The 72,089-nt window shown below is 30.6% G+C and overlaps 6 protein-coding genes and 1 long non-coding RNA gene across 8 annotated transcripts; 6 read left to right on the top strand and 1 right to left on the bottom strand.

The window, feature by feature from the left end:
• Positions 1-2,843: 2,843 nt before the first annotated feature.
• Positions 2,844-3,545, top strand: LOC123228462. Its single transcript, XR_006504698.1, has 2 exons — positions 2,844-2,953; positions 3,108-3,545. It is a non-coding gene; the product is annotated as an uncharacterized LOC123228462 (long non-coding RNA).
• Positions 3,546-15,721: 12,176 nt separating this feature from the next.
• On the top strand, positions 15,722-16,510 carry LOC123228332 (18 kDa seed maturation protein-like). The gene is made up of 2 exons (XM_044653688.1): positions 15,722-15,863; positions 15,958-16,510. Exons 1-2 carry the CDS (start codon positions 15,777-15,779, stop codon positions 16,336-16,338), a joined length of 468 nt encoding a protein of 155 aa, XP_044509623.1. The 5' UTR covers positions 15,722-15,776; the 3' UTR covers positions 16,339-16,510.
• A 9,420-nt stretch (positions 16,511-25,930) lies between these two features.
• On the top strand, positions 25,931-30,219 carry LOC123228010 (delta(12)-fatty-acid desaturase FAD2-like). Its single transcript, XM_044653191.1, has 2 exons — positions 25,931-26,134; positions 28,831-30,219. Exon 2 carries the CDS (start codon positions 28,842-28,844, stop codon positions 29,991-29,993), a length of 1,152 nt encoding a protein of 383 aa, XP_044509126.1. The 5' UTR covers positions 25,931-26,134; positions 28,831-28,841; the 3' UTR covers positions 29,994-30,219.
• A 4,610-nt stretch (positions 30,220-34,829) lies between these two features.
• LOC123226685 (VQ motif-containing protein 17-like) lies at positions 34,830-35,484 on the top strand. Its single transcript, XM_044651210.1, has one exon. It carries the CDS (start codon positions 34,996-34,998, stop codon positions 35,458-35,460), a length of 465 nt encoding a protein of 154 aa, XP_044507145.1. The 5' UTR covers positions 34,830-34,995; the 3' UTR covers positions 35,461-35,484.
• Positions 35,485-38,890: 3,406 nt separating this feature from the next.
• On the bottom strand, positions 38,891-43,597 carry LOC123227055 (probable plastid-lipid-associated protein 13, chloroplastic). Of its 2 annotated transcripts, XR_006504432.1 has the most exons (9): positions 43,286-43,597; positions 42,549-42,670; positions 42,379-42,462; positions 42,185-42,281; positions 41,251-41,467; positions 40,490-40,542; positions 39,266-39,376; positions 39,066-39,106; positions 38,891-39,028 (listed from the first exon to the last, which is right to left on the bottom strand). XR_006504432.1 is itself a non-coding variant. In XM_044651677.1 (8 exons), the coding sequence occupies exons 1-7, from the start codon at positions 43,535-43,537 to the stop codon at positions 39,278-39,280; spliced, it is 924 nt and encodes a 307-aa protein (XP_044507612.1). In that variant the 5' UTR covers positions 43,538-43,596; the 3' UTR covers positions 38,891-39,106; positions 39,266-39,277. The 2 variants fall into 2 exon arrangements, 1 of the variants encoding a protein (XP_044507612.1); XM_044651677.1 differs by having other exon boundaries at positions 38,891-39,106; positions 43,286-43,596.
• A 5,898-nt stretch (positions 43,598-49,495) lies between these two features.
• Positions 49,496-55,072, top strand: LOC123228037 (DNA polymerase delta small subunit-like). Its single transcript, XM_044653229.1, has 15 exons — positions 49,496-49,638; positions 49,751-49,880; positions 50,824-50,930; positions 51,043-51,169; positions 51,689-51,796; positions 52,314-52,429; positions 52,536-52,619; positions 52,728-52,796; positions 52,884-52,955; positions 53,039-53,130; positions 53,205-53,332; positions 53,554-53,655; positions 53,767-53,834; positions 54,304-54,371; positions 54,809-55,072. The coding sequence occupies exons 1-14, from the start codon at positions 49,579-49,581 to the stop codon at positions 54,361-54,363; spliced, it is 1,323 nt and encodes a 440-aa protein (XP_044509164.1). The 5' UTR covers positions 49,496-49,578; the 3' UTR covers positions 54,364-54,371; positions 54,809-55,072.
• On the top strand, positions 54,818-60,423 carry LOC123228038 (probable protein phosphatase 2C 68). Its single transcript, XM_044653230.1, has 6 exons — positions 54,818-54,956; positions 55,116-55,164; positions 56,968-57,168; positions 58,048-58,412; positions 59,577-59,813; positions 59,902-60,423. The coding sequence occupies exons 1-6, from the start codon at positions 54,825-54,827 to the stop codon at positions 60,169-60,171; spliced, it is 1,254 nt and encodes a 417-aa protein (XP_044509165.1). The 5' UTR covers positions 54,818-54,824; the 3' UTR covers positions 60,172-60,423.
• The last annotated feature ends 11,666 nt before the right edge of the window (positions 60,424-72,089 follow it).

Raw genomic sequence — 72,089 nt, 5'->3', positions numbered from 1 at the left:
TAATCATATATATATATATATATATATATATATATATATATATATATCACTTATCTTAAAGTTTAAATAAAAATATCATATCTCAAAGTTTAAATAAAAATATCATAATAGTATTTTATTTTCTTAAAATACTATTATATATATATATATATATATATATATATATATATATATATATATATATATATATATATATCACTTTTCTCAAAGTTTAAATAAAAATATCATAATAGTATTTTATTTTCTTAAAATACTCCTATTAATGTAATTTATATAGAAAAAGAGAATACTATCTCTTTCTTTTTCCTCAGCTTTCCAGTGAGGGAAAGACGAAATTTGTTAAATTTATTTTAAAAATTAACATTTATTGTAAAGATTTTATAACAAAATCATCTACATTCAAATCAGTATGTTATATATTTTCTTTATAAACAATTAAAAATCAAATAATATATAATAGAATCATGTTCATGAATTCATGTAAAATATAATTTTGTTATGATTTTATATTGTTAGATTATTTAATAATATTATTTAATATTATTTTTATTATTTAAAATTATTATAATATTATAATATGATTATAAAATATAAAAATTTAAATATAAAAAGTTTTGTGAAACAGATTGGCGACGTCAACCATTGAAGGCAACCCCAACGGGTTGGCGTCACCAACCAACCGCTGAAATAATTTTTTCTGTTTTCTTTCGTATAATAGAGAGCCATACAAATTTGATTGAGAAAAGGTTGGCAACGCCAACGCAAATGACTTCATTTTTTTATAATTTTTTTATATAGTGGGGCTCATTGCATGAAAAAAAACAAAAAACAAAATAAATACAGGGGTAGTTGGCAACTGCATGAAAGAAACCAAAAAGCAAAATAAATCCAATGGACCCCACCGCATGAAAGAAAATTATAAAAAAATGAAGTCGTTTGCGTTGGCGTTGCCAAGCTTTTCTCAATCAAATTTGTATGGCCCCATTATATGAAAGAAAATAAAAAAAAAAAATTTCAAGGGGAGGTTGGCGTTAAAACTAAGGGATTGACATCGCCAATGTCAATCTATTCTTTATTTAAAAATTTTTAGATTTAAATTTTTATATTTTATAATCATTAATATAATATTAAATAATATTATAATAATTTTAAATAATAAAAATAATATTAAATAATCTAACAATATGAAATCACAACAAAATTAAATTTCACATGAAATTATAAATATAAATCTACTATACATTATTTGATTTTCAATTATTCATAAAAAAAACATATAATATACAAGTTTTATTGTTCAATTATGTGTCTTCTCTGTTAAAGAATTTTTTTTTCATGCTGCAGAGATTCCTTCCTCATTGAAAAGTTGAGGAAAAAAAAGATGATATTTTCTCTTTTTGCATGAGTTACATTAATAAAGGTATTTTAGGAAAATAAGATATTATTGTAATTTTTTTGTTTAAACCAAGGTTTTTAAAACTGGACCGAAGTAAAAACCATTTTAAATATTGGTTTTAGTTAAATCAGTCGAATCGTTTGGACTGGCCAGTTCGATCGAAATTATAGTTTTATGTAATAACTTAAAAAATGTATATCTAATTACATATGTTTTACATACTAAATTTTATATTATGCATACTTTTTACAATTAACAAAATATATGTATTATTGAACATAAATTTAATAAGTAATAACCATTAACTTTGTATCAAAACAAAACATATGCATTAAAAAAATCTAATTCAACAAACATATGTATTATTGAACACCTAAACAAAACACAATTCTAATATATGCATTATATAAAATATAACATCAACCAACCAATATAAACATTATTGAACAAATAATATTCAATTCAACATTTAACAAAACATATTAAAAACATAATTCGTCTAACATAAAGTTTAATGAATGAGTAATTGATTATTCTTCATCATCACCAATAATAAAAGATCTTGTCATTGCTCTTGTTGCACCATTCATCATTTGTTCAGCTTCTATAACATCCTCTTCAATAGTATTATTTACAAAATATATAGTTGAATATTTTATTTTCTTTCACTCTAAAAATCAATTATTTATGCAAGTATTTCAATATCCATTATTTATAATAATATTCATTATAAATTCTCATATATTGGTTTATTATATATAAATAGGGTATCATAGAACATTGATATTCAACTTCTAAATTTTTGGAAACTAACCACATTATGAATGAAATATATTCAGTCCAGACATCTAATACAAAAACATAATAAAATTACAAATTTGTAACATAAAATTACAAATTAACAATAAATCAATTATAAATTAACAATAACATATTGAATTGCGAAAATACTAAGTCAATTACAAATTAACAATAATAAGTTAACCTATTATTAAACACCAAAAATCATAACACAAATTGACTAGCACTATGGGCATAACACAAATTAGCAAGCACCAAACGCCAAACCCTGTGGAATTAAAATGTAAAAAATTACAATGTTGACTTGTTGTGCACTATTTGACCAAATTATTAGAAGAAAAAAATTTTAAAAACACTATACAATAAGCGTTTAAACAAACTTTTTAATTTAAACCAACAATATTATTATTATTATTATTCATTGTTGTCTTGGGACCCTGTAGCAACTACAACAACTGATATCCTGCGTGCAAGATTTAAACTTGAATCAATGGCGTGAAAGCTTGCAACATGAATCAACAGCGATTTTAACTTGTGAAGTTGGAGAAAACCATCTCCTGCAAGTCCTGCGTGCACGACAAGGAAGAAGAAAAAAAATAAAACTTTTTTTTTATATATAAAGCCTTGAACTGAAACTACCTTAACCGGTTGGACCACGGTTCATATACAAATTGACGGTTCGATTGTAGTCAAAACCGATTTTAAATTCAAAACGGTCTTATCTTCTATAGCATCCGTCTACAGTATCAGTTCATGGTTCGATCGAATAGTTCAATCCAATTTTTCAATCCTTGGTTTAAACTTTAAAATGAAAGATATATATGTATACACGATAAAAAAAAAAAGTGAAAATTTCAATTTCTCTTATTTATTTGTTTTAATTAAGATATGATTTTTTTTTTTTATGCAGGTGGAGAAGATGACGAGCAGAGATCCGGCAGATAAAGAAGCGGCCGAAGTATAAAAAGAGACGAGAAAAGCTGATGCGGAACTCAACAAGGACGCCGCTAAGGCTCACAATGAAAACGGCTCGGCGCCTGGCTGAGCCCGGCGGACCTCACCCTCGATACAAAACATGAGGCACTGAACCTACCAAAACCACCACTGCCACCGAAGACTATGTCGATGATTACACCACCCCTACTGCTGATCCCCGTTATCACCCTGGACCCACCTCCGGCGGTGCTTATCGTTGAAGTAGCTAGCTGGGGCTTAGTTAAAGTTTCAAGCTAGTAGTGTATATTTTCCCGCTGAAATTTTTATTTTTTTAACTGTTTGGTCTTGAATTTGACTGTAAACGACACTGTTTTTTCTGTTTGAATTGAATAAACTGGGCAATTTGGTCTTATATAATTAGAATTTTTATTTTCCATATATTTTTATTATGTAATTAAATATATTATTATATGATTAAATAATTATAAATTTAAAATAAATTAATATATTTGTGTATCCAAATTTATACAAAAAGGAGAGTATACACATATGATTTGGGTGTAATATTAAAATCCCAATTCACTAGGGTAAAAATTCCGTATTGTCGTGAAAACTTTAATATAAAATCAAAATTTAAATCAAATCATACACACAAATTTCATCTTCCCCTGACATCACAAATTTCACTTTTGTATTATTGTTTTTTATTTTCCCATAATTACTTGATAACTTAAACAACCCACAAATTCTACTTTTCTTCAGATAGAGAAGTAATTTTTAACTGACAGATTTTTATCCCCAATTTAAACAGGTTTTTTCATTTTCAAATCTAAACTTCTGAAACTATTTTAATATCCAATGGGGAAATTAATCACAATTCAATGTATCCAAATGAAATGGATCAATTTTGTGGCTGTTGAGCTAATATGATCAATACTACATTTGAAATCTCGTATATTCACCCTATGAGTTCACACTCATCCTGTTTCCCTGTCCACCGAAACAAAGATCCACTTATTTAACTCGATTTCCAAGCACGAAAATGGCAAGAAAAAAGTTAGTAAATTATTTCGTATTGTGTTTAATAGGTTATAGTGTAGATATTGAAATATTTTGGTGTAGACTTATTATGTTTAGAGCTTCTATTTTATCATTTGAAATGGTTTGAATCGTTTGTGATTTTAATGAAATTTATTAATGATTTTGTGTTTCAATATAGAAAATTGATTAGCGTTGAAATCTAATTTAAAAGAGTGATTTAATCATAACATACAATCGCAATCACCATACAAATCATATGTAGTGACAAAAGTTGAAGGGGCGTGGGAGGGGTTGATATTTTCCAACGGGGCATAATACTTATATAATAAGGTGGGGTTTGGTTAAAAGTAAAGAAAAATTACTTTCTCTGTCTTTATTTTATTATAATTATATTCTTATTAAAATAAAAATAACTTTTTTTTAATTAACATAATAAATAACATAAAAAATATTTTAAAATAATTATACAAAAAATATTTTAATAAAATAATATATTAATATTTATTTATTATCTCTAACAAAAAAATAATTATTTATACTTATTAATTTTTATCAAATTTTATTAAATATAATAATAATTTATATCTAATAATTTTTTAAATAATTTTTTAATTTTAATAATAAAATATTATTCAAATTAAATGTAGCATAAGGTTTTTTTTTTTCTTTTCAGGACAATATTTCTTATGAAAATGTAGCATATGTTTTTGAATTTCGATTATTTCAATCAGATGTCTTTGTGAATCTAAGCTTGAGAAACGTGGCTAAGCATGTCAAAAACCGTAATACATTAAGGGAAATTGAAATTTTTACCCTCATTTGGGCCCACATATACATTTATACCACATTTTTTACATTCTAAATATTTTTACCACTTTATATGATAGGATGTCTAAATTGTCCTTATCTTCAATCTTGAGAAACCAAAACAAAATTTACAGTATTACTTGTTTTTAATGCACTATAGAGAGAATATGTATAGATATTTAGTATCAGTATTTGAAACAAGATTTATATATATGTGTTAGATAAGATCAAATAAATTTAAAATTGTTGAGTTTAAATTTTTTAAATTAAATGTACAAAAATTGTAAATTCAGTTGATCTTATCTATCAAAATTTTGGTTAGCGTCAATCTTATATTAAAGCAGCATATGAAAAGATAATCCAAGAAACCACCCATGAAGCGCATGCACTGAAGTACTTGGTGTTTAATATGCAAAGAATACATCAATATATATATCCCAAAAATCAAAACAAAATGAATTGGATATTCACGTGAGCTTGCAGAGAATAATTTTAAAATTTTCAGAAGCTTGCAGGGAAAAACTTGACTTGCAGAGGAGAGATAATGCAATGATTTGTGCAATAGTATTCACGTGAAGTAAAATTTCATCTTTAGCATATATATATATAGCATAGATATATTCATATTTACCACATCTAATTTAAACATACCATAAAAGAGAGATCTAAAGTTAGCACAAATTTACACGAAAAAAATTCAATCGAAATTCAATTAAGTAAATCAAAATATTGTTAAATATTACAATTTTAACAATATTGTTAATTAGCCAATTGTTGTAATTTTTAAAATGAAAAAAATGCCAGAAATTGATTTTGGTTGGGAAGGTTATTTTGGGAGGGGACTTGGCGGCACAAATTTGGGGGTTGACATCGCCAACCCCATTATTGTCTGAAATTTCTGGCCAACCCTTTAATGTAAAAATTGAAGGGGTTGGCGCCAACCCTTAATATAATTGAAGGGGTTGGCGTCGCCACCCCTTTACTAAATTTAAGGGGTTGGCATCAACCCCTTGTTGACTTAATGAGTCATTATGTTCTTATTTTGATGATAACAAACTAATATATCCCTAAACATATTAACTAATGATTTTACTTGAGTGTGAACTTAGATTGCAAGAATTTATCTAATGCATTTGAAGGAGTTTCAAGATGAAAATGAAGACAATGCTCAACTGAAAAATTCTTGAAGATTTGAAGTAAAACCCAAGTTCAGGTAGATATATTTGTAATTTAGAGCATTCGTTTTGATTAAAATATTTATTTGCATGGAATAGCTCACTTGAAAACTCATTCTCATATCTTTCACATTTTGGGTTAAAATGTCATTTTTCAAACTTATTAGGTTAAGCCAATTTTTTTACCAAAGTTTATTAATTCATTTAAAATGATGAAGTTTTGCTAACTACATTTTCATATCTTAAAGTTGGTTTTGAAAGAATTTTCAAAAATGGGTTAAATTGTCACTTTCAAAGTTTTAGGGGTCAAATGTAATTTTTCAAAATTCAGGGGGTAAAATACAATAAAATTTGGTCGACCGAATTTGACTGATCGAATTCTTCGATCGCAGCTTCCGAATTGTCCAGAAGCCATGTATTTTGGCTTTCAGAAATTCGGTTGACCGAATTAAATCCGGTCGACCGAATTTTGGTTTGAACTTTCTAACCGCTAGTGCCACGTAGGCACCACGGGAGTGCCACATCACATCCGGTTGATCAAATTACATTCGGTCGACCAAATTGTGTATTTTCTGGAAAACTAAAACGGCTATTCTTTGTGCACAACGATAACTTTCCTTATTTTTCCTTATATAAACCCAATCAAATTCGTTCAAAAAGAACTTTTGCCACCAAAAACTTTCATATATTTGAGAGCAAATTATTTTTGAGCTATTCACTTGCAAATTCTCTTTTCCAATCAAAACCCTTGCTCATCGTTAAATAATAAATTTATTTAAGTATCCAACAAGTAAAGAAATACAGACAACATTTTTATTCGAATGTTACATTAGTTGATGTCAACTATGTTATTTTAATAATGATAATCTAGTTTGTTTGATTGATCTTTGATTAATCTTTCATTAATTACATTAACAGATTAATATATTTTTCAGGCATTTGTAATCAACTACCAAGAAGGGGCATACAGATTCCATGATACGTATAGATTCCAAGTGCACATGTCGCTTCGGACGAAAATGGACACTGTGACTATACTTAGGAATAAACTAACATTTACTCAAAGAGCTATTTTTCGGACAACCTGTTTTGGACACTTTTTAGATTTGGCGGAGCCTTAGTTTAGTGTCGTTTTCATACAATCGATATTACTTCGGATGATTAATCGCGGGAACCTAAAAAAAGAAATGTGGTTCAAAATAAATGGTATTGAGTTTCGATTCAGCCTTGTAGAGTTTGTGCTAGTCAGTGGTTTGATTTTCGGGAAGGACATCAATGTGTTCAACTATATTGATTGCACAAGGACGCCTCGACTAAGAGAGGAATACTTTCCTCGCATTCACAAGTTGTTATCCCATGAGGAGATCGAGCAAGCAGTTGACGATCAAATATGGGGAGACAATGACAACGACGCAGTGAAGTTTGTGGTACTGTACTTTGCGTTTATAGGATTATTAAGGGCAGACAACAGAACAAGAATATCTAATCATTTTTTGCATTTAGCGGACAATCTAGATACATTTAGTTGGTACCCATGGGGGACGGTTACATAGAATAAAACAATTGAATCGATGCGGAAGGGTATCCATAACAAATATCAATATTGTGTTGAACATTACCCGCCCTACAGAAATCTGCTTCCACTTCTTAGTTACAATATTTTGGGATACCCTATTACTTTCCAGGTAAGTATTGTATAATAAATAAAGTTAACATTCATCTTGATAATTATTAATGCTAACCATAAATATTGTACATTCTGTAGTATTGGACTTATGAGACGATTCACAATCTATCACCTTATTTCTGTCTGGAAGTAAATGATCAAATGTCTCGTAACCTGAAGTAGAAGACAAATGTACTACCAACTTGGGATGACATATCAAATATTTGAAACGCTCCTCCAGTAAGTTGCTTATTAGTTGATTTACGTTTTATTATTCACTCTATCATTTCATTCATTTTAAAAAATTTATTTCATGTTTCAGGAAAGAATTACAACTGCATTACGTTTGACTAAGACCGAATGTAACTCTGAGTGGTACGTTCGGGCTTTGAAGTTTATGGGAGAACAGGCTCCGCCAACATTATCAGATGATGAGTCTACAGATTCTAACGATGATAATAATGCCCAGTTGATTCATCTTGTTCCCTTTCAGGCAGTCTCTCAAAGGTCTTCACGGTCGTCAACTCTCAAGGCAGCCTTTGTCCCTATGGCATTCCCACCAGTACAAGATTTCCTTTCTTATTTTTCTAGAAAGTCTCGTGCTAGACAGACATCTCCTCTACAAGGGTCATTCTCTCGTACTGCACACTCACAAGAGTCATATAGGGCCTTTGCTAATATATGTGTATCCCCTTCACAAAGGTTTACCTCCGGCACTTCCCATCCTCGAGAGTATCGAAGAGACAAACCCGTAAGGCACTCAGTTTATGGGACATCGTACAGTGGTGTCTCGTATGACCGTCTTCAGCAGATTTTAATAGAACATGGAAGAGGCATCAGTTTTTAGATGCAGCAATAATTAGACCAACACGCTGCCATCATAAGCAAGACCAATTGAGAACTATTCAGAAGCCGATGACAACAAAAAAAATGTCAACATTTGGTCGTGTTCTTCATAAAGGAAAACAGTAAGTCAGTCTATTCACAGATTCAACGAAGGCCAAAAAGAACAAACAACCCATACCTGAGAATCGTCCTACTGACTTGCGATTGGCTGGGGACTACAATGAGTTCTTACTGTGATATTGTTGTGCATTAGATACTAACAATCGACGTGTCTTCCTCGGGGGACCAACTGAAACTACAACCTATGTGAGCAAACCCTGGTGGGCCCAAATTGTTAATCAGGGTCAATGGTTAAAAAACACTATATGCACCATTCTTTTGTATTCGTTCATATTGGGTATCACTGTCAACTTATGGTCTTACTTATTTGTATACACAACACATCCAAACCTTCATAAGAATACTTCGCAAATCTTTTCCATTTAGTAACTAGACGACTGTTTCGACCCATTTTGTAGCACTTCTCCCACAGTACTATGATAAGTTCAAACAATTGGGTGCAAATATGAAGTGGTCGTCATTTTTCCTATATCAAATTAACGGCGTTTGACATCTACAATCTGTTGAAGTCTTTTGGCCGTGGAGCAGTGTTGACAAGGTCGTTTACAATTGTAAGTCGTTTACGATATACAATTATTGGTAACTATACTTACTTCTCTTCATTGGTTCGCATGTATTTATTCCACTGAACATCGAAAACCAACATTGGGTGTATGACATATTGGATATCAATGACTGGAAGCTATATGCATACGACTCTACCCAATATACCACTAGCTTAGAGAGGATGAAGAAGTTGATGATGTCTTATAGGACACTGGCATACCTAATAAAGACAAGTAATTATTATGCATCAAAGGGAATCCAATTGTCAGATACTCCACCGAAGTTACAATACAAGTGTGTTCGTGACGTCCCAAAACAAGATGTAGCAATCAGGGACTGTGACATTTTTTCACTTATGTTTATGGAATGTCTTGTACGAGATCATCCATTCAATTTCACATCGAAACATTCTAGGAGACTAAAAATGCACATAGCCACTACCATATTCCATGGGAGGGCCCTCAGTAAGTATTTAGGGTTTATAGTTTGTTTATATATTATCGGACCTTACTTAATTCGTTGTACTTATTAAATTCAACTAACTGGTGAAAATGCAGGTTTCGAGGATTTCGATTAAGGCATGGCACATGAATTGGATTTCATTTTGTTATTGCTTCAATGATGTATTTTATTATTGTTTCAGTGATGTATTTTCATTTATTAATCATAATTCCTTTTAAATAATTTCTGTCTGCATATTCATTAAATTAAACAAATTAATAAACATGTTAATACAAAAGACATAATGTGATATAATAAAAAATCAAATATATACATAAAATGAACATTAACAAATAAATGTCATGGTAATTCCATTAAGTTGATTTGATCCATTGTCATCGTGTACATGTAAGATCCTGAACATAAAAAATTAATACATTAAAATCTGTTGAAAAGCCCAATAAATAAATTACGAAAAATTAAACATGCAATATATACACAATTAAAATTACAATATCAGACGCGATCATCAAATTAACCATGATTACCTATTTGGTCGTATGGGTTGCACTGTGAGTTTGGTGACCTCTTCCTCGTCCTCGTCCACTATTTGATGTGCGAGACGAGCCAACCATAGGCATTGGACTTGGACTTGGACAATTCAAGCAAGTATGATCAGGGTAATGACATCGGCTACAGTTTTGTTATCGAACTTCTTCTCCTTGTGAAGGTCTTCTTGCATGGTTGGAAAGACAACCGAACTATCGTTGTTCCATCATTAGAGGATAAATCACAGACATATTTAATGGTGCCCAAGTTGATTGATCTCCTAGTGGATTAATATCTTTTTCATACACTTTATGTAAATATTCAATAGAGTAATATGTACTAACCTAACCGAAACAGTTTGACAGGTTATTATACCTTGCAATAATTACAGCGTGTGTACATGGAATCTGGGAAAGTTTGAATTTTCCACAATCACATGTTTGATATAGAAGATTCACGATGAACACCTGTTGTCGTGAATCATGAACTTCATATTGTTGGAGGTTGATCAGTTTAACAACCATATTGGCAGATTTGAACACATGTCGAGCAAGTTTGTCCTCAGTCCATGGTGTTAATGGGTGAGATCTCTAACCTGTAAAAAACAATTAATAAATGCAATGAAAAAAAATAAACATCATTGAAATTTTAGTCATACGTACTAGTCATGTTTCGCCTATTGAAAAACCAATGTTGTATTGTGCTCCAAGAAACTCAACTAATATGGTGATAGGCAAAGCATGAGCAGTCCGTGTCAAGACATTAAAAGACTCAGTAATATTGGTCGTCATAATTTTGTACCGTCATCCTTTAAAGTGGGCACGCACCTATCTTTCATACCCAATGTCGGTCAAATAGGCTACTACAGTAGGATTTACTCAGGTAATTCTACTCATAGCAACTTGAAAGTCTCTTAGCCAATATGTTTAGTTTTTTTGAACTACGAACGCATGTTACCCTTTATATGGTAATTACAAAACCCATGACAGGCATGAGACATTACGTTCGTGACCGATATAATTATTGAATGATGACGATTAGAAATAATGGCCAAATCTGGCAAATCACCAATGCACATGTAAAGGTATGTCAAAAAAGGCATTCATGTATCTATTCCTTTCTTGTGTTCAATACCGAATACGAGAGGGTAAATTTGATTATTAACATCCTTCACAACAACAATGAAAAGAGGCCCAAGGTATTTTCCCTTTAAGTGTGAAACATCAATGCATATCATTAGGTAACAAAATTGTTGGAAACCTCTTATTGAATAACCTATACACATGAAAAAAAACTTGAACCTATTTTCTGGGTCGAAATCAATACGTGTCATAGTTTATGGGTTCTTAAGTTCCAAATTATGATAATACTCATGCAATAGACCAAAAGACTCTTCTAGAGATCCTCGTAATGCATTTATTGCATATGTTTTGGCACGCTATGCTTGCGTGTAGGATATGTCAATTTTGTACCTATCTGTCATGTTTGAAATAATTTCTTTTGGTTGATAAATGCCATCAACCACACACATTGACTTAAGTATATTCCCCAATGATTTTGCATCAGCTTGTCTATGGTGCGACAATATTTAATCCCACGGACAAGTGTGTTGCTCGTGCGCTCTATTTACATTGTGGGTGTACACATATAAGCGCATATCGTGTATTATCAGAGTGACCAACCTTCCATTGAATTCTTGTCTCTAAGGCATATGTTCGAAATAATGCTTTTAATTCTACTTTCGAATTATAAAAACTCATCACTTACAAATGGTTGGCCCTTTGTGTTGCTCGATTACTAATACCTATATTTTCAACATCAACGACAGGCTCAGAAACCTATTGAAATGGATTTGGATTATGGATGTGACTTGGATATGTTTCTATATTCATAAAGCCATGACATCTCTTGTGACATTCAACCCCCTCATTACAAGCATCACTTTGACTTCTGCTAACGTCTTGGCTCGAAATACCATACATGTCCTCATCAAACCCTGAGAATTAATCATCCTCATTATCTTCTACTTTGTAATCCTCATCCATATTATCGTCATTATCATTATCAACACCATAATTCCCACCAAACTCTTGGAAACTTTGCAGATGTGCCCACTCATTTGTCGGATAATTTTTTTTTTCTTCTTCATGAACATCTTCGGCTTGTTTATTGTCCCTTCCGCCAATTGGACTCTTGGTAACATAAAGTTTATGGTATCCTTGTGAACTTCTTGCTACAACCATCAAAAACTCTACATCATCATCGTCTACGATCTCCATTGGACCCTTATCACCTAGGGTAACTACGCGCACATTTGATTGACTTCGATCGAGTCTTAGACGATAGCTTATTCTCAGAATGAATCCTTCAAAATCAACACTTGTGTCAATACACATCTCTCTCTCATTCCCACCAACATATCTTGTCACATTGTCATCACCTTTAATCCACTAGCCTCTGTAGCGAATCTTAAATGCAATTTTTTCCATCTTGATTAGGAATAACCCTAAAAACATAAAAACATCAATGTTTAGGCAAAGTTTATATACTATAAATAGTAACCATCAATGAACAGTAACTTTCGAAAACTTTCCAAACTTAAATTTTTGTATTTTATAACCATCAATGCATACAACATTAAATAATTAAAATAACATGAAATAACAGTATTAAACAACATGAAATTAAGTAGAATGGAAGGAGAAAAAACAATGCGAGGGGCTGGCGTTGCCAACCCTTGCCGACAATGGGTTGGCGGCGCCAACCCATTTTTGTCTGGAAATTTTTCAAAAATAAATTTTTGTATTTTATAACCATTAATACAATATTAAACAACATTATAACAACTTTAAACAATAAAAATTGCATGAAATAACAATATTAAACAACATGAAATTGAATGGAATGGAAGAAAGTGCAAAAAATATCAATTCGAGTGTTGGTGAAGCCAAGCCCTAGGTTAACGACGCCAACCCGTTCTTCGTCTGGAAATTTTTCAAACCATAATTTTTGTATTTTTTTACCATCAATACAACATCATAACAACTTTAAATAATAAAAATAACATTAAACAACAACATTAAACAATCTAACAATATGAAATAACAACATTAAGCAATCTAACAACATGAAATCACAACAAAATTAAATTTCACATGAACTCACGAACATGAATCTACCATACATTATTTGATTTTCAATTATTTATAAAGAAAACATATAACATATGAGCTTGAATCAAGACCGACCTGAACGTAGATGATTTTGTTGTGAAATCTTTGCAACAAATGTTAATTCTCTAAATAAATCTACCAATTTTTGTCTCTCCTCCCTTGTGTCCAATTTGAATCCTTTATAATGATTTTCTCACGGGTTTTTTTGTTTAATCACATGTTTTCTTTGTTGAAGAAGTGTTTTTCCCATGTTACAGAGATTTCTTTCTCATTGGAAGGCTGAAGAAAAAGATTATCTCTTTTTGCATACAAGAGTTACATCAACAGGGTTATTTTGGGAAAATAAAATATTGTTGTGGTATTTTTATTTAGGCTTTGAGATGAGTGTTATATGTGTATACATGGTTAAAAAAAGATAAAAATTTCAATTTCTCATACATTAATCATACACGTTTCACATATCTTCTACACCTGTCGTAACGCCCACCATCCTTGTACATATATTTGATGTTACATCTTCATACAAAGAATTTTACCAAATCGTTGCTCAATTAGCAGTCAAAGAAGATCAAAATCTTACACAAGATATGCAAATCAGGAAGGAGTGCAGCCGAGCCCATTAAAGAATACTATTTACCATAGGGACAATCGCCAAGCATCAGCATCTGATGAGAGTAGTTGGTAAAGGCCGATTGTTTGCCAATACGAATACTGACATCTGATGGGAGAAGCAGTTGGTGAAGGCCAATATTTTGTCAGAATGAATACTATTTCTGCTTATGGAGAAAAAGTTAGGGGGGAAAAAAGAAGTTTGAACTTTAGATAGAAAAATTATTAATTTTTTAAATTAAAGAAAAAATAAGATAAATTTTAAGTTTTTTTAATTTTTTATTAAATGATAATTTTATCTTAATTTTAATAGAGAATTTTAACAAATAGGTGGGTATTTGGGTTTTAAAATCCTATAAATGCATGTTTGGGCTGGAGTAAACTATGGGTAGAAATAAGTCTTTTGGCCTATTGTAATATAATAGTAATAATAATAACAATATATATTGTAAAATGATTCAGAAAAAAAAAAAGGGTAGAAATTTTATTTTCTCTTTCAATTATGAATCATAATTTACGTAGCTGAAATTTGCAATTGTAAATAAAATAGAAATAAAAATATTAATTTAGTAATTTTAAAAGTAAATTGAGTTTATAAAAAAAAACTGTATATTATAAAATTAAAATAATGCATAAAAAACAATTTTAAATGTAAACTGAGTTTATAAAAAACATTTGGGGGTGTGTGTGTCTATATATAAAAATATATATTTGACCTAAAACTTAATTAAATCAGAATGGAATAAATAATATCTATCTGAAATATATATTAAATTTACAAATATGAAGATTAAAACTCATATTACGTCAAACTAATTGGCATATGTTAAGATTCAATCTATACACTTATATATCATTCATTTTTCTCAAGTATATTAGATGTGAGACTTTCTTTCTTTTTTATTTGAATCTCTAATACCCCCACTTAAGTACAAGCATCAGTTGGGTTTTGACTAAGTGCATTGTTACTTGTATCTAGGAATACTTAAGCTATTAAACCATCATTTGACTCATATTCTAATACCATATTAAAAATATATATTAGACTTACCCCCAATTAAGTACAAGCATCAGTTGGGTTTTGACTGAGTGCATTGTCACTTGTATTTAGGAATACTTAAGCTATTAAACCGTCATTTGACTCATATTCTAATACCATATTAAAAATATATATTGGACTTATAAATGTAACGATTGAAACTCATATTAAACAAAATTAATTGACTTATATTAAAATCTAATCCACACACTTATACATCACTCATTTTATTTAAATTTATTAAATGGAAACTCTTTCTCTTCCTTTTTTTTAATTTGAGTCCCAACCATATCAGTCGCATAAATCGTTGAAACTGATGGATGAGTTCCCTTCTCGTAACAATTGGATCAAAATCTGTCAAATGGGCACCAAACTCGTCGCATGAATAAGCTTCTTGCCAAGAAATCCGCCACGTAATCCTTAGACTCGGCCATCGCAAAACGTGGCAGCAATCTGTAAGATGTAGGAAACGGCCTCCTGGTAACTTTCCACGTGTTATATTTCTTACCACATTTTTATAACCCATGATCCCTTCTTCGTCTATTTAACCATAACGCCAAGCTGCCATTTATTCACACAAGGCGATCGAAATTCAGAGTGATCTTGAAGTTGGAGAAAAGAGAAAAGTAAAATGCAGTCAATGAAGGAAACAGCAGCCAACATGGCAGCCTCTACTAAAGCTGGAATGGAGAAGACGAAGGCCACTGTGCAAGAGAAGGTTCATCATCTTCTGCCACTTAAATTTCATTCAGAGTGAATGCATTTGTTTATGTATTTTGAGTTTGGAGAATGAGAAATTAATGGTGTTGCAGGTGGACAAGATGCAAGCTCATTCTCCAATGGAGAAAGCAGCGGCGACTGAAAAGAAAGAAGAGAGGCTAACACAAGCAGAAATCAACAAGCTGGATGCCATGAAGCAGAATGCAGCTGCAAGACATAATTCACCCCAAGTTGGTGGCAGCAATCCAGGTTTCACAGCTGCGACCGCTAGTCCAGCCAGCGGAGTCCAACAGATGTCGGCAATGCCGGGACATGGCACTGGGCAGCCCACGGGTGGGTACGTAGCTGAAGGGGTTGTGGAGTCTCACCCAATCGGATTAGATAGTGGGACGGGGCAAACCATGGCCCATAACACACGGGCCGGAGGGAACCCACCGGGTCCATACCACAGTACCGGTGGCACGTATAATTAAAAGAGTGTTGAATGTGAAGTGGGTTATGGGGCTTTACATTTGACATTGCCTTTTAAGGGAGGAGAAGGTTGTTTTGTATTCTCCTATCGAAAGTATTTTTTGTGTTTTTGTCGTTTTCTTTACTTGAAATTTAATAAAGAGTTGTGATACTTGTGAAAACCGTTTTAATTTAGCTTAAGCCCGATTGCACTTGACAAATCACAATTAGTCACGACACCCAATTTCTATTCTCTTTTCTTTTTTTTCCTAGTCTTGAAATTTTCATATTTATAATAACAATATTTAATTGGGGATGTTAAATTAAATACCCCCTTTTAATGGATTAAGAAAAAATGTTCCCAAAGGACTAAAGTAAAATGTTTCAATTTTTTTTAAAATATCAAAAATATATTTCACCACCTTTATATAAATTTTCCTCCTCATATCCTCCTCATTCTATTCAAATTTTTAGTTTTACTTAATATCTAACCAAAAAATATTTATGTTTTTGAGTTCAAATCAGAAAAAAATTGGTTCGTAATGATAAAATATTTTATTTAGGGACTTAATTTACCTATTAAATCAAGTTTGTATATTTTATTTAGGGAAATTAAATTAAATGGCCTAAATTTATATACCTAAAGCAAAAATGTCCTATATTATTTAGATTAGAGTTTTTAAATTTATGCAATTAATTAGATGAGTTAATTTTTTAATGTTTTGAATTTTGTTTAACAGTTTTTTGTTAAAGTAGGTATAGGTTTGACTATTGTTATTTTGGACATGTTATTTTTGGATAATTAATTTAATTTCTAGAAATTAAATTCGTGATAAACAATGCCTCGTGAGTGAACACTAAAATTTGCGAGATATTGTTCACATGCATCAAAGTAACATTAAATTCACGTGAGGAATGACTTTTTTGTAATGTAGTGCTCACCGCAAGCGAACAATGCATCCCAAAAAATCTGTTCACTTAATGTGAAAACAATGATTTTTTTATGATATGCGGTTTACTAAATGTGAACACTCTAACAAAAATCACTGTTTCACGTGAAGTGAACACTGATTTTTTCCTGTCGTATTGTTGACCGTTCACAGCAATGTACAGTTCACAGCAAGAGAAAAGTCTGGCAAAATCATATAAAAAGGTATTTTAATCCTTTTACGTGATTGGGATATTTTTGCGGGAAATTAAAATAAATGTCCATTTTACCCCCACTTTAAGCAAAAATGCGCACTTTTTAAACTTCCCAATAAAAATGCCATAAATATTTTTTAAAATACTAAAACTATTCTTCATCACTTCTATATAAACTCTTCACTTAAATACATTTATCATATCATTCAAACACTCACACTCACATTCACTCTCACTCTCACTCTTATTTTTACTCAATATTTGATACTGTAAGGTCATTCAAAAGAAAAAAATTCATATATTTGAATTCAAATCGAAAGAAATCAATTAATAAGAAAAAAATATTTATGCAAACCTAACTCAAAACTTAATTTTATTTGTTGAATCTAGTTCGTATGTTATGTAATAGGGGTATTTGGATATTTGATAATAATTGAGAGGTTAAACAAAATCTTAGAAAAAGATGGGGGTCATTTTGATATTAAACAATGTATAAAGGTTTTAAATGAAATATATAGATAGAAGTATTTCGATACAAAACAACATATGAGAATGTTAAATGAAATATTAGATAATTATAAAGGATTAAATGAAATGTTAGAAAAATATGGGGGACATTTTGATATTAAACATTGTAAGAATGTTTTAAATTAAAAATTAGAATTAGATAGGTGCATTTCGATGCAAGACAACATGTGAGGGTGTTAAATGAAATGTTAGATAATTATAAGGGTTCAATAAAATATTAGAAAAGTATGAGAGGCATTTTGATATTAAACATTGTAAGACGGTTTTAAATGAAATGTTAGGAGTAGAAAGATGTATTTCAATACAAAATAACATATAAGAGTGTTATATGAAATGTTAAACAATTATAGGAGGTTCAATGAAATGTTAAAAAAATATGTGAGTATTTTGATTTTAAATATTGTAAGACAGTTTTAAATGAAATGTTAAGAGTAGATAGATGTATTTCAATACAAGCAACATATGAAGGTGTTAAATGAAATGTTATATAATTATAGGGGGTTAAAGAAATATGAGAAAAATATGAGGGTATTTTGATATTAAACATTGTAAGACGGTTTTAAATGAAATGTTAGAAATAGATAGAGACATTTAAGAAATTAGAGGTGACATATATATCAATAAATAGTTATTACAGATTTTTTTTCCTATAAATGTTTAATTTTTCCCCAAAATTCTTCATTATAAGATTGATAATTAAAATAGCTAGTTATGTTTTTATTCGTTTTCAAGGAGAATAGATCCAATGAGATGAGAACACAATGAAGTATGTTGGAGATTGTAAAAAATTGGTTAAAATTCTCTCTGGAATAACACTTGAAGGATTTATCCAACTTTTGAGTGAACATTGTAGTATTGATTCAGTCAGAATTTACATTCAACTATGTATAAAACCAAAAAGAATTGAGTTCGACTACCCTGCAAAGATCGAAAATGATAAAAATGTCTAAGGTCTTATTGACATGTCTCAATACTTCAAGGAATGTATTCTTATTTTTGTTACATGTACCCCGATCGAAAGACAAGAAAATGAAGAAATTGGTGAAGTGAAAAAAGAATTTGATTAGGAAGGCTTGATTGATTTTAATAATGATGCATTCTATATTACTAATGAATGGGCTTGTGGAGACAAAGAGAGAGTTTCGGATTAGGGTGACTTTAAGGGGAATGAGATGAGTGATAGTTCTCTTGATGAGGTAGAGTCTGAGGATATGTCACATGTTACCTGTGATATAAATAGTTTATAGCTTGAAGATCCTATTATGGGTGGCAAAAATTATTTAGGACCGTTTTTTTAGAATGTTTTCACTGATTTGTTTAAATGGCTTCTTGATTTTCCTCCACAGTCTTCAACATTATCAAGTGGTACAGGATTGATCCGAGAGGGAAATACTGTAAAACTTGGTGACATATTTCATGACAAACAACACCTGAAAGATGTTGTGGACCAATTTGCCCTAGAGAATGAATTTCAATATAGAGTGCTTAAGTTTGACACAGAACGTTAGAAGATTAAGTGTTATGATGAAAAATATCAATGGTATCTAATGAGAAGCAAAGTCAAATCCAGTTAAGTCTTTCCAATTAGTAAAATGAATCCAACCAACACATATTCAGTTGATAAGATAATGTCACATCACAGACAAGGTAGGGTTTAGGCTTTTGTCAATTAATGAGGTCAAAGGTTGTGTTGATTTATTGAATTTATTGGCCTAAAGAGATCATTATCGACAGATATAAATTAACATTTCATATTCACAAGTCTGATGGATAAGAAATTGAGTTTTAAATTCACTGAAAAGGCTTATGAGAAGAATCATTTATACTTTTACCTGATTATTGCTATAATCTAGAGTGTGTTAATTCCATAACCATGATAAATATATAAACATACGATAAACATAGATTTAAGTATTTTTTCATGTTATTAGAAATTTTCTTCCTTGATTTAAAAAATATATTTGATCTATTATTTGCATTGACGTTATTTTCTATGAAAAATTTTGAACATTTTTATTTAGTTTTGAATACATTAAGACATTTAATGTAATAACCCATTTAACTATTAACATGAAATTTTATGACTAACTATATTGTAATTATTTATATTTTTAAATTTTAAAAACAAAATATCGTGGCAAGAGTTTAAATTTTAGTATCTCATTAAAATGTTGAAATATAAATCAAGACATTCATTGTTTTATATATTTATATATATATAAATATATATATATATATATATATATATATATATATTATGCCCTTACATTTCAAGTTTTCAACAATAATTAAAAATGACATAAAAAAGACTATTATTGACAAGAAAAATTCTTTTACGAACATTAATTTGTTGATTTTTTTAAAAAACTTTTGTGGCATTTATAATTATAATATTTATTATTCTGTAACAATAATTACAAATGTCCTTATGTGATAATTACTCTTTAGCAATAATTGTAAATTTTGGTATACAATGTGATGGCTACTTTATAATGACAATCTTAAATGACTTTAAATTGTATTTTAGCAAACTTTTAGAAAGAAAAAAAATTAAATTCAATGAAAATTTTATATGCCATATTTCACTGTCACAATATTGTTAAACTTTTATTGGTAATTATTTTGCATATATACCAACACTACAAATAATAGTCACTAAAACTTATAACGACATATAATTCAACGGTATTTGTCAATATATTGGAAAAAATATTAGTGACATTTATAAGTGTCATTAAAATTCATTAAAAAAATGCTTCTAAATATTGTTTCTGCCATAGTGACATATGAATACAATGGATAAGTTTTTCATACAGGTAAATGAATGTAGGAAAAGTCAATTAAACTATAGATTTTTGGAGTTAAACACAAATGAATACTCATTCCAAAAACAAAAAGGCATTTCCAAACAATAATTCAATCAGTAAATATCATGATGGGACATCTACTCCAATGATAGAAACAATCATTTCATATATATAGGAGAAATGAACATAAAAGTCATAAGAAAGTATGAAATGATGACTTATGCATAAGAATTATATTAAAGCAAAGAACATGTCATGAGTTTGATTGATGTTGGCTTGGGCATAGACATGATTTGCTTAAAACCATACACAGAGATCTAACATAAGATGAGTTAGCTATATTCATATGCATGTTTTCTAAGTGAGTATGAGAAAATCGAGTTTTATAAAGAACTTGGTCCTATAGTTATGCACATGCAAGGCGTGATCCCATGAGTTATAAATGATTTATGATACTCCATGAAACAAATTGTATATGTTTTTCTTCTAAGATTACAATATGTTTTCATAAAGTTTGTTACGTTAGGGTGCTTGTGAATTCCTTCATGCACACACATGTACTAAGGCACAATCATAGTAGAGTGACAGGAATTCTAGCAATCCATTAGTCTTGTGCATGAAGAAAGAGATTGCACATATTTATATTGCTCCCATGGCTAAGGTATCAACTCCTTACTTTAGTCTCGTTCAACTGACAAGGACAATTACAATTTTTAACTGTATTATAAAAATGTTTTCACGAGTTAAAAAATGATTTACAATATGCAATATATCATGTCATCATAGTTAAAGATAGCAAATTATATCAAATTTCTGAGATAAGAGATGTAAAGTGACAAGATAAAGAAAAGGTAAAGAAATAGAAATAAAAGAAAGGTTCTTAGTGGTCGTCTACTTATGGAGTGTTTAGCATTCATCTCTTTCCTCATGTTTTGTAAGTAATAAATAAACGATAGTTATTGTAACACCTTATCCCAAATATCATATACTTCAAGGGAAAGTGCTACTATCTATTATGCATAAATGATGTTCTCAATTTAAATCAGTTAATCTAAATCAAAGCATGCATAATTCACCTATTTGTATAATAACTAAATAGCCTCATAAGTCTTTATTAATAAAATAAAAACCTTGTAAATCATCTTTAAGCATAATAAATCTCAAAATCAATGATCTATGTACTAGAATCATAATCAAGTCTCTATCAATCATAAATCATAATCTCAAAATCATAGTTATCTAACACCAATAAGTCTATCATTTGCATGTTGTTTCATCATTGATTCGTTGTCTCACTATTGTCATTTCTAATCATGTTACCTACAAAATGCAAAGGAGGGGAATGTGTAAAAAATATTAAGTAAGCAAGAATGATCTATCTTATATATCTCAATCAAATCTACCCTTATTCCTTTACTAATCCATGTTTTCTCTATCTCAATCCGAGGTTGTTGGAATCCTAATTGAATCTAAAGGAATCAACGTACCAATTCTAATTACCACTTTTTATACTCTATCTCTAGTCTTGGTTGTCTAATCCCATTACCAATTAATAAACTCACGGTCTTGGCTTGTTAATCTATAAACCTAAATCGTTGGACTCTTTATGTCTTAGTAAGTCATAGCCTATCGAAAGGCATACAGTCCTAACAAATATCTTTTAATCCAAGGACACAAATCGACAAATTTCACCTTATCTATAGGTTGCCTAGATCATGAGTACTCTCTTAAGCAACCTATAGTCTTTTTATCTATGTCCCATGAGTATCATCTCATCTCATATCTTTCTAAGATAATTAATCCCTATCTATACCCAATCTCTCATAACTCCATCAAACTTTTATCTAGTCCATTATATCTCTACATGGGTTCATCTTGATCATATTTATTTATTCCTTTAGATACCTCTAGGTACTTCAAAAACCTTTAAATCTTATACATGAATCATCCCAATTTATTCTAGGTACAAATCTATATAACCAAGTCACATTTATACTTTTTCTTCAATGCATAGGTGTACATGTGGTCACGTACATGCATACGTATCATTAGGCGAATGCACGATCACTCTCAGGTCAAGTCCCAAGTGTATATCTCATATTCTACGAGGTACAGGTGTACATTGTCCATATGTACGAGTTTACCTCTTCAAGGGTTACATATATGGTCATCCCTTTGAAGGCACATGGGGCATACACTATTCGACATATGGGCTTATGTTGCCTATGTTCTACTATTCATCTTATTCAAAATTCATTTCCAATTCATGAAGGGACATACAGGCATGCATGGTTTCATCCATGGTTATACGTCTTTGAAAACGCAACCATGTGAACCCAACCTACATTTCAAAGCTTCAAATGGAGAGTTTTGAAATCCATTTGATATCCAATCATTTGATGAATACGAGTCATATCTTTTAGGCAAGATGAACATAAGTCACCTTTTACTAGATACAATGATAGGGCAACAAAAATATTGAGCATCATCCATAATGATGTATAATAACTTTTAACATTATAGGTCAAAGGTGGCTATTTTGACTTCATTACATTTATTATTGATATCAGCAATTATGATTATGTGTTTCTTATGAGACACAAGTCTGAATCCTTTGATAAATTCAAAGAATTTAATAATGAAGTAGAGAATCGGTTGGGCAAGGGTTCTTAAATCTTTAATTCGATTAAAGAAGAAAATTCTTGAGAGTATAATTAAAAGAATAACTAAAGGAACAGGGGAAAGTATCGTAACTTACTCCTCCTAATACACTACGACATACATATTAGTGTATCTAAATGGACAAATCAAACCTTGATGAACATGGTTCAATTTATTATGAGTTTTACTTATATACGCACATTGTTTTGGAGTTGTGTCTCAAAGACTATGATCTATACACTAAATCATTTGTCATCCAAACTGAACTGTTTTATAAACCAAACCATAATTTTAAAACGGTTTGGTATAATTATATGGTTAGAATGAAATGAAACACATCCCTATGTTCTTTCTTAATTAATAACAACATATTAATCGAAATTGAATATAAAACTATATCCTGCTAATCACGATTTTAAAATTTACCATCACATATATTGACAAGCATTTCACTTTATTTGTTCACAAATAGCAACACATGTACTTATGTAGACAATAATGCATATTTTAATTCTTAGTGCACAAGTCTTGAGATAGTGATGACACTAATGATAACTGAAATTCAAGGAACTTTATAGATTTATAGAGGAATAAAGTGTTGAAATTGGTAACATACCATTATTTGATAATAATATATTTTATTTTTATGTCTAAACCGTAATCCAAATCAGACCAAACCAATTTTTATCATTTTTGGTTTAATTTGATTTGAAGCACGAAATTTGTTTTGTTTAGTTTGAGATTTAGTCAAACTTTCATTTTTTAAAGTTTGATTTGAAAATTTTCCTAAATTAGATCAAACTGAATCATGCACACCTTTATTTTCAATACACGATTCGAAAATAAAGTTGTTTTAAGTATGATAATTAGGATATATCAACTTAATTATTTACTTAAAATTTGGACATTAATTTTGAATTTTCAGTCATCATTCTATTACAATTCAATGATTTAAGTGTTACTAGGTGGTAGATATCTGATAATTTGTAATGTGTTTGATGGTTTGTGACAAATATAGATGCATTTGGCCTGAAAAATCTTCTATTAAAAAAAGATATATTACATACAAAAATTGTTGGATATTTAAAAAAATTAGTACATATAAATAATTATTGTATTTGATTATATGTAACAATTAAATATCTTTGGTATAATTATTTTAAAATATTTTTCATATTACTTATATTAATTAAAAATGAAAGTATTTTTTTCTTAAAAAATTAATAAGTAAAAATAAAATTTTAACAGAATTGACTAAAATAGTGTCAATAATAAAAAGAAAATTATCAAAGTAATATTTAAATACTCTTAGGAGGGGTTTGGTTTGGGTAATGTTTTATTACCAAAATAGGGAGATTATCTTGAAAATAGATTACTGAGAAGATTATTGGGTATAAATGATAAATTTTGGTAAAAATTGATGATATAAATAATTAATGTGTTTGATTAACAATAATAAAAAAATACTAGTAAATTATTTTATTTAAATGCCCTTAAATATAATTATTTTTAAATATTTTTTATATTATTTATTATATTAATTTAAAATAAATTTATTTTTGTTTTAGAAAATTAATAAATTATAATAAAATTAAGATTACCTTGGTAATATTTTAATACCTAAGGTAAATATGATAATCAGATTACTACTTGTATTACGTACCACGTCAACATTGGTAATAAAAGATTACTATTACTGACAAACCAAACAAAGTAATGTAAGTAATAAAAGATAGATTATCAAGATAATCTTTAAAATACTCCAACCAAACAGCCCCTTAGGGGCATTTGATTTAGGTAATTATTTATTACCAAAAACAAAAAATTACTACAAAAATATATTACCTGTTATTATATCTAATAAAATTGAATAAATATAAATAATTATTGTGTTTGGTTGAATGTAATAAAATAATATTAATATATAATATTATTTAAAAATTAATAAATATAATTATTCTAAAATATTTTATATTATTTTTTATCAAAAATAAGAATATTTTTATTTTAAAAATTAATAAATAAAAACATAATTATAATAAAATTAAAATTATTATAATAATATTTTAATATCTAAAATAAAATTACCTTAAATATGACTAAAATAATTTTTAATTACCTTAAATCATCTAAGAATCAAAATTGTAAGTTATTATAATCCCTACAACTTGAATTTATTGCCATCAGTACTCGGTAAACTCTTGTGGGTCGGTGTAATTAATATAAATACTAGGGGCAGTCAGGGTATTCCGTAACGATAAAAGCGGTAATTAAAAAAAAAGTCCGCGTTCTGCCACTCACGGGATACACTGCGAGATATTTTAAACCGATAGTCAGGTCTTGACCGTTAAAATGTTTCTTAAAACACAGGAGATCTAGAACGGACGGACAGGATCCAAGATAACACGGTTTAAAATAGACTATAAAATATTCCATAAAGAGAAAAAGAAATTGGAATAAATAAATTGAAAGGATCAGCATCCACTGATCTGAGGCCACCACATCTATCGGAAAAATCCAACGAACATGTTGACAAGACGTGGTCCCCACCGGAAGAGTGAATCCCTGTGCTTAAATAGCGAAGGCCATTCAACCGAACGACCACCAACACAATCTCCATAGCCGCCGCCAGAGTTAGAGAGAGCGTTTCGGAGTCACTAGCCGCAGTCATCTCCTTCAGGTACGCGTATAAAAAGCTCTTCATCGTTAGATCTGTGCTTTAAGATCGTCTTTCAGTTTGAATTGCCATACTAAAACGTTTCGGAACAATAGAGCTCGCTTTGAGCTCCGAGATTTGATCTGTTGATATTGTTTCCGATGCAATGTAGCTGAGATTTCCCCTTATCTGGTTTGTTTTACTTTCGAAATGGCGGATCTGAGCGTTGTTTCTGCATCTTTAGTTTCGTTTGAGATTTTCATTTTGAAATTTTTTCTTTGAAAAAAAAAAGGATCCGACGGAATGTTTTGTTGATTAATATTTAATTTTTTAAAGAAAACTAAAAATGGAATGGAGTCTTGATTAAGCTAATTAAGTACGCTGTTTTGTCCGACTTTGAAATCTATGTAGTCTTTTTTTAAGGTATTTTAAAGTTCAATCTATATTTATCTATATAAGTACTTGAATCGTTTAAGCAAAATTTATATTTATAAATATATAAATTTATACACATATCTTCTCCATGAAAAATAAGTGAAAGAACAAGAATGTAAAATTAAAATAGTGTTATATGTATAATTTTTATATATAAATAATAATATACCATTTCATAATTATGTAATTAAAAATTAAAAATCATCAAAGATATGTAAATAGTTTGGTTGGTGTAGTTAATGGTCTTATCAATATAGTTGAGGTCAAATGATTGTTACTATACAAATTGTACCTGGTTCAAGCCTTAGCCGCCAGACCGAGGTCAAGATTGTAGGGTTGGAAGATTATTAGTATTAATACTATAATTGGTATTCGAAGAAATACGCCACTGCCGCATGTTATTATTGACATTACAAACTTAGATCTTGATCCGTAAGGGCCAGTTTGGTAGGTACATCGATACTCTTTGATCTTGAATATTTTTTATTTTATATCAGTATTAATTTTTTTTAATATTTTATAATAATCCTCTAAACTTTATTAATATTTTTATTCACTTTGTTATATCTTAATTTTAATATTGAACTCCTATATTTCATTTTGGGCTCCTTTTATCCATAAATCATTACTTTTGTGGCCAGGTTGGATGAAATAACAGATTTTTACATTGTATGTTTCAAAAGTTCAAATTTTTACGCAACATTCATATTTGATTGTGATTTTTGTTTGAATTCCTTAGAAATGATTGTTTTATTCTTTTATTGAGAAATTATCATTAATACTTAAATATTGAATTAACAATATACCTTATTCTGATAAAAAATTTATCACTTAAATCATAAAAAATATTAAAACTCTAACCAATCTTAAATTATTGTGATTTGTTCAGATTTTTGAGGTTATAATTATCATTTTTAAATTATTAAAAAGTATATTGAAGTTTTAAAAATTTCAAAAACACTTTTAAAGTTTAAAGTTTTTGTGATTTTAAAAAAATCTAAAACTTTTCATGAAAATTTAATTTTTTTAATTATTGTTCACCATAACATATATTGTTTTCAAAATGAAAAATAGAGTTTAAAATTTTATGTAAAAAAATATATTTACATTTTCACTTAACGAAGTTCGTTAACAAAAGTTGGTAAAAAGTGCAAGTTTGATTTTTTTTCTAAACTTAAAAAAATAAAAATTAGCAATTTTTTTCAGTGGTACTAATGTCATTTAATAAGTGACTTGTCTTAGTTAGATGGCCCCGCAAGTATCTAATATCTTAGCAAGACTTTAATTAATTAACAAAAAAGACTCGTGGGAAAATATTTGTTTGGTAAGATAAATTATGAATTGTCATTTTCATGAATGACTTTTTAATATTTATGATTGATAAATGTAAGATAAAGGAAAAGTGTGTCCGAGGACCCTTCAAATCGTGGAGGAAAATATGTGACTACGTGTGTGACTAGTCAATTATAGGTGTATAAAGGACCATTTGTTTCTATGATGGGCCTATGATATTTGCACAGGGGTCTCTCGGATATTTTCTAAAAGAGGCGCCGAAAGCTTGATTAAATACATTAATAAACTTTAATAATATTTTAACAAAAAATTAGGAGGTTTAGTTTTTTATGCAGGCGGCTAGTTCCATCAGTGGGGAGGTTGGGACAAGTGTCTAAGACTTACAAGTTTGAATTTACATATTAAAACTTTTTGCAAACCCTTGTGTGCAAGTGCACATGCATGTGTCCATTTGGGTTTATGATATTTTTTATATTTTGTTTATGTACGGTTAAGATTTATTGATTTGAGTCGTAATCACAAGTTAAAATTTTATATTTGTTTTGTTGGTAGAAGATATTCCATTGTAGATGCTTAAACATGAATGGCTGACCATACAAATATCGTAAGGAAAAGGTCACCACCTCACAACTTGTATGAGTGCACTTTACACGGTTTATCTCACCTAATTCCGCGTTGATTTCAGTCTTACATGACACTAGTGATTATATCACACCTTTTGCTTAGAACAGTCCTCGCAATATTTTTTCTTTTTTAAATACTTTTCGTCACCCTTCATCTTTTGCATTTAATGTGATGTTTAATATTTTAAGCTATTGTTTATTCTAAACGAAACTGATAATAAATTAAATTTCCATTCATATTCCCAAAGTCTAGGATGATGAAGTTTTTTATATAATTTACACAACTCAGACCCGTGGAAAGAATAACAAATTTTGGTTAATTGGTTCTCTATATATGCAAATTAGTTCATTGATGAAATTTGCTTCCAGGTTGCAGAACAATGGGTGCAGGTGGTAGAGCTGTTCAATCCGCCCCCAAGAAGGTGAGAAACGAACCCCTGAAGCGTGTTCCCGTTTCTCAGCCACCATTTACGCTCAGCCAGGTCAAGAAAGCCATTCCACCTCACTGTTTCCAGCGTTCTGTTATCCGCTCATTTTCATATGTTGTTTATGACCTCACAATCGCTGCATTCTTGTATTATGCTGCAACATCTTACATTCCCATGCTTCCGCCCACTCTCTCTTATCTGGCCTGGCCGGTTTACTGGGCCTTCCAAGGCTGCATCTTGACTGGTGTTTGGGTTGTAGCTCATGAATGTGGCCACCATGCCTTCAGTAACTATCAATGGCTTGATGACACCGTTGGCTTTATCCTTCACTCTGGCTTGCTTGTACCTTACTTCTCCTGGAAGTATAGCCATAGCCGGCATCACTCCAACACAGGCTCTCTTGAACGTGATGAAGTCTTCGTCCCCAAGCAAAAAACTGGTATCAGATGGTATTCCAAGTACCTTAATAACCCACCTGGTCGAATCCTCACTCTGATCATAACAGTCACCTTGGGATGGCCGTTGTACTTAGCGTTCAATGTTTCAGGCAGGCCTTATGATCGCTTCGCTTGTCACTATGATCCTCAAAGTCCTATCTATAAAGATCGTGAGAGGCTACAAATTTTCATTTCTGATGCGGGAATTTTAGCTGTTGCATATGGCCTCTACCGCCTTGTGCTAGCTAAAGGTCTTGCTTGGGTGCTCTGTGTATACGGAGGACCGTTGATGGTGGTAAATGGATTTCTTGTTGTGATTACATTCTTGCAGCATACTCACCCGGCATTGCCTCATTATGACTCGATTGAATGGGACTGGTTCAGAGGGGCGCTAGCAACAGTCGACAGAGATTACGGAATCCTTAACAAGGTCTTCCATAACATTACAGATACACATGTAGCACACCATTTGTTCTCAACAATGCCACATTATCACGCCGAGGAGGCAACCAAGGCGATCAAGCCGATTTTAGGAGAATATTACCAGTTCGATGGGATGTCGATCTTCAAGGCAATGTACAGGGAGACAAAGGAGTGCATTTATGTTGAGCCGGACAATAGCGAAGACCAAAACAAAGGTGTGTTCTGGTATAAAAACAAGATATGATGAAGGCGTTGAATTAGTTGTTTCAATTCAAAATTTGCAGTCTGGGAATTGACTTGATCTAATCTCAGTTTGTGCTTTCATTCAATAATTTTAGATTATGGTCCAAAGTCTAACTATTGTTCTCTTAAAATGTTCTCAGTTAGTTGTTTCGATTATGGGCTTCTTTAAAACAAGATAGGGTCAATTTGGAGTCTGTTATACAATTCAATAAATTCAGTTCGTCTAATTATATCGCGTTTATGTATTAATTAAATTTGATTTGTAAGTTTTAAAAGTGAGTTGTCGGGTTCATTTATGTTATCCAAACAGAGAGGGCCCATGGGTTTTAATGTTATTCGAACAGGGAGGGCCCATGGGCTTTAAAATAATTTGTTTTTGTAGCCTTTATGACACGGTAAGAGTTAAGACGAGGATTTTATAACGTACTCTAAAATGCGACAATTTGAGAATGCTGAAATTAAATTTTTTTTTATTATATCAATTATAATTTATGTATACGAAGACAACACAATACATTTATCAAACATTATTATCTTTTTATCTTAATATATGTTTTAAGGCGAGGCACCCCATATTGTCCTGTTTTTCTACTCTTTCGACTCAATTACCATTTTCCTCCGAAGGTAGTTAAATCAATTTCCCACCTTTTCAATTTTTAAATTACAAAATGCTTCCAAAAACTTAACTTTATTGATGAAAAATAGTTTTGACGCAAGTAAACTATCATATTATCTTTAATCATTTCACTCTTATGAAATTATCATATTTATCTTTAAAAGTGATCACCTATGATTTGTTAAGTTTGATCTAAATTGATCAACCAAGTTGTGATCTTGGTGATTAGTGTGATTTAGATCCAATTCAATTAGATAACACTTGAAAAAATGCAATTTGAAAGTCGAAATCTTAGTTAAGGTGTAATCTTACTTAATCACATCCATTTTTTTTGTGATTTTGATCATATCACACATTTTCTTATGCAATCCAATCTTTGACCATTTTTTAAAATTTTGTAAAGTCGAAGTTACTTTCTTGTTCATTTATAATTTTTTTTTAATGAAATTGAATTTTACATGATAGTTTGTAATTTATGAATTCCAAGGAAGGGGCATAGTGTTTTTACAAATTTTGGGTTGAAAATTTTTACTTTTGACAATTCAAAAACATGGTGATTGAATACTTATTAAATTGGAATATTGAATTGTTTTACCTTTTTTTTTTTAACAGTGTATATATATATGTTACTCATCTTAAACCCTAAATAAAAATACCATAATAATCACCTGTTTTTCCAAAATACCTCTGTTGATGTAACTTCTGTAAAAAGAGAGAATACACAATATTAATCTCTCTCTTTTTACTCAATCTAGAGAAAGAATACACAACTGATGAGAAAAACTATTATAAAAGTGCGATTCATATTGTTGTATTGTTTAATGTTGTTATAATATTTATTGATGGCTAAACAATACAAAAATTCAGGTGTAGATAAAAACTAAACAAAGAATAGGTTAGCGTTAACCTCAAACTTTAGCGTTAATGTCAATCTGTTCTTACTTTGGTTTTTATTCAGAGATGAATTTTCATATTTTTTAACCATCAATACAACATTAAACAACATTATAACAATATTAAACAATACAACAAGATGAAATCACAATATTAAATAATCTACTAACATGAAATCACGAGTGTAAGTTGAATCTTTGTAATAATTTCTCTCACTGGTTTTATTATTCAATCACAAATATCTTTTTTGTTGAAGAATTTTTCTTCATGTTGCAGATATTTCTTCCCTTATTAGAAGGTTGAGTAAAAAGAAAAAGATTATTTTTATAAATTATCTCTTTTTATATGAGTTACATAATTGGAGATATTTTTAAAAAAAGTTACTATTATGATTTTTTGTTTAGGGTTTGAGAGAAATACTCTCTCTCTCTCTCTTTCTCTCTCTCTCTCTCTCTCTCTATATATATATATATATATATAAAAGATTAAGAAAAGATAAAAATTCAATATTCCAATTAAATTTTGATTAATTTTTTTATTTCAAATCAAACAAATTACAAAAAAAAATAGCAATCAATTAAGAGATCTAAACTGGTTTTAGTAACTATGAAGTCTATTATTAAACTTAAATTTTACCTATTTAATTTGATTAATTTAGTTCTAAATTATTTATTTGATTTAACTAATATTTTAAAAAATAATAAAAATAAAAAGGTTGCATTCACATGCTGTGCACGTTAGCAAAAGAAAATAGGGTCCAGCTAAGATATCCTAATTCTCAGTCATGCGGCCCCCAACTGCCCCCGAACTTGGAACCACGTCAACAAGTGGGTCCCCACCAAAAATTAGTTGGTTCCCGCTAAGGAGACTCAACCAAACTCTAACTCTACGCCTGGATGCGCAGTCCGCGCACGCACTTTGCCACGTGGACAGCGTCGGTGCCATGATGTTTTTTTCAAGTGCAGGTGTGGGCCGGCGCCAGACGGCACGAGACTCGTGTGGCTGTGATTCGGTTTCTATGATGACGCAAAATTACTACTAAATCCCTGAATCAGTGATCAAATCCCATGGTCAGTTCACGTGCACATACATCAGACGGTTATGATTCCCTCCAGCTTTTTCGATGTCATATTTTCAGTACTCTACTGTACACCTTTGTTTTCTTGTCTGTACCCTTGCCGGCTTCGGCGATCTCTTTCATTGTCAGTATTCATTGCTCTCCCTGACACGATTACCAATTAACAATGTTATCAGATTAATTAATCGTACGATTTGGCGAAAAAAATAATTAAAATAAATTAGCCAAAAATTATAGGAATGTCAACAATATTATATATATATTATTATATAATTAAATAATTTATTTTAATATGATATAAATTATTATTTAAGAATTTATAATCAAGATTAAATTGGATTAGATTATTTATATAACACAAATAAATTTTGATGAGAAGAATTAGAATCAAACTCCTTCAAACTTGTCTCCTTTTTCTTTGTTTTTGGGTCATGCCGTCTTTAATTAAACCGTTTGTATTAACAAGAGAGAGAGGAGGTAAGGTTACATTTGAATATTTTTAATACAACAAATCCGCAAGAAAACATCAATAGAAGATAAGAGTTGTAATTAATTAATTAATTAATAATTAAAAAATAATTGAATATCCTTATTAAAAAAGTACATATTTAGTGTATTAGTAAAATAATAAGTGAAGCGGCAAAGTAATTGAAATAAAAGGACAGAATGAAAGCAAAGAGACAAAACATTCAATTAAAATCATGAATTAATTATAAAATTAATCCAAGGCAAGGCAGTGAGTGAGATACCATATAATATATACATATATATAAATATAAAATCCCTACTATCTAAATCTTAATTAATTTATAAATATTTAAAAAAAAAAAGAAAGGGAGAAATTGTATTGTACTACAGCTAGCTTCAGTTGACAAAGTAAACCAACAAAATTACAAAAATAAAAAAAGGGTAAGTACTCTTTTGTTGCACTCTCAGAAGACCAAATCTCAGCTACGCTTTCTGGAATCAACTTTATGTTATCAGCACTAGCACTACTGGTTGATTTCAAGACTAAACTTTATGTTATTTTATTTGATACAATAATAATTATAGTGTTTGTTTGGATTGATCAATTCAGCACAGAAAAGGAATTGGTTGTCCTTTTGGGTAATTTCATGTCAAATGGGAAATGGGGATATGCATTCATGCCATGACATTTGATGCTGTTGCCAAATTCCAATTTCAACTACGCGGATTCTACCTAATCTATTTTTATACTAGTAGAGGAAGTGGAATCACATATAACCTAAATCGGATTTTTCTTTTTAATGACCATAATACCCTTACATTCAAGGAGAAGTGGTTTACACTCAAGGTTTGTTGGTTTATAACACAATAAAATTATTTCTAAGTATTTTTTATTACACAAATAATATGTCATCATATAATTAGATGATTTTAAATTATAAATAAAATAATATCCAATCATATAATAATAAATTATCTGTGTACTAAAAAATATATCAATAAAAACTATATGTATACAATTTGAGTATACAAAAGATGTATCATCATGTAATTAAATAATTTTGAATTAAAAATAAAATAATATCCAATCAGATACTGATATATCATCTATGTACTTATTTTATATACTTAATTTTTGTATATATAATATTACTCAAAATATATATATATATAATTTCACCCTTATAAAATTAATTTAACAACAAGAATATTAAGGTCATTTCAACAAGAAAGATGAGAAAGAGAATGTGAACTCAAAATGTACATGCATACACTAAATATGACTAGAACACGCGAACATTATATTATAATATATAATCTAATAATCCAATTTGGGAATTGAGGGACCACCCATTCATCTTAAATATTCTCATCTTCCCCCCTCAGGGTTTATAAATTAATAATCCACCTCATCATATTCCATTAGGGTTTTACTGTTTAATTTAAAATGACTTATTAATATTTCAAATACCTTCAGAGTAATATTATAAATATAAATAAATTAAACAAACTAATTTATATAAATTGAATGATTTTGAAATGAAAAAAAAAATAATTATATCATCCAACTACAAATTATTATCTCAGTTTATATAAATAAACTTTTGTATATATATATAAAATAAAACCATAAGGGACTAAATAATAATAATGAAATCTTAAACTATTAAAATACTATCTTTCCCTTTCATTCTTTGCTATATTTAAGTCTCCTCTCTAAACATAAACAAAAACTAAACTCACCAACTCCCTCCTCCTCCTTCTTCTTCTTCTTCTTCTTCTTCTTCTCCTTCTCCTTCTCATCTCTCTTAAGAATACATCCTCCTCCCTCTCAGACAAAACTTTCCAAAAACAATTTCTTCCTTCATTTGAAATGGCTGAAACAAGCATCTTCAACAACCAAACCCCACCTTGCAACATCTCACATTCAACACCTCCCCTCTCTCCATGCACAGAGATTCCCAAACCATATCCAAACCGAAGCCCAAAATCCGAATAATTCACATATTCGCCCCGGAAATCATCAAAACCGACGTCGAAAACTTCCGGGAACTCGTTCAAAGACTCACCGGAAAGCCGGCTCATGATCTTCAACAAAAGAAAAGCTCTCGCAACAACAAGAAGAGGAAGAATCCAAGAGCTCCAAGAAAAGAACAAGAATTTCCAAGAAAGAATAATAATAATAATTCAACAAGCTTTCAAGAAAATCAGCTGCAAGAGGAGAAGAAGACGGCGAGAAGTGGGTCTTCTTCAGGGATTCAAGGAGTTAAAGAAGAGGAAGAAGAAGGAGTCATGTGGAGCAACAATGGCGGATATTTGAATGGATTTTCAGACTTTGAAGGGTTTCTGCATGAAATTGGAGAATTTCCATTGATGCCTCTGCATGCTTTTGAAGAAACTCAATTTGCATAATTTTTTTTTGGGGTTTAATTTTCAGATGAATGTGTTTTGATATTGATTTTGTTTTAGATGATTAATCGATTTTTAACTAATTATTTATTAATTTATTTTTGTCTGTTTGATCTTAAATTTCTCTCTAATTATTTATTATTAATTTCTTCGACGTGGCATTGCCGCATTGGGTTCTACTCTTAATTGAAAAAAATAGTTTTTTTGGCAAATCAAACAAGAACGTGCAAATTAAATAATAACAAAAATAATAATAATAAGTTAATTAATAATAAATTACTTTTCTTGCAAGACTTAATTTAGTACAAGAAAATAAAATTTAATAGAGATAACTCGTCTCCCACTAATCATGGTTAATAATAGAGTAAACTTAAGTTGATTGGCTTTTGATTAAAAAAAAAAATTAGTTTCATATAAAAAATGACAAGTTGGGATAATCTTTAATATTATTATATCATGTAGTAATTTTTTTATTTTCGGAAAATCTTTCTTATAACTTATAATGATGATATTGTGGTAAAATAGGGAGAATAACTACAGTAAAACTAGTTATAAAATTAATCAGTATAAATTTATATATAAATAATGATACGTTATTATATAATTAAATGATTTTAAATTAGAAATAAAATAATATCTAATCATATAGTAACATATCATTATTTGTATATCAATTTATATTCATTATTTTTATATATAATGCTATTCGAATAATTATATTAATAAAGGAAATTGATATAAATCAATATGATATTTACAAAAATAATAAAATTATATGCATATAGTTTTGAATACTCAAATGAGTAACTAGACATTATATTATCAGGTAATTGAGTGTTTAATTATAATATATTATTGAAATACTTTATTAGGTATTAAAATTAAGTACACATAACATTACTCACCATTTAAAATTGAAAATTCTTTTTTTTTTTCAATTATCATTCATTTTCTTTAAAAGTGTGCAAAGCTGATTTGATATAGTTTGAAAGTTTATCAAACCATATTGAAAAAAAAGATTTGGAAAAATTTCAAACCAAACCAAACCATTTTAGATTTCAATCTAAACCAAATAGAAAAAAATACATTTTTATCCCGTTTGGATTATGATTTGAATTAGAGTTATCAATATTTTATGATAGATGATATGTATTCTATGAAACAATATGATACAAGTGAAAAATAATATATATTATAAGGTGTATCAAATTAATACAATATAGTAAATGTATTCTATGATATAATACATATTCTACAATATGATATATATTACCAATATGGATTGATACGTTTTTTAGAGAAAATGATGATACAGTAAAAGTGTATATAAAAAATTTTAAAATGTTAAGTGTGTTTGTGATATCTTCTAAAATAATGATGTGTCAAGTATAATTTTTTATTATTTTATTACTATATTATAATTTTATTTTTTAAAAGATATATCATACTATATAATACACGTTATAAAAAATTAGGCTTTTGATACATGATATAATGCGCTATTCGACTACAATAGTTTGAACATTTTAAGATAATTCATTTCTAAATATATATATTATTTAATAAAATTAATTGAATTATAGTTTTCTAAAACATAATATAAACATATAAAATATATATTAAATATATATAAAATATACATGTAAAGAAAATAACAAAATTAATAAGAAAAATAAGTTGTACACTTAATTGCTTATTAGAAAATTTTATCAAATATAGTTATATATATTTTAAAAAAATACGTTTTACAGTTTGATTTTATTTAAAAATCGTTTAAACCGTAACCCAAACTTAAAAAATAGTTTGAAAAATTTTCAACCAAAACAAAACTATTTTATAAACCAAACCAAACCAAATTAAACCATAATTTTTAAACGAATTAATTTGATTTTATGATTTGAATCAAATTATATATCCTCCTAATTTTCACTTATAAAATTGTCAATATTTTACTGAAAATTATAACATATCCTAACATTTACTAAACATATAAACGTTACATTGATAATTTTACTCCACTCAGAAAAATCCTCTCCCCGTTTTTCTTCATTTTTTATATCCTCAATTTTTCTTCTTTCTCCCTCTACTTTCATTATCTTTTCCACATCCATTCTTTTTTCCTTGCCGCATCTACTTCCCCAATCCCTCTGCATCTCAAATTCATACACTGACATCTTTTTCTTCACTCGTCAATTTTTTTATCACAACAAACACAAACACTACCATTGTTTTGGAAAAAAACAAAGATTTGGATCCAGTTTGAGTTTCAGTAATGAGACCTGGCTTGATTTCAAGCTTTCTTATGATGTGTATGTGCTCAAATACTTACAAAGTGGAGTTTGACTTGAGAGATGGTGTCTGTTTCTTGTCTACTTGATTTTGAGTTATGTCCAAAGATGCCTGTGAGTAGACAACGACAAATTGATAATATGGTGGCAATGACTGAAATGATGGGCGAGGTGATGAAAACCAATCAATGGTGGTGAAAATATGTTAGTGGTGATGGTGATGGTAACCGTGATAGAGATGATGGGTGAGGTCAGGATCTACGTTTGATAGTGAGAATGTGGTGGTGGTCGTTGTGAAGATGGGCAATGTGAGATCTGTGAAAGAAAAAACAATGAAGGGAAAATAAAAAATGTAATTATAATTAATATTTTAAATTAATTTAGAGTGATTGTATAAAATTAATAAAAATAAAGACTCCACATTTATTTAATTAATAACGGCAATTTTATAATTTTATTAAAAGGTAAACTAATAATTTATAATGAGTAGAATTGATAGACAAACAAAAAAAAAAAAAGGGATTTTTTAAATTTAAAAGAATAAAAAATTATTGTTCCATCAAGGTTTGAGCGAGAAGTCATTTGGCCTTTACAAATTATTTATATACCAAGGCAGACTTAACTGTTACAAGTCGAATAAAAATATGGAAAATTATTTTCATAAAATATTCTTTCTTAAGTTCTGGAAACAGAGAAAATATGGTTGGGATGACACAGTTGATGGTGACATATCTTACATTTCTAAAATTGAGTTTCACACATTACCAATATTAGGGGTAAGTAGAGTCAATATTTCTTGTAAATTTTAATAGCAAATTGTAATTAAATTAAACACTTGGACGGTCCGACTAAATCCCCAATTACAAAATTGAAATTTCATCAGCAATAGTAACACAAAATATTACACAACTTGGAATTTACCATGGTTAAAAAAAAAAAAAAAGTTAAATTTATTTATCCCTTGTCATTGTTTAGGATAATCTAAAAACCTCCCACTGTCAATTGGAATTTTGGTAATGTGTCCAACTCAATTGTTTGTTTGTGATAATCCAGAAATCCCTTTAGGGTCAATTATGTTCCAAAACTTGTAAAAGCAGAGGACATTTTAGTCAAGCACCATGTTGCAATTAGGTTAAGAATGTTCATATTTCAACATCAAACACATATATTATATCACATTCTAGAGTATTGACAAAGTAAAACTTTCTTAGTCACAATCACATATTGAGGAGATCAAGTGTGAATTGGATTGGTTAAACATTACCTATGCCGCCAGCATGCTTGCCCGAAGAAGGACCAAACCCAAACCTGCCAGGGGTTACTGTCGTTGACCATTTACCGATGAAGACTTCTTCTGAACACTAATAATTTTAATTGCCAACACAGAAAATGAACAATAAGAAACACAGGTGAGCTGAAATGAAATGAAGAACTTGATTAATCATTGTAATTTCAGTTTTAATATTCAATATTTTACTGTATTTGTATTAGTTCTAAGAAAAAAATTTGAATTTACATACACGACAGAATCCCTAGCTCTTGTACTCGGTGGTGATTGGGTCAGCCAATGGAGATGTGGGAGCATCCAACCTTGTAAGAACTTCAGGTATTCCAGCAGAATCTCTTATTATCTGCATCAAAAGCAAAAAGTTTAGCTAATGATAGCGAGGACCGACTATTGAACAAACCACAGACTGAGTCTAAGCTGATATTTCTTCATACTACACACTTATTTTGATAGCTGCAATCATATGGGTTATATGTAAAACACCTCTGCCACCCTTAGATGTTAAATAATCACATTCCAAAATCAGACATGATGAATACTTGCCTCCTCATTAATACAATTAAGGGTATCTAAGGCTTTGATGTACTGCAGTTAAAGAAACAATTAGAACCCAAATTTATGAAAGGATACCATTCAAGAGAGAAAAGAAACTTTTGTCAGTCACAAATTTTTTACCCAAGAGAGTTGCAAGATTCTATTATATTAGCAAGATTTTCTTTTCTGTAATTTGAAAAATATTAAAAAAAAAATTATAAAGTGGTCAAGAAGAAAAGTGATGCCATCCGTTATAACAGTAAAAAGAAAAATGTAAAAGTTCCACCATTAGAACATCATTCTACTTCGAGATGCAGAAAACTGGCTGCTATAGCTTTTCAGTAGAGAATAAAAAGTAAAAAGTTCGGTGAACAAATTATTTGGAGCCAATTTAAATATCAAGAAGAATGAAAAATTTAGCATGACCCAATGTGCAAGAGATTGAAAAAGCTTTTCCTTGCCATAACATGAGAATGATGCACTACATCTAATTTCTCCTCCATGTTGCAACTCTGCAATTAACGTGGAATGGAAAAGATAAAGAGCATCACTGGGATCAATGTGAAAATGTTAAAGACTAACCAAAAAGCAATGGGAGATTTATGGAGATAGCAAGGGTAAACCTAATTCACAACAGATGGCAATAATGAGCGAAACCTGAAAGGACACTCAGATAGGGTGAAACATTCATACAGTGATTTCAAAATTAGGTGATGTTCATATGAACCTGAAATCGAAATTTAAGACCTCTGGTCATATATCAGTTTTTGGATTTTAATTGCACAGAATAAAGTTCTATTCTAGAAAATAATGTCCACTATATGTCTATGTCATTATTTACTTCAAAAGTGACATCCCCCAGAAGTATAAATGTTAATCTAGTGACATCTACAAAAATAAGAGATTAAACTTCCAAACTTACAAGTATCTCTTCATCAAGATAAGAAATCATGAACAGCCTCTGGAAAGATCCACCTGAAGGAGTAAAGGAATAGACTTAGACTAGATTCATCAGTCAAACTGAATTTATATAAGTAAATAAGTGCAACTAAAGCATAATAAGGGGTGATTGCAAGCCAGTGTCACAAATGACAATGAATTATTTCAATGGCATTGATCTATGAAATTGGTCCTATAGCATCATCAAGCGAATGATTCCATTCCTAATGGTGAATTCATAAATATAGATTTGCAAAGGAAACTAGAGTACAGTCTACAATGATCTTGGATACATGTATTTCACCAATCTTTGGTTATTTTATCAAGTTGAAAGATACATACTTGTCTTACTAGACGTCTTAATATCAATACAAATTACATCGCCAAAGAGAAAATTTGAATTAATAACCAACATCTATCTAGCTATTTATAGACCGATATCTAAATGACTGAATGCAAGTACTATAGCTACTAAGCAGAAAAATAAAATAGCACAATGGACATTAGAAGAAACGGATCAGAATACTAAGCTAAAATAAGATCAACAAGTGTTCTCTTTCTCAAACATCAGTTGACAATTATTAATGTGATCAGTTCTGCTGACGGTATTAGTAAAGCATATAACACCAAATTATTACAGACTGCCTTGCACAACACAGAACATATTTATCCAAAGGATCAATAATACAGCAGACTTTTATGATATCAATATAGGATGAAAATTAAAGACAATGAAATGCTTACTAAGAGGAACCCTTAGCCCGCTGTCCACCACATCTCTAATACTTTCAGGAAGCTGCCGAACTGTGTTCACTGCCTGATTAAATACACCTTTTAGCTGTTCTGGTAATGCTTCTTCAATTACTCTTGGTGATTCAAAAATTCCTTCAATATATTCTTCTTTCATTCTAAGCGGTCCCTCAACAGACAGCTTGCTGGAGAACATAATTTTACTTTCTATCTGCATTTCATTAGAAGGCACTTCTCATCACACAAAAGTATGGTGTAATTACAATGTATTAAGTTGAGCTGATTAGCAGAAGTTAAAATGTAATGCAAACATCTTTTACAATTCATTTTATTATACATATAATTAAAGCCTCAAATGTATAACTAAAGCCAGACATAAATTATGATGTCAAACTTGACACAAAAATTTGAAATTGGAGCAGTCACTTGCTAGTCAATTTGACTTACAGATATGAACATTTTAGCATCTTGACTTCAAAATCTTAAGCCAATATGTCATGGCATAACTACTGAGTGAAAATTCTTTACTTCCCCTATTCTCTTTAGAGACAAACTTTTAATCTAATCATCACAAACAACTGCATATAAATGCAGTTGTTCAGCAGATATCTAACAAACCCCCCTCAACTAGCTCTGACACAACTTGTTGGTGGTTTAAGGATTTAGAATCCTTTGCATCATGACCTTAAACACATGCTAAACACCATCATGAGCCCACAAGCTTAAATCAATGCACCAGCCAAATAACAAGTCCTTGTATATAAATATTTCACTTGACTGTTCATTTCATATTTTCTCACATGCTTATTCAACATATCTTAGTGATAGATTTCCCTTGCATATGCGTATCTAACAAATGTTTGTCACATGCAAAGTACATTTGTGCAGTCATCAACATCAAGGACATGTAAAATGAACTAAAAATTACCGAGTTCAGCAGTTTCAAGTTAGCTGTGACTTTGCCATTTCCATTGTTGATCAAAATATCCATTTTTGACAAATCTGCCACCGTTGAAGGAAACCTCCTGCAACAACAGAATGATCACCACAGGGTTAGCTGACACTATTAATTCAATCAATTTCTAAATATAAAGCACATTCACAACTAGAAAATTTACTCACTCAAATATAGCTCTAGCAGCAACTACAACTGGGCTACCAGATCCAAACCACTCAATATTCCATTGACCTTCAAGAAAGGGAGACCTGGAAAATGCTATGAGAACAAATAAAAAGTCTCATCCTAGAAATAGGAACATACAAAAATAACTTATTTTTTATTATGCACCTACATTGTTGGTCTTAGCGTTGGATTCAGCCGCTCAAGACTAGTTATCCTCTCATTCACATCAATCTGCTGCATACTTGTGGTCTTCCCTGTCACTAAGGCCTTAAAACCCCCGGAATCCTTAAACTAAAATCAAAGAGTAATTAGTTTCACTCTCAGATTTCCAACACAACATAAACAATCAATTTAACTGTCCTACACATTATAAAAGGGATCACACTACCAAACTGTGTTTTGGTAACATTACAGGGCTGAATGTTTTAGTAAACAAAGTATATAAAAATAGTGAATACATTGAAACTTAAAAAAATGCTAATACTTGCTAAAATCTTCTTACACGGTAGCCAAAACAGAGCTTGTTGAAACAAAAAATAAAACAATAACGTTACATGCAGTTACAGTAGCAGTTCTTATATATATTACAAATTCCGAAATTTACTATCTCACCGGCGCAATATATCGGTAGCGTTACTTGTAGCCATAAGAAATAATCTACTATTTACACACCCATTATTTACTAGGAAAACACATTTTACAATTCTAGAATGAATTTCTTCATCAACTTTAGATTTAAAAAAAAAAAATCTTTGGTTTTTTCAGTATTTTTGCTATTCAACAAGCATTCATCAATTAAAAGTTAAAAAAATAAATCAAAATTTAAAAAATTACAATTGGAGAACTGAAACAAACAAGACGGCGGCGTTTTAATGAGAAAAAAAGAGGAGGAAATAGAAAACTGACAGCAAGGAGAAGCGATTCTTTAGCTGACCGTCGTTCCACTTCCTTGGCGTAGGCGGCGGGAGGGCCCTGTACGGCCTGCTGGACCATTGCCGTGCATCGGAATTCGGGGCGCAATTTCCGGTCGTTGTACAGAGACCTGATAGGAGTGACGAACAGAGGAGTGAAAGTGATTGAAGTATAAGAAGAAGAAGATGAGAATTTGGAGTGAATTATAGGGGTTGCAGGGAGTGAGCAGTGTAGAGGAAAAGCCATTGAAAGCGAAATGAAAAAGAAGAGAGTTTTCTTTCAGTGCGAGCTGACAATGATTTTACTTATTACTTTATAGGCAGCTTTGGCCGTAATGGGGTGTCGGTATCGTGACAATTTAAGGTACGTGTCGGAGATTTTTAATTTTAAATAGACTAAAATTAAAATTAAAATTTTATCAAAATTTTTTAATTATATTTTAATATTTAATTTAATTTAAAATTATTTATTATTTTTATTTTTAAAATATTTTTATTATTTTAATTTTTTTATCAAATTATCTAACATATTATTAATAAAATGTACCAAATTATATTAATATATTATTAATAAAACATACAATATAACATCTTACCTTATTAATAAATAGTTTAAAAATTTATATATGAAAACTTTTTAAAATATGTCATTATATTATTTAATAATAAAATAAAATACTTAAATAAAAATAATATGAATAATTATAATTAAATAAAGATAAAACTATATATAATATGTAACAATTTTAAATTTTTATTATAAAAATACAATGTCTATAATTTGAGTAATCTAATCAAATTTTTACTATGTAATAATAAAATAAAATATTTAAATAAAAATAAACAATAATATGAGTAATTATAATTATATAAAAATACAATTATATACAATCTATTAAAATAATATTTCTCTAAAATATTCGTATCTATTTAAATCATATTAGATTTGTTTTGTGTGAACTTTAATGTTATCCAATTTAATTTCGAATCTATCGAGTTGACTGAAATAAATTTAGTGTAAAAAAACTCAACCCTAACTTGATATTTTTTGTGTCGTGTCATATCAGGAGAATGAGTTATATTGAAAATTGTCAACTCTATTTATATGTTCAATAATACTGTGTGCATAACTTTTGTGCATAAATAATGAGATGTTACCATGTGATTGAATATTGTTTTATTTTTAATTTTGAATTATCTAATTACATAATAACATATCATTATTTATATATAAAATTATATATATAACACCACTCTTATGTGTGTTATGGCTTCAAATTTATTTTGTTTTTGGTATATATTTTTTTAAGATTATAAAATTGAATTCAAGCTGCATGCATTTATTGAAAATTTCTTTTTAATTTTTTGTATACAAAATTTAATCACAATTTTATTAATTAAATCAATAAAATTACGTGTAAATATTTTTCATACATAAATATATTATAATATAATTAAATAATTTAAAATTAATAATAAAGTAACATTCAATCATATGATAATATATTTATGTAAATATATATTTATATACAAAAAATGGTATATATAACATTGCCTTCGCTTGCTCCCACTCCTTTGCACTAATCTTTTTGTTAAGGCTACATTACTATTTCCCACCCAAGGTTTAGTATAAATCCAACTTTTCACTTATTAACTATTAAAAATTTAAATATTCACTTATCTATTAAATTTCATTATTATTGTCAGAGGTAAAATTGTTACTTATAAAAATATTTAAAAAATAAAAATTTATTATATTTCCACCATTTTAGTTTAAAAACTAATAAATTTCCTCTCACCCAAAGTTTAAAAAATCAACTCTTCCCTCTAGGGTTTTTTTAGGATGTTGTCAATGGCTAGAGACAACGACGACATTCTCTCTCTCTCTTAGTTTCTCCGTTAATCCCCTTTCGTTCCTAGTTCACCTATATTGACGAGAGTTGAATGTTGACTTAAAGAGTCATTATGCTCTTATTTTGATGATAACAAACTAATATGTCCCTTAGCATATTAACTAATGATTTTACTTGAGTGTGAGTTTAGATTGCAAGAATTTATTTAATGCATTTGAAGGAGTTTCAAGATGAAAATGAAGACAAGGTTTAAGTGAAAATTTTTGAAGATTTGAAGTAAAACTCAAGTTTAGGTAGATATATTTGTAATTTAGAGTATTCGTTTTGATTAGAATATTTATTTGCATGGGATAGATTACTTGAAAACTCATTCTCATATCTTTCACATTTTGGGTTAAAATGTCATTTTTCAAACTATTGGGTTAAATTGCACTTTTCAAAGTTTTAGGGGTTAAATTATAATTTTTGAAAATTTAGGGGGTAAAATTTAATAAAATTTGGTCGACCAAATTTGATTGACCGAATTCTTCGATGGCTACTTTCGAATTGTCCAAAAGCCATGCATTTTGGCTTTCAAAAATTCGGTTAACCAAATTAAATCTGTTCGACCGAATTTTAGTTTAAACTTTCTAACAATTAGTGCCACGTAGGCACCACGGGAATGTCACGTCACATCAGATTGATCGAATTACATCTGATCAATTGAATTATGCATTTTCTGTAAAATTAAAACAACTAGTCTTTGTACATAACAGTAACTTTCCTCATTTTCCCTTATATAAACCCAATCAAATTCATTTGGAAAAAAACTTTTGCCACAAAAAACTTTCACATATCTGAGAGCAAATTAGTTTTGAGCTATTCACTTGCAAATTATCTTTTCTAATCAAAACCCTTGCTCATATACTTTGTAATTTCATTTGTATTGGGTTGTACTAAACTTAATCTTTCGTATACACTCTTTGAGAGAGATCATACTTCGAATTTATACTAAAATTGGTACTATAAAAGAGTGAGGTTCACTCTTGGAGAGATTAGAAAATTTCTAGTGAGAGAAATTGATCTTCAACACTTGTAAAGGTTAATAGCACATTGAAGACTATTTTGTTGTGAAGAAAAACTTGATTGAGTTTTTGGTCAAACCAATAATTAGTGGAATACTTCTAGAGAGAAAGCTTGGAGGAGTGGACGTAGGCCAGGTTGAGCCGAATCACTATATATCGTGTGTTTGATTTTCTCTTCCCTTAAACTCATACTTTATGTTATGTTATTTTAATTGTATTGATTATTTGAAATATTTTTGTTATTCTCATAAATTGGATTAAAAATAGACAATATTCATTAATTTGAATAAATTATTTTAATTCTCTAATTTGGTAAATATTGTTTTAAATTACCTAATTCACCCCTCTCTTAGGCCATTCAATCCTTCACTGAAGACGAAGACGTTCTTTCGTCTTTAGAGGAAGATGTTTCATCTTCGTTTAGAAACTATTGATTCGTCTTTGTCGGTTGGTTTTGTCAATCAATGATGACTAGAAATGAAACGCCACTAAAAGAGAAGCCGAGAGGGAGGGAGAATGTCGTCATCTTCGGTCATCGACAACGTCTGAAAAAACCTTAAGGAAAGATAAAATTTTTCAAACTTTGGGTAGAGAGAATTTATTGGTTTTTAAATTTGGAGGGTAGAAATATAATAAATTTTTAGTTTTTTTAAATACTTTTGTTAAATAATAATTTTACCGTTGATAATAATAATAAAATTTATCAGATAAATGAGTATTTAGATTTTCAATAATTTATAGATAAAAAACAGATTTGCGCCAAATTTTGGGTGAGAAGTAGTTATTTGGCCTTTTGTTAATTGTTAATGATTCTTCGTGCTCCTTTTCAAGCACCGTGTGGGAAGATTTTACGGTACTTCAAAGATTATCTTCAGTTTTGTAATCTTGAGACTGAAACGCAAGCACGATCTTGAAACTTATTCTTCACAGTGTTATTGTGGTAATGCTTTTTAGCAAGGGTTGTTTTGCCTAAACTACCCACATCAAAAATAAAAATCACACCACTCTGCTGCCCCTTGCCAACAATTTCTCAGCATCATCCTCAAAGCCAACGACACGATCTTCTACTATAAAGAACATTTCCTTTTCTTCACCCTTGTTACTATCAATTCGTGTGCCACCAGCCAACATGAGTCCAACAGAGAGGGAAAAAAAAAAATCAATCGTTGCTGAATTAAGCAAAACAGTAGCTAGTCTGGTGGCAAATGTCCATGCCTTCAAGTAGGTACTCTGCCCGTCATTTTGCTCTCCAATTTCATTGAACAAAACAATAGCTGGGTGTGCGCAAATATTAATTTGTCTTATGTAGGCGGCTTGATGAATAATGGCTGGTTGTGTGCCAATTCGGGTTTTCACTCCCAGCCACGGGAAAATTGTTCAATTTTAAGTCTCTATGGGTTTATTGAAGGTAATTTATATTTTATTATTTATATTATTTTATTTAATTTATAAAAGATAAAAAATTACAGTAATATTTTATTAATAATAATGAAATAATAGATAATGTAAGTAATAATCTGAGTATCAAAATATTAAATGATTATTAAAGTAATTTTAATTTTATTATAATTATATTTTTATTTATTAATTTTTTATAATAAAGATAACTCAATTTTCAATTAATATCATAATAATATAAAAAAATATTTTAAAATAATTATACCTAAAACTATTTAAATAAATAAATTTATTAGTATTATTTAATTATCTTTAATTAAATATAATAATTATTTATGCTTATTATTTTTATTAAATTTTATCAAATATAATAATAATTTATACATAATTTTAAATAATTTATTTTAAAATAATCTTTCAATTTTGATAATAAACTATTACCCAAAACAAACACCTGAAAATCATTGTTTACTCAATCAATAAATTAAACAAAAAATCATTAATCAACAACAATTTTTTATTAGAAACCTTTGAATACTTACCAAATTAAAAAAATTTAACCTTAAATCCTAAATTAAATTATTTTCCCATAAAATAAACAATTTTTACACATAAATCACATCCTACTATAATTAATAAACAATTTTAATAAATTAACAACCGATTTTAAATTTAAAAACAAGATATTAATTACGAAAATTAAAATTATCACTATAAACTTTTAAATAATTAAGTAAATTAGTTAATATTAACTTTTTAACTTATATAAAAGATGAATATGACCAAAAAATTGGAAAAAATTGGTAGATTTTGGAGTTGGATTCTCTTAATAAAAGTGGTAAAAGTTTTGAGTTGAATGAACAACAATCAAACCATAAAAAGATATTTTTAATTAAGGGAGAAGGACTATTTCCCACCCAACTTTTGATGCATTCTCAAATTGACACCCACGACAGATGAAAATCCAGTTTTCCCACCCGTGAGCTGTTAAAATGGATGATTTCTGTTTGCATAAGGGTAAAATGTCTATTTTACCCTTGTTAGATGAAATGACAAAAATACCCCTCAATTTAATTTCTCAAAATTAATGTGAGAGTTTTACCATTCACCCCCCTTAGGTTTTAGAAACTAACATTTTCACCCCACAGCAGATGACAAAATACCCCTCAACTTTAAAAACTAACATTTTCACCCCAAACCTGGGGTTTCCATATTTTTCAAAATACAGCCGCCCCCCATAACTTTCAAAACTAGCATTTCACCCCCATTCTCCAACTTCAACTCCGGACGTACACGGTGCGACGAAGAGACGGAGATCCCTTCGTCGCACGATGCGACGAAGAGACGGAGATGGGGGGCGTCGATCTGGAAGAACAGACGGAGATGGGAGATCTGGAAGAACAGACGGAGACGGAGATGGAGATCTGGAAGAACAGACGAAGCGTCGTCGTCGTCGAAGCGTCCCTCGTCGAAGCGTCGTCGTTTGTAGTCGTCGTCGAAGCGTCGTCCTTCGTCGTCCTTTGTAGTCGGAAATGGGAGATCGGTCGAATGCGTCGGCCGTCGATGGTGGCCGGAGAAGGAAGCAAACCCCAAGGGTGCAATCTAAACTTTTTAAACTTTGAGGATGAGTTAATTATTAGTTTTTAAAACCTGGAGGGGGGAAACGGTAAAATTTAAAAATTTTAATGTTTTAAATAGCAAATGACGATTTTGCCCCTGTCCCTAACTGAAAATTTGGACGGCAGTTTGGTCACGGGTGGGAAAACTGGATTTTCATCTGCCGTTGGTGGCAAGTTGAGAACGCATCAAAAGTTGGGTGGGAAATAGTCCTTCTCCCTTTAATTAATTTTATTTTTACATCCCTTCAAAATATAATACAGGCCTAAATAGGCAGGTAATTTCCCTTAAAGCCCATGGAAGGAGCAGAGAAAACAAAGACGACTTTGTAATTTTCCCGCCCAGCCACAGAAGCCATGGAAATCGATGGAGATGAAGCTCTTCTACAGAGAAAACAATCCGCTTATCTTTCTTTGGTGCTTACTCTATACTCTCTATACCTCAAATTTTCTCTCTTTAACAACTTCAGTTATTTATTTTTTGTTTTTCGGGCTCAAAATTTTCTAATTTGTTATGGTTTTGTTACAGGATGAGAAGTTTGAAATACGAAACGAGACGTATAGAGGCCAGCAATACAGTCAAATTTACTTTGCTCGTTTACACTTGATGAGAACTCTACTTTACTCACTTGTTCCCAATTGGAAACCCAGTATGCCTGGTACGATTCTGTTTCATGCTCTATTAACTATATATTTAATGAGAAATTTTGATTTAATGCTTGTGTTTAGCTTTTTTGTAAAATTTGGCATATGAAGGACGGTGGATTTTTTGTATTTTAGTTTAAATTATGTTTTTTTTTTTTTCAGACTAATTTAAAATGAATTTGTTACCTTTGAGTGTTGATTAGTTTCTGTTAATGTTTGTTTTTAACATTTCATAAGATTTGGCATCTGGGTTTTTCTTTATTTTTGCAATTTAGCTTAAATTTTGTATTTATACTTCAATTCAGAAGGGTTTTAGTTTAATTTTTTAACTTTTTGATTATAGATTGAGTTGCTATTGATGTTTGTCGTTATCTTTTTGGAAGATTTGGCAACTGGATTTTGGGGGGTTTTTGTTTTTAATTTTTAGTTTCATGAATATTATTATCTATTTTAGATGGGTTTAAAATTTAAGTTAGCTATTTTTGTATGTTGATTTAATTGCTTTGTATTTTTATTTTTTTGGGGATTTACTTTTACTTGTTTTGCTTATCTCTGTTTATTTAAAGGACTGTGCAATTTTAGTCTATTTTTAAGTAGTTAAGGTTTAGAGTTTTCTGGTTTCTAAGGTTTAATGCATTTTTCATATGTGTTGATAATTTAGACTTTCAGGTGTTGATATGAGTTTAATGTGATCATAGAATTTATGTACGAATGCAATATGGCATGGAGCTTTATGTTTAAAATAGATGGCTACATAACTTATGGTTTTAGTTGGTACTAGTTAATCGTACAACTTTGGTTGATTGTTGTTTTTTTGAAAGAGGAATTGTTTTGTTGACTATGGTGCCTTTTACAAGTGAATAAAATTCTTAAGTTTTGATTGTGTTTCTAATCTAACGAGGTTTTGATTTGACAACGGAGAAGATGGTTGTTTTACCATGTTTACTTGTGTTTCAGTTTGTACAGTATTAGGACTGGAAGAAGGCAAGGAATGCATCATTGTTGGAACCCTCTACAAGCACATGAAACTCAAACCTTCGATCCTTGATGAGTACTCGAAGGAGGTATCATGATATTTAAAAAATGGGTTTCTTTTTTATTTCCTTTCATTGTGTTGGTTGTTCAATGAGATAGAAATACCCCTGTTTGTGAGATTTACTTTTGATATTTTTACAGAGATCTGCGACTCCACTTGTTAAACCTCATAATTTTTTGCATCCCAATGATCATCTGGTTTTGGAAGATGAGAGTGGAAGGGTTAAACTCAGTGGGAGTATGCTTTTGCCTTCAGCATATGTAACAGGTCTGTGCAATGTGCAGTTTTTCATACTGAAGAATGAAAACATTGTAATGACGAAATTTTAGTTTGTTGTAAGGTATTGAAAAGACCACACCTCTTGGTATGGTGATGAATTAGGTAATCCTAGTTGACTAATAGCACATGAGGTCAGGTTCATTTTCTTTTAGGTTAACAACGTATTTCGCATCCTTTGAATTGTTTTTTAGCATTAGATGTACCTTTCTGAGCCTAAAAATTATTCTGTGAAAAGTAATTGTCAAGTATTTTCTCTTTAGAAAAAGGGTAATTATGCTAGATACTATTATAATCTATCTACATGACTGTATGGAATTGGAAGATGCCATCCAACCCAGGAATAGGTGATGGTGTGGATTGTGCAGATTCGAGTTTTGAGGGCAACTTTTGCAACGTTTACTTTTTAGTTTAGTTTTCTCTTTAAATATAATTTGCTTTACTGAATGATATCTGAATGTTATCTCTATGAACAATGTTTATGTTGTGTTGACATGATACATTTGATAGGCCTTGTTGTTGCTTTACACGGGAAGGAAACTGTTGCTGGGGATTTCTTGGTCTTAGATATCTTAGAAGCTGGCCTAGCACCCCAGACAGAGTTACCATTTGAATCAAGTATGTTTGCAGCTTCTCAAGTCCTCTTTTTATTGCTGATGCTTCTACCCTGCTGTAAAATGTGTAAGTAGGTACCTCTTTGTTGGTTATAGACATTCTTCTCTGGGTGTTTTCCAATCCAGGATTCATCATATTTATTATTAATACATTGAATATTTTAACCAACAAGAATTGACCTAGCTTATAACAGTATAAGATCCTTCAGGACATCTGGTGTTTTATGAAAAATTGTAGCTTTTCTTGTAAGTCTTTCATTGCTCAGTTTCTGTATGGTCATTAAAAATTTTCTTGCTGATTGTTTAGTTTGAAAGGGTTTGGGCCACATCATTTTTTATCATATTAATTTATGACATTACCTCAAGAATGTGTAGATATTGATTTAAAATTTGGCTTGTGATAGGCCTTTTTATTTTTATTTTTTAGATGTAATCTATTTGACATTACTTTAGTTGAGTCTTTAGACCTGGATCATCTATATTTATCTGTTATCTTAAAGTGGTGATGTTGATACGCACAGGAGAAGACAAGTATGTTGTTCTTGTGTCAGGGTTGAGTATTGGCAGCAGCACATCTAATCCCCTTCAGTTTCAGCTTCTTGTTGATCATATAACTGGACATCTGGGAGATGAAAAGGTTTTTGCATATTTTCTTTTCTACTTGATCTGCTCTTATACTGCTCAATTTTGTGAAATCTGGCCCTTCTTGCTTACTAAGTACATATTTTGTTTTGATTGAGCAGGAACAGGACATTGCATCACAGATGGTTCATGTCATTATTGCTGGAAACTCAGTTGAAATACCTCATGGACTTCTTAACGGACAGGTTCCTAATTTCTACTTTTCCAAAGTTTCCATGTGTTGGATTTATAATATTTCCCATCTATGTACCTTCACATGACAACAAAATTCTCCCTGATGGTCATTTTTGCAGAATTCGGCTTCAAAAGATCATTCAATCCACTCTGATCCAATCCAAGAGCTAGATATCCTTTTAACTCAGGTTGTCACTGTTATTTTGATGAGTAACTTAACTTAGCTTCTATTGGTCATCTCATCACGGTTGATTTACTTATCTATGTAATTTTAGATTGCTGCAGGTGTCCCTGTGGATATCATGCCTGGAGCTAATGATCCAGCAAACTTTTCTTTACCTCAGCAGGTTTACTAATCTTGTTAAAGTGTATGTTTATCATGATTATAAGGGTCTTTCTTAATTTGTTTCTAAAATTCTTTTTCGTTCAGGCTTTGAACAGATGCCTTTTCCCTGGGTCTGCAGCATATAACACGTTTAGGTCTTGTACCAATCCTCATTGCTTTGAGCTTGACAATATCAGGTATGATATTATCATATTAATATACATGAGTACTTCTCACAATTAGATCTTTACTAGTAATTTCTTGTTTCCAGATTTCTGGGAACATCAGGTCAGAATATAGATGATCTTCAGAAATACTCAGATGCAAAGGATCAGCTTGAATTTATGGAAAGGACACTGAGGTGGAGACATCTGGCACCAACAGCACCAAATACTCTCGGTAAAAATCAAAATATGCTTTCATGAGTTCTTTTGCTTGTAAATTTTGCCTAATTGTCTATTCAAAACATTTCCTTAGTATATTTCCTATGTGAACAGTAGACGATTTCATATAAGTAGATATATTTACAAAAGAAAAAGAAAAGAAATTGCTTGGGTGAAATATGATTTTATTATTGATGAGCTCGTGATTGAGTTTCCACTGTTGTCATTATCTTTCAGGATGTTACCCTTTCACTGATAGGGATCCTTTCCTAATTGAGAGCTGTCCTCATGTTTACTTTGTTGGTAATCTGGATAAATATGATACTTGCTTGCTCAAGGGTATTTTCTCATACACTCATTAACAAGTGGCTGAAACACTCATTTACTTGTCAAGCAAAATTTGTTTTGGTTTTCTTTCAGTAAGTTCATTCAGTGGTTACTAATGTGTAGGATCAGAAGGGCAATTGGTAAGACTTATTTCCGTACCTAAATTCAGCGAAACTGGAATAGCCGTGGTGGTAAGCTCTTGTATCATCTCAAGTTAGCTAAATTGTCTTATGCATATTTCATATCATAAATGTCTGAGATTTTATGCATTAGCTTTAGGGCCTCCTTGTAAAAGAACTTCATAGCTGTATGATTAAATTAGCTTTAGGAGGATTATATGCAAAATTGACATGATGCATCTAGACAATTAATAAAATTATAGATTAATTGAATCTTAATATTTAGGTTCATTATCTCCTTTGTCTGCATTTTTTGCCTTATCTTTGTATGCTTAATGTTAAGGAATTACAATGCCCTGGAAAAGCAATTGATATAGTTTTGCCTTCTTTGACACAGGAAAAGAATTGGTTATTTTTAGTTTTCTACTACTCTTTAGAAATTATCGAGTTCAGTGATTTACTGTTTTCATATGTGATTAGAATTTTTTCCTTTTTAAAGATTCACCTTTCCTAAAAAATTTGTTGTCCTCTCATTTCGCAGGTTAATTTGAGAAATCTTGAATGTCACGCTCTGAGTTTTGGGACTCAATTCAGCCCATAATGGTCCTGGTATGAAATTTATTTTTCTATTAATGTGGACCTGCAAAAGTTTCGATGTTATTTTTCTATCAAGATCTTTAGTTTGAGACATTAGTTTGCGAGTAAGTTCAACAGATTTCTGGATTATTAAAAACAAAGGTTGAGAAATTTTAAGTTATTATCCCTAATAAAAGAAACAAAGCCTTCTGGTTTTCCTTTTAAAATATCCGAAATGAAGAGTTACATTACGCTAAGATTACCAGAATGCTGTTAAGTTCTTTCTGAATCAGCAACAATTGTAGTAAATGATTCAGGACCATAGAGTGCTGAAATAAAAACTTTTAAACCCATTTAGATGATTCTTATTCAAAGTACAAAATCTTGTTGTGGATCATCAGTGACTCTGTATATGTTAATATTGGTATATGGTTTTAACCTGCATCTAATATTGCATGCCTTGAGAACAGATTCGTAGCCGTCTAAATGATCCCGTCTCTTGAAATCACTCAAATTCCGATATGCCTTGAAGTTGAGTCAGGAGTTTTATGGAATCAGCGGACCATACATAGGAGGAGATTTTTCTATAACAAGAAGGCAAAAGAACTCAATTCAGAGGTGTAATGTGTTGTTTGCTTGTAGATTTGTTATCAATTAGGAGGTGCATTGGTGTATCCCTCTATAACAGGAGTGCATCCTAAGTTAAGGTTGAGATTATTGAATTGATGGTAAAATGTTGAGCAAATGTTGCTTTTCAATTTGTTTGATGATGTGCAGGAAATGAATGAAGAGCTGTGGGACAGGAGTAACCAACTTGCCTTGTTTGGTAAGATCACATTTTCAATGGCTTTAAATGCTTAGCTCAACTACTGCCTCACATCCTTCACATTACCTATCACATAATCTATAGGATGTATGTAGGGCGGTGGCAGAATGTTAAGATTTTTTTAACTCATCCTGTAAAGCTTGAAATAAAAACCTAATTGAAATTCCCTGATAGACTTGATGACATATATCAATTCCTGTCCATTGGAACAAATCAGAACCATTGGATGACATATAGTTTTGATGTGGTGGCTCACTGGCTCCTCTTTTCTTTTATTACCAAGTAGATGCCAAAATTATATTTATTTGCAAGGGTTTTATCTCTTGTTTTAATTTGTTTTAGTGATTTCCTTGGTTTTGCTGACATGTACCAAAATGTTGCCATAAAAGCTTCACTGGACTCAACTAATTAGGCCAAGCCCTGAGAATGAAAGGGTAATATTTCCAACTACAATAATTAGTTTGGTAAACAGTTGAAATTCACATGCAACATTTCACATGTTTGGAAAACAACTTCTCTTCTCTCTATACAAACATATACTATTATTATTTAGAAATAGTATTATGCATTTTAAATTTGAATATATATATATATATATATATATATATATATATATAAACGGATATACGTTTATATATATTATCATATGATTAAGTGTTATTTTATTTTTAATTAAAAAATATTTAATTATATGATATCACATATTAAATATATATTTATTTGTGTATTTAAAATAGATATATATAATTTTATTAATTATTATTTGATAATCTTAAAATAAATGGATTCAAAATTTATTAATAAAACTATATACATAAATAATATATATAATTTTATGTATAAATAATAACATGATGTTATATAATTAAGTGATGTTTTATCTTTAATTTTAAAGTACTTAATTATATAATGATATGTTACATAAAATTATACACAATATTTTTATAGATAGTATTGCTCAACATTTATTATTTTGATCATTTTTTATTCCCTACCAAAAATTCAACTCTTTTCAAGTTTTAAAAAAATATTTTCAACATCACAAATTTAAACCGAATGTCTCTCTAGATCTAACCCTAAAACTAATATGTAAACAAATTAAAAAATGATTGAATCCAAGGTCAACCTTATTGTGTACAGGTTAGATTTATAAAATATAATTATTAATTCTTTTTTCTAATTTTTTAAATTTTCTTTCACAAGTTTTGTCAACTTTTCAGGGTGTTATTTTTTTTTTTTGGGTCTCTTTCAGTTTCAGCGCTTCTTCTCCGTCTTTTCTCTTCTCTCTCTCCCTGCAAGTCTGCAAAAACATCACTGTTTCACTTTTTCGTCTTCAACCATTCTCCCCATTACTCACCAATATTCACGTTGTTCTCTTTAGCTTTCGCCTTTCTTTGTCTTCATCATCACTTTGAGCCTTGACTTGTTTCATTGGTCTCTTCAAGTGTTTTTTTTTTTTTTTCACATATTCTTTCAATCTCTTTGTGTTTCTTCACTTTGATCCATAACTCAGTGCTATGGAAATCTCTATATTTTTACTATCCTTTGCTCAGATTCAAATCTTTTGACTACCTTTTGATAAAATTTCACCCTTTTACTCTGCCATTTCGTTAAATTTTCTATCTTTTTCTTGAATTTTCAATCTTTAACCAAAGGGATATTGTTATAAATTGAAATGAGGTATGTTGTCGTGGCTGGCAAGGATAGCTCTGGCTTGTTGGAGACCGGTCAGGAGATATGCCCGTATGAACAAGGATAATATTAATTTTAATGAGTTTGATTATTCTGATTCTGCTCTTCCAGATAATCTTCTTTGGTGCAAGGACTTGGAGAAACACTCTTATGGTGATTTGTCTTTTGCTGTGGTTCAAGCCAATGAAGTTATAGAGGACCATAGCCAGGTTGAGATTGGAAGAGATGCCACCTTTTTTGGAGTATATGATGGTCATGGTGGACCTGAGGCCTCTAGATTCATTTGTGACCATTTGTTTCTTCATGTGATGAGTTAGTGATTCTTTTTTCTCTAAAATTTCTTTCTCCTTTTTGGTTGTTTATTAAGTTTTGTTTTTCTTAAATTTTTTCCGGGGTGTTTTTGAGAAGATTTTTAAGCTTTTTGTGTTGTGTTCACATTTTGAAGCACTATGTTTAGGGGAGAATTTTGATGGCATGTGAAGTGATATTTTGATGAGGTTGTTGTGTGTTTGTTTTGCCCGAATCTTGTTGAAGGTTCATGGGTGCATCCTAGACAAGTAGTGTGATGTCATAGAGATTTGGTTTTGATTTGGAGATCTTATTTAATGGAAGCGGAAATAGAACATCTTGTTTTTAGTGGAAATCTCTTCTTGTCTAGTTATTGAATGTAAATGGAATTTATAGCCAATATTCAAAGAGCTATATGTAGATTTTGGAAATTTGGGCTTTTGGTTTTGTGTCCAAGTAATGAAATTTCCTTTAAGGCTGTCTGGTTGGTATCTCCTGTTTTGTTTCTTTACCGTTCTTGCTGAAACGAATGAAATACTTTCAAGTGTTGAATAAGATCCATCCAATTCTTATGAAGTATTGTATTCGTTGAACAATCAAGTCAGAGAAAAGGAGTGATATTTGTGTTGGAGGCTTAGTTGCTAATTAATTAAAGAAAGCAATAAAACTCTGTAAGCAGAATGAATTCATACTTAACATATCCACAACGTTCTGTAGTCTGTGGTCTTTTCACCACCCAAATTCAATGTATAAAGGAGGATTTTCTTGTTAATTCGGATTGATTGAATTGTGTCCCTACTTGTTAATAAGTTTTATGTATCATTGGATTCTTTCACGAGCATACCATCCAGTGCCTTCTTTGTTGTCTTTAAGTGATACACTGCATCTTGTGGTTATTTACAGGGCTTGCCCGAGAAAATGGTGCCATCTCTGAGGATATTCTTAGAAGCGCTTTTTCTGCAACCGAGGATGGTTTTCTTACTCTTGTGCGTAGGACATGTGGAATAAAACCGCTAATTGCAGCAATAGGGTCCTGTTGCCTAGTTGGAATTATTTGGAGGGGAACATTATATGTTGCTAATGTGGGTGATTCTCGAGCTGTAATTGGTTCTTTAGGTAGGTCAAATAAGATAGTTGTTGAGCAATTAACAAGGGATCATAATGCAAGTATGGAGGAGGTCAGACAAGAACTCAAGTCATTGCATCCAGATGACTCGCATATTGTAGTTATGAAGCATGGAGTATGGCGTATCAAAGGCATAATTCAGGTTTGCTTCTCTTTTATCTGATGTTACCTAGATTCTCAGTTCTTGTGTTCTATTGTGTTATATATATGGGCCAGTCTTGAGACGGAGCAAAAGATTTTGGAGCTTTAATGTTGGCTTATGTTCATAAGTTGGTTAGTGATAAAAGTTGGAAATGGTAAGGCCAAAGTACAAAAGTGTTTGTATGATTTATGATCGTGAGATTGAGTGCATCTTGAGATGATAAATATGCCATTAAAGCCATCTATATTTAATGGATTTTACTATCAGTGCTTCTGCATTGCATTTTCAAGAATTCATTGAAGTGCAGAAAAAGAAACCATTTACAGTTTCAGGAAATATGCCCTCTGATCTTCTTCATTTATAATTTTCATTATCAGATTGTTTACATCATTCTCTCCCTGTGTGGGGCAAAATTTAGACTAAAGCATATTATTTTACAAGAGAGGTTCCACATTGTAGTCATGTAGGCCACCCATGAGGCTTTATTGGCATGATCTGGTGGCAGACTCATTTGCCCTGAGCTTTAACTTATCCCCACAGAGTAACTCTACTTTTGAGCTGATCATGCTGTTGTTGCAGATATTCCCATGAAGCTGTAATCTGGAGTTCTGTATCATAGTGATCATTAATCACTAGGTAGAGAAATGGCATTAGCTATCGAGATCTAAGGTAGCTCTGAAGGTGTAGGAACTTGCTGAAATTATCAGCTATACATGCTTGTTCCTTTTGGTGTTCCCTCACGGGGGCCATTCGCTTTCACTGTCATATATTTCTACAAAACTTTCGGGAGTGTCTGAGTAACCATTCCAAAACTTGTCATCATAATTCTTGATATAACCAACACTTAAGCTAATGTATCTTGGAAAATTAATGGATTTTGAGAATATTCATCTAACCTTGGCCAGCATTGTGAGCAGTTGGGAATATTCATCAAACCTTCCATTTCATTTTCAGTTATAAATTACATCTAACTCAACCTTTAATATTATTTATATTGCATTTTATCCAAGCATGCATGCTCTATGTGATAATTGGTTTTTATTTTATATATCAATTTTCTGCATTCTACAGCAGTAGATTTGTTGCTTTCAATGTCCTCTATTTGGTGGCCAATTAGGGTTTCTTAACTGTCTTCTTTTCTGTATTTTTATGCTTTGATTTTAGGTATCTAGATCCATTGGTGATGCATACTTGAAGCAGCCAGAGTTTTCTCTTGACCCTTCGTTTCCACGATTCCACCTCCCTGAGCCAATCCGCCGACCTGTGCTGACAGCAGAACCATCCGTTTGCTCACGTGTTTTACAGCGTAATGACAAGTTTCTCATTTTTGCATCTGATGGGCTGTGGGAGCACTTGACAAACCAGGAAGCAGCTGAGATCGTTCATAATAATCCACGATATGTATGATCTTTATATGCGTGTAGTTTGTATTTCACTTCGATACATAATCCATTCATTTATTTTCTATATTTCTTTCCTTAAATGTTAGGGAGCTGCCAGAAGACTTCTTGAAACAGCTTTAAATGTAGCTGCTAGGAAAAGGGATATGAGCTACGATGATTTGAAGAAAATCGAAAAGGGAGTTAGACGATTTTTCCATGATGATATTACAGTGGTTGTCATCTTCATAGACCATGATTTGCCAGAGAAGATGATCATGTTACCTGAGCTTTCAATGCGAGGGTTCATCGACGCTGTTGGACCTTCAAAATTCAGCATCCTCCAAGGGCTCGACACAAATGCCAGGTCCTATGTCTGAAACAACGCAACCAATTCACTTGAAATGCTCATTTTGGTCATGGATAAGGACGTTTCAGTATCTATCCAATATTTTTGCAACATTTTATTGTCGTTTCTTTCGATCTTTTCATATCCTGATTCAATGTCCAGTTAAGTTTTTATTTTGTGTGTAAACTGAAAGACTACTAGGAAAAAGTAACCAAAGGTTTTGTATTTTTTAAAAGAAATTGGAAAGTTTATATGATATTTTATCAATGTATTTTAATCATAATATTTGGTGTCTAACTAACCATGTAATATATAATAAGATTGAAGAGTGTTATATGCATAATTTTATGTACAAACGATGATATATTATCATATAATTAAGTATTATTTTTTAGGATATTGTTTTATATTCGATGAGTTTTTCTTGCTTTCATTGTACATATTTCATGAAAAACATCCAAGTAAATCAAGATTATGTGCTTGAGTTTAGGGGTTTTTCTTTTTTTTTAACAAAGTTGTTTTAAGATTGAATTTGACTTATTTGATTATTGAGTCGATGATTAATATTTGAATTTAATCGGTGATAAGAAAAGTAGGAATGCATTCACATGAGAAAGAATCATTTCTAAGATGAATTGGACAATATTTTGAAATCTTGGAGTGGTTTTTGATATTGAGCGAAGCTTACATGTATTGGGAACATGTTTAGTGTGGACGTGAGGGGCTTATTGTTATTTCACTTTGCATAATAAGGAGTAATTATAATTTTAATATACATAATGAGGGGTTTAGGGTATAGGGGTACTTAAAATTTTACTATTTAATTGTAATTTTAGATGACATATTGAGAAATTTATTGTAATATTATTATGCTTGAGGCGGTGATTAAAAATTTACTATACGTAACGGGGTTAATGAGATTTCATTTTGCATAAAGAATTTTCCCTTGCAAATTAGAGGGTAATCAGAATATTGAATGTGCTTAATAAAGCAATGCACATATAACTTTGGGTAGGATGGTTCAAAATTGGGTAACCTAATCGGTTGATTGATTTGTGAATCAAACCAAATTTACGGTTTAAAAAAATTCCAAACTAAAATCGAACCACTTTTATACAAAAATCAATTGTTTTTTGAGTTTGACTTTTGATTTGTAGTATTGTTAAGTTGTTGTTAATATAAAATAATTTTTTATTATTTATTTAATTTGAAAGCCTATTTAGTTTGGATAATTAGTTTTCAAATTTTAATAAATTGAAAATTAAACTAAAATTTTGGTTTTTATAATATTTCAATCCAATAACTAAATTAATTTTATGAGTACCCTATTTTTTATATTAGTTTACAGTTTGAATATTGGTTCGGTTTGGTATTGGAATAATTTTGAACAATCTTAATTTTAGGTGTAAAAATTTTCAATATTCACAAAAAATTTTGTATTTTTTTGATTTTGGTCATTTTTTATGAGCATTAAACAAAATTTATGGTTTTTTTTTTTAAATGTAGCATTAGGTCATAAAAGGAAATACCAGGGTTGGATAGGGCTACATGACCATGTGGTTAAACAGTTTTTGGCTTCTTATCATTTTAGAGGCCAAATATATACAGTAGAGCATAAGAACACACTGACCCATATTTGTCCGAGACTTAATGATCAACAGAAGATGCACTTATGAGAAACATGTTTTGTGACCTTTCTGAACTTGGAGGAATTCAATACTATTACAAGAGATTAGTAGGGGAAATCATACTAAAGAGTTTTGGCTTTGTTTGAACATAATAGGTATAAGGCTCAATCAATGGAGTTTGTCTTGGTAATAGGTATGAGGTTCAATCTTCACATTAATGTGTTCATATATGTTTTAGGTCAATAACACAAATAATACATGAGACTTGTTTTCAAAATAAATCGTCATTGACATATAATGACATGTCCTTGTTTGATATCGTGACATAGAGAGACAATGACTAAGATGCAACAAAGGTCATGCTATTATATAAGACACATCATAGTCTATTGGGTGCGAGCAATTGGAAAGTGATTGAGCTAGATGTGTTACATCTTGTAGAATACTTTTCCTTGGTTTAACAAATACCCTTGGGGTGTTGTGACACCTCATCAGTACAAGGAGGTTGTGCACACCCATCTGATGATGCCAATGGTTCCCTTAATGAGACAAAATGTGCTAATGGGTTTCCCACTTTGCATTCTATGTAAAATTATCGTTTATATCATTAATATGATAAAGACCAAAAGACTATTTCCCACCCAAGATTTGAATCTCTCGTATACTAACTATTAAAAACTCAAATACCTATCCGTTTATTAAATTTTGTTGTTACTATCAAAGATAAAATTGTTATTTATCAAAATATTAAAAAAACTAAAAATTTATCGCATTTCCCTCCTAAGTTTAAAAATCTAACAAATTTTTCCCATCCAAAATTTGAAATATTAATATTTCACCATAACATTTTTCTAGCCACCATTGCCATCGGCCAGAGACGGAGATGAAGATGACTACATTCTCCCTCCCTTTTGGCTTTTGTCTTAATCCCACTCCATTTTCAGTCATCACCGACTGACCAAAACCATTGATGAAGATGCGATTCTAGACAACGACAAAATTTTAATTTTTCCATACAGTGACGAAACCCCTTAGGGGTTTTTCCATATGGAGTCATCTTCGTCAATAGGCTTAGTCAATTAATAAAGGCCGGGAATGGAGCGGGATTGAGAGAGAAGCTGAGATGGAGAGACAACGTCGTTATCCTTGTCTTTGATCATCGATAGTGCTAGCTAGAAAAACCTTAGAGTGAAATATTGATTTTTCAAATTTTGGGTAAAAATAAATTGTTAGATTTTAAATTTAGGAGGAGAATGTGATCAATTTTTTATTTTTTAAAAATATTTTGATAAATGACAATTTTACTTTGACAATAACAACAAAATTTTAGAGATAGATGGGTATTCGAGTTTTCGATAGTTAACATGTGGGAGGTAGGTTTGCATCAAACCTTGGGTGGGACATAGTTATTTGGCCTATTACAAATTATAAACTTTTTTATTGCCACGAAAACATCCAGCCTTGGGATGACATTGACACTATACTTAACAACATGATTATAGGTTACCGGGCAAATTTGATCTATATGTTTAGAAAGTTCTTGGGTTAACAGAGCCTTCATTAAACATGCCATTATCTTCATGGTTGGGTGATCCCTTTCATAAAGATAATCTTCCAACCACAAAGCTGCATCACAAAACGGATTTCCCATTCATTAATCTGTATCATAAGAGGATTTCCCATCTAATGGCCTCAAAGCCATCTACACCCATATACAGAGCCAATAGTGGATCAGCTAGGAACGATAACTTTAGTCGTTTCTAACATATATTGGCAACACAGAAATAGATGTTCCATAATTTGATTGCCACTGTGCAAACGCAATTCGATACCCGTATGAGTCAAATGGATTACAAATTAATTGGCTAGATGAGTCTCATCTATTTACTAAAGATGACATTTCCAAAAAAGGGATTTCAATTGCAATTGTGTACAATGCCAGTTTCTTTAAGCCCGAAAAACTATTGGATACAGAAAATATCTGAACCTGGTGTGCTAAGACTAAAGACCCAACTGACCATTTCAGATTATTGCGTTTGACATTTTAAACAGAGGACCTGGCAGTTGCATCAATCCCTCGCAGAATGTTTGAGTTTTAAGGACCAACAGTGTCTACGAAGCCTCCAATCGACAACTCTGGTAAAGAGGTTCCCTTACCCATCAACTGATGATCTATAAAGATGACAGCCACACAAATATGATCATGAATATGCCTCCTAACTTTTCTTATCAATCTGCTGCAATTCTTTGTATTTCATATCCCTTTTCCCTGCTACTTTTTTTTAAAGCTTTTATAAGAAGTCTTCTAGCAACTCCCTCATTTGACAAGTGCTCCCATAACCCGGAGGATGCACATATGATAAAGGAAAGGAAGTAGAAATTAAATGAATGGACTGATTATAAAAGTGAAACATCTACTAAATCGTAGATGCATTAAAGGATCTAGGTAGCACGGAAACGGAAACGGAAACGTATTTTCTTAAAAAAGTAGGAAACGGAAACGTGGGGAAACATGTAAATATAAAAAATATGGGGTTTTTTTTTTTTTTTTATAAATATGAAATTTTTATAAAAAATACAATAACCTATATTTTAATTAAAAAAATACAACAATTGATTTTTTTCAACCAATTTAAAATAACATATAACAAAATAATTTTATACCAAAAATAAATTACAAATTCAAGTTCTTGAAACATGTATGTATAAATTAAATCAATACTTATATATTCATCTTTTAAAATGGAAAATAAGCATGTATATAAATCAATATATTTTATCAAAATGTAAATAAATCAACCTACAAACTCAATATTATTTCATCAAAATAATAATTTCCAGGGGTCAATATCAAAGTCATCAAATAAAATATAATGAAAAAAATTTAAAAGATAGTAAAATATTTATTGTATTTTCTCTATTTGATCATTCTCCTTATCTATTATGTCATTTGCATCTTCATCGAAAAAAACAGACTCTAATTCTGGTTCATCTAATGACAAATTTTCTAATTGAAGAACTCCCACATCTTTCATACTCCCAAAGTCATCTCCACCAGCATTCCACATCTTTTCCTTACCATCATAATACTTAGAGTTAACTCTTGACATTAAACGAAGATTGTTATGAACAAAAACCAAATCTTCTGCACGTTTTGGAATTAATTTATTCATTCTAATTGAATGAATGAAGGAATAAGTACTCCAATTTCTTTCACAACAAGAGGAGGAACTAGGTTGTCCAAGTACTCTGAATGCTAACTTTTGAAGCAATGGAGCATTTGAACCAAAACATGCCCACCACTTCATCGGTTCTGTATTAAATCTAGCATCAATTGAGTCAGGATCTTCAAACGGTCCACTTTTGAGGGAGAAGTTAGCATACTCATCAAATGCTTTAACATGCTTATCTTCAGAAAAGATCCTTCTAAAACATTTGTTCCTCTCAATAGATACTTCCCCATCCATATGAGGAGGCACTCTACCTTCACCTCATTTAAGCCATTGTTCACTATAAAACTTTCACAAATAATAGATATATCAAATAGTTAACAAATTAATACCCAATTTAATAAATAAATATATCAAATAAGTATGAAAGAAATAGATAATTCAATTAGATATTTACCTTGGATTCAATGAATGAGCTAGACAATGGAGTGGAGTATTACTTTTTGCCCAACGATCATAAAGAATACTATAGATCATTGAATAGAAAGGAGAATCTTGGGTAGGAAACTTTCCTTAATGTTCATAAATAACTGATTTAACTTTTTCAATCATAGAATCCCAATTCTCATAAATCAAATGAAGACATGACTTATTTGTATCACACATTCGAATCATATCATAAATCGGTGCAGTAAAAGCAAGAATGTAATTGACCTTCGCCCACCAATTCTCATCCAACACTTTATCACGAACAAATCTTACTTTGCCTTGATCGTCTTCTCTATATTGTCCCTATTGTTCACTTACAATCATTGATTCTAGAGCACCCTTAATTAATTTAAATCTTTTGAGCATAACAACAACAGAAGCAAAACGAGTGTCCGCAACTGAAAGTAATTTCAAAGGACTAAATCGATTAAACATAACCAATCGCATTGAATGGTTCATTATGAAGTTTTTAATTACCATAACATCACCATAAACGTCAGTTATCCAATGACATTCATCATATGTCTCTTGATTAGATTCCACATTTTTAGCTGCACATATATTTTTCAATGCTAGATTCAAAGTATGCACAACACATGAAGTCCAATAAATATGTGGAAACATACCTTCAATGATTTCCCCATCACCTTTACAATTTTTAGCATTATCAATTATTACTTAAACTACTTTTTTATGACCAACCTCATCAATTATCTCCTTCAATAAATTAACAATGAAATATTTATCTTTAACTTCACCTGCACAATTAACAGCTTTAATGAACATCGGGCTTGATTCACAAACAACCATGAAGTTAATTAAAGGTCTCCTTTGTGGGTCACTCCATCCATCATTAACAATACTAACCCCTTTTTCCATCCAAGTGCTTTTAATATGTTCTAACAACCTTTCCACATTTGTTTTCTCTTGCTGAAGTAGTGTAGTTCTTAATTTATTATACCCAGGAGGCACATAACCACCAAATGAATGATTAGCTGCAAATGAAAAGGCACTAATATAGTTTGGATTCCTAGCAAAATTAAAAGGAAGACCACCAGTGTAAAACATTCTAGCAATTTTCTCATCTAATTGAGCTCTAGTTTGTATGTCAAAAGATTTAGCAATAGGAGAATCATCAACTTTTCTCTTCTTTAAAAAAAGATTTGACCCACTCGGTGACGGTAAGGATAAAGACAATGATTGATTTACATTAGTAGTACTGCTAGACAATAACACTTCCTTAGGTTGAGAATTATAAACCTTATTGGTAGCTTCATCATCTAATTTTCTCATTTCTACTAAATCTTCAAATTTCACTTTAGAACAAGCACCGATTCCTTTCCCCGTAATTTTTAATAGGTGAGCTTTAACTCTAGTATAAGTCCTTTGCCTTTCTTTATGACAAAAATTACAAACCCATTTGCATGTACCCCTTGATTCTCCAAGTTTCTCAATTTTTGTGACATATTTCCACAAAGGATTTTGGTCATCATCATTATTCTTTTTTGCAGAACCCACACTACTACTACTACTTTTAGAATTAGAATTTTCCTTACCAGTAGCAGAATCCATTAATGATTAACTCAAATTCAGTATCATCAACAATTTGCTAGAATTTATCAAAAAAATCAACCAAATCACATAAATCACCGACTATTCTTCTTGGCAGCTTACTACACAACTGAAATAAAAGCACAAATTGAAAACATAAATAAATCAATTTAATTATAGGAAAACTTTTATCTATAAATAATATTCAAATCAAACAAGAATAACTAAATTACAAACTATAAAATTATTCGATTAAATTATATAAAATCAAATATTCAATAATTATTAATAAAATAAATTATGGATTATAATTACAAATTATATTCATGATATATATATATATATATATATATATATCAGGGGGAATAGAGCATATAAAATAATTTAATGTTTTAAAATATATTTTATAATAAATTAGAATTCCAACGTTGACACATCTAGAAGAAAACATACATTGACTGAGATATATAAAATCTTTGAGCAAAAGGCAGGCTAATGGGATATATATATAATAATTTAATATATGTTTTATAATAAAATAAAAGTCTTGGAAAACTAACAAATCTTGGAAAGCTAACAAATCTGGAAGAGGCATGCAAAATTATATAGAGATGCATTAAATTCAAATCTATATAAACTAATTTATATCATAGAAGGGCAAGAAAACGCACACTTTTTTTAGAGTTTTCTTTCTTCCAGCCATTGTTCAGAGAAGAAGAAGACGCCTAGGAGATTGACAACAAAGAAGAGAAGAAGAAGACACCCAGGAGATTGACAGCAAAGAAGAAAAGAAGATGCCCAGTAGATTGACGGCAAAAGAGATTGACAACAAAGAAGAGAAGACGCCCAGAAGACTATTACACACAGGAAACTATTTTTGTTATTTACTTTCAAAATCCTTTCAGAATCCATTTATGATACACTTTCAGAATCCTGGTATGCATAGGAAACTCTTTCTGTTAAAGAAACGTGTTTTCCTTTTATCTAAAATTATCGAAACAGCCCTAAAACGTTTCGTACTAGTTTCGGGCCGTTTCAGAAACTGAAACATTTCAGATTCGTGGAAACGCACACTACTGTGCGTTTTCGTGCTTCTTAGTAAAGGATATATACATCTTGAGGGTTATTGTGAACGACATCAGTTGTTTCCTCATTTGACAAGTGCTCCCCCAACCCAGAGGAGGCAAATATGATAAATCTATCGTTGGGTTGTAAAACTCGAGTGTAAAGGAATGGCTTAGCTGTCAGCACAGGCCTACGGAGTGATGTACAACCAAATCTTTTAGGAGCAGAAAACTCTGGTCTCTTCTAGTATGCATCACCAATAGATCTAGATATCACTCCCTAACATTTGGTTTATGTGTTTACCAGAGTGGTCAATTCTAGTGTTCTTAGACACTGTTAGTCCTTAAACATTCTGCAAGGGATTAAAACAAATGTCGGGTTCGCTGTTTAAAATGTCAAACACATGAACCTAAAATGCATGGAATTAAAGCCCATGTTGGACTGGGGTTTGACCGACGATTTAACCCAGTCCAACCATTCAATTATTTTTTCCATAACCCATAGAGGTTTGGTGTTGTTGGGATTTGAAGAGTAATTCCTATTAATAATGTTATGTATATATAATTTTTAGTATATAATTAGATGTATAAATAATATATCATCATGTAGTTAAATATTATTTTATTTTTAATTCAAAATCATCTATATACTTAATTATGTACTAAAAAATGTGTACAAATAGTTTTATTAAATTTTTATGATTAATTATATAAAATTATTTTATATATTATTTAAATAATTTATCAATACAATTATTAGTTGAATTAGCATAACACCTACAAATAAACTAAATGACATTTTAAAAGCCAAAATACAGGGCTTTTGGATGATCTGATAATTACTATTCAAAAATTCAACGGGTCAAATTTTATCAACCAAATTTTACTACATTTGACTCCCTAAATTTTTGAAAAATCATATTTTCTCTTGAAACTTTGAAAAGTGACAAATTAACTTATTTTTGAAAACTCCTTCAAAACCAACTTTGAAATATGAAAATGTAGTCCACAAAACTTCATAATATTAAATGAGTTAATGAAATGTGATGAAAATTTGGCTTAACTCAATAAGTTTGAAAAATGACATTTTAACCCAAAAATTTGAAGATATAAAAACAAATTTTTGAGTGAGCTTTCATATACAAATAAGTATTCTAATTAAGACTAATGCTCCAAGATATACAAAAAAAAAATCTACCTAAACTTGAGTTTTTTTTTTCAAATCTTCAATAATTCTTTGTTTGACTCTTGTCTTTGATTTCCATCTTGATATTCCTTCAAATGCATTAGATAAATTTTTGCATTCTAAACTCATACTTAAGCAAAGTCATTAGTCAATATGATTAGAGATATATTAGTTTATTATCATTAAAATAAGAATATAACAACTCCTTGAGTCAACAGATGTTGCTAGTCATCGAGAAGCTTTTCAAGGTAGTAGTTGAGAAAATCTTTGAGTTGTGGCATGGGCTTGTCGTGGAGCTTCATTGAGAAGTGAGAGATAAGCTCTGACACTGAAGAGTCAAGTGTTGGTGATGCAGAATACAACCATTGTGGTTAAGAGTATGGTGGTTGGTTGATGGCTAGCTTGTCTTGGTCAATCAATGGTTGCCTCTCTTTGGTCGACATATGGTTTTTAGAGTTGGGGTTAACGACTAGAGAGGTGCATTGTGCATTAGGGTTGCTAAAAAGAACTGAAAAAATGACAAACCAAACCGAAACTAAGGAAACTAAACCCAAAAAAGTTGATTAATCAGTCCATTCTAGGTTTTGTTTATAAATTTTGGTTTTTGTTTCGATTTTGGTATTTCATTACGAAAAATTGTAGACTTCAATTAACTAACCATTTATCATTAACGAATAAGAAACACCCATTCCACTAGTTGTTCATTATTTGAACAACTCCATCCCACAAACTGTTCACAATTTTGTCAAATTTGAGACAAAAATATACAATGAAGAATGAAGTGCCTATTCCAATGAGATGGAATGAGTCCTCCATCATTCATTCATTAATGAATACTCTTCTCTTACTATTTCTCTAACTATTTACTTATTGTAGAGCCTTTTTGTTTAATTGAAGATTTTTCTTTCATCAATGTTGATTAAGTGTACTAGTTATTCGAGAAGTTGTAATGTTGTTTTCCAATTTGTATTTTAGTTTGGTTACATATTCCATGATTCTCACATGTATAGAAGACTATGTATAATATTTTTTTTTTTGTTTTTCTAAAAATATCAAGGTTGTATGAATGATTTTTATATATTTAAATTGTTAGTTTTAATATAAGAATGAAATTTTATGTTAATTTGATTGAATTTTCAAAAAAAAAAATAATTGGAAAAAAAAACCAAAAATGTGGTTAACTAGTTTGTAAATGATATAGGATTGTTAAGATCACTGTTTGTAAACATAATTTATGTATGTAATAAATTTAATTACATGTTCAAGAAATCTGGCAATGAAATATATAGAAGAACAATTTTTGGCTTGAGGAACAATTGTACATGGAGGGTGCATGCCTACTCATGAGCTTTCCACGTGGACGATAAGGATAGTGTGTCGCTTTGAAAATTTTAAAGGATGCATGACCGTGCATCAAGTGAGGCATCGTGGTGACATCGTTTATTGACACGATTTATTTAAAGAATCACATCATGTGATTTTTGGCCTTATCCCCTTTTTTACTTTTATCAGATTTAAAGAGGGTTTTAGGTGGTACTGTGTTCTTTAGCGATCAAGGTGATTTTCTGGTAATTTGAAAGAGGGTTCTGCAGGAAATTTTCTTCCAAGGCGATAAGGTAAGGATTTTGTTCTCACTTTTTGTAATTTAGCTTTAGCATGTTTTAATCTTGATTAAGGTTTGTTTGGTTTAGGAGCATGACAACAATGTTTTGAGATGACTGTTTAACTTGAATAGTATTGGAAATCATATCATATCCCTGGAAATCATGCATTATCCCTGGAAATCATACCCTATATTATATCCCAGATTATTAGCTATCACATCCCTAGAGATTAGATTTACATTGATGAACAAATTATTTCTTCTATTCAAAGCACAATACTTTTGTACAAATCTTATATTACCAAAGATAGATTAGAATTTACAGTATATAAGTCATTGCATGTAAATGATTGAATATACAAGAAATAGAAAAACAATAATCCTTCATTTACATTTTTCCGAGCTTCTCTGGTTCGTTGTAATGAGCCAACTCTGTTATCTCTGATTTTGGCATGGTATCAGAGCAAAGTCCTGAATTGCTCTCATTTTCTCTGTCGAGCAAGCAAGCTTCCTTCTTCTCTGTCCAGTTCCAATACAAGGCAGCCTCACTTACGTCCCATTAACCTGCACAAAAGAGAATCCACCGCTGAAACATCAATGGTGAACCAAGGTTCCGAACCAATCACCAGTTCACAATAGATGCCAGCTTTTCACTTGATTCCCACAAGCAAAAATAAGCCAGAACCTGGAGACATTCTCTATGTTTCACCATCAGATGGACCAGAACTTGTTTTAATAAAACAAACTTTAATTAGAGCCGAGAATTATGCACAATAGGCTAGGGATTTTAGAAGAGCGCTTAATGCAAAGGACAAAATTAGGTTCGTAGACGACACTGTACCCATGCCGTCTGAACCCGACCTTGCCCGATTTTGGATACGATGTAATAGCCTTGTCCGAGCCTGGATTAGTAATTGTTTGACTGAGGAAATTGCAGTAGGTCTACCACCTACAGAAGACGCTAGCGAGTTATGGTGATTCATTAAAGATATGTATAAAGCTTTAGATCTTGCGAAGATTTATAGCGTGTGACAAACTCTTGCCAAGATCCGATAAGAGAATCAAAGTGTCACGACCTACTTCAATAGACTCTCCGCTGCATGGAACGAGCTGGACACCATCGAAGAGACAATTGTTGCACCACCAGAACTCCTTAAACAGATCCAACGCACAAAGGAACGGGAGAGGCTGACTCGCTTCTTGATGGGGTTGAACGAAGGGTTCGTCGCTTTCAGAACTCATATTCTCACCTTTGCAG

This window comes from Mangifera indica, chromosome 10 (assembly GCF_011075055.1).
Source record: "Mangifera indica cultivar Alphonso chromosome 10, CATAS_Mindica_2.1, whole genome shotgun sequence".
Lineage (NCBI taxonomy): Eukaryota > Viridiplantae > Streptophyta > Magnoliopsida > Sapindales > Anacardiaceae > Mangifera > Mangifera indica.
Note: the sequence above shows the minus strand (reverse complement) of the source record. Positions and strands in the feature narration are given on the sequence as shown.

What these genes read in the sequence shown, in the direction of transcription:
- LOC123228332 (XM_044653688.1), top strand. Translation starts at nt 15,777, where the DNA reads ATGCAGTCAATGAAGGAAACAGCAGCCAACATGGCAGCCTCTACTAAA. An exon ending in AGGCCACTGTGCAAGAGAAG is followed by an intron (nt 15,864 to 15,957) that starts GTTCATCATCTT and finishes ATGGTGTTGCAG; the next exon opens with GTGGACAAGATGCAAGCTCA.
- LOC123228010 (XM_044653191.1), top strand. Translation starts at nt 28,842, where the DNA reads ATGGGTGCAGGTGGTAGAGCTGTTCAATCCGCCCCCAAGAAGGTGAGA.
- LOC123226685 (XM_044651210.1), top strand. Translation starts at nt 34,996, where the DNA reads ATGCACAGAGATTCCCAAACCATATCCAAACCGAAGCCCAAAATCCGA.
- LOC123227055 (XM_044651677.1), bottom strand. Translation starts at nt 43,537, where the DNA reads ATGGCTTTTCCTCTACACTGCTCACTCCCTGCAACCCCTATAATTCAC. An exon ending in ACTTGAAACTGCTGAACTCG is followed by an intron (nt 41,468 to 42,184) that starts GTAATTTTTAGT and finishes AATGAAATGCAG; the next exon opens with ATAGAAAGTAAAATTATGTT. An exon ending in ATCTTGATGAAGAGATACTT is followed by an intron (nt 39,377 to 40,489) that starts GTAAGTTTGGAA and finishes CTTTTGATGCAG; the next exon opens with ATAATAAGAGATTCTGCTGG.
- LOC123228037 (XM_044653229.1), top strand. Translation starts at nt 49,579, where the DNA reads ATGGAAATCGATGGAGATGAAGCTCTTCTACAGAGAAAACAATCCGCT. An exon ending in TTGATGAGTACTCGAAGGAG is followed by an intron (nt 50,931 to 51,042) that starts GTATCATGATAT and finishes ATATTTTTACAG; the next exon opens with AGATCTGCGACTCCACTTGT. An exon ending in TTTGAGCTTGACAATATCAG is followed by an intron (nt 53,131 to 53,204) that starts GTATGATATTAT and finishes TCTTGTTTCCAG; the next exon opens with ATTTCTGGGAACATCAGGTC.
- LOC123228038 (XM_044653230.1), top strand. Translation starts at nt 54,825, where the DNA reads ATGATCCCGTCTCTTGAAATCACTCAAATTCCGATATGCCTTGAAGTT. An exon ending in CAAAAGAACTCAATTCAGAG is followed by an intron (nt 54,957 to 55,115) that starts GTGTAATGTGTT and finishes GATGATGTGCAG; the next exon opens with GAAATGAATGAAGAGCTGTG. An exon ending in TTTGTTTCTTCATGTGATGA is followed by an intron (nt 57,169 to 58,047) that starts GTTAGTGATTCT and finishes GGTTATTTACAG; the next exon opens with GGCTTGCCCGAGAAAATGGT.